Source organism: Mercenaria mercenaria, chromosome 6, assembly GCF_021730395.1.
Source record: "Mercenaria mercenaria strain notata chromosome 6, MADL_Memer_1, whole genome shotgun sequence".
In the NCBI taxonomy this organism is placed as follows: Eukaryota; Metazoa; Mollusca; class Bivalvia; order Venerida; family Veneridae; genus Mercenaria; species Mercenaria mercenaria.
Window position 1 is genome coordinate 66,996,679 of NC_069366.1, and position 72,089 is coordinate 67,068,767.

Consider the following 72,089-nt stretch of genomic DNA (forward strand, 5'->3'; position numbering starts at 1 on the left):
CCTCACTCGCGGCGTTGAATTTTTCATATGAGAAGCCATCCAGCTGGCTTAAAGAAGGTCTGTGGTTCTACCCAGGTCACTTACATTTTTACGGAATATTGCAATCACTGAAAACATTTTATTTAAATTGCATTATGCGAAATAAATATTCCGACATAAACTTTAGTAATTTGACCACGTTAACTTACAAAAACAATTTCGAAATGAGGAATACATTTTAACTAGAAGTGTTAAAAACGTGATTTCACTTTTATTGCTTCTTTAATGTCAGAGAATCTTTCTATTTGTCGCTGAATAAAATCATTGTTTGGAGTTCAGATACGAAGGAATTATATCACGAGGTCGCAGTCCGAGTGATATGATAATACGCATCTGAACGACAAACGATGATTTTATTCAAAAGCAAATCACTGTTTGAGATATACTGCTTCGATTCTAACACGTAATCAAGGAATTTAAAGTACAATTTTGACGACATCCATTAAATATTTGACTGTTATCTGTTGGTTTCTTTTCCAGCGCGCCGTTATGCCGTTTGACGCTATGACGTAATAATTATGACGTCAGAAAAATGAATTGTTGTTTAATAACACATTTTTCAGCCTTCTTTGTTTAATAGGAAAATTGAAGTGTTAGAATTAAGAAATAATATATCCCAAACAGTGATTTGTCGTTAAAAATCATTGTTTGGAGTCTAGATGCGAAGGAATTATATCACGAGGGCGCAGCCGGAGTGATATAATAATACGCATCTAAACGACAAACAATGATTTTATTCACGCACAAATCACTGTTTGAGATATATTATTTCGATTCTAAGACGTTATCAAGGAGTATTACCCAGCAAACACACAACGTTAAGACAACGTTGTGTTTTAGTTGTATGTTAGTTGTGTTATTTTACAACGTTGTGACAACGTTGTAACAACGTTGTGACAACGTTGTAACAACGTTGAGAACTATTCAAAGTAGTGATTTGAAATGTATAGGAGAAAGCCCTATGCAAGCAATGTGTGAATGTACTGAAAAGACCCTATAAAAAGACACACTGAGTTTTTATCTGAATCTTGTAAAATCTACAACGTTAGTACAACGTTGTGCAAACGTTGGGCTACAACGTTGTGTACGTAACAGTGCTGTAACTTTGTCACAACGTTGTTAAGTAACGTTGTCACAACGTTTTACTCAAGTTTGAATCACAACGTTGTTAAGGTAACGTTATATTAACGTTTTTACAATGTTGCCAATTTTCAGTGAAAGAGTAGTTATGAAAGTATATTCAAAACTGACAGTTGCCTATAAAAGCCTGCCTACTAGTGGAGCTACCGAGGTCGCCTGCTCAGCAGCTGTCAACTGCCTCATACACGAACTGCTTTGCTACTCCCTCATATACTAATTTTTTTCGCTCGATTGTGAAGAATAAAGCTTTGAGTCCGTATCCGGGAAAACCTTCGTTGGAATGGCGTTTAATGAGGACGTTAACTGTCATGACCCATTATTAGGGTTCAAACCCACGTCTCCGTGGTAAGCAGCCGGCACCTTGTCTCCAACACCACCACTCCCCTTCTGCCGCAAAACATTGCCAATTATATAGGTAATTTGTACAGCATATGCTGTATGCAGGTCTAGAATTTTCTCCTTTTTTTTATAGATATTCTGTAAATATATGTACAATCCATATAAATCTGAAGTCCAGAAGATTTTTCAGTATAAATTTATATAGACTGGTTGCATGAGATCTGTTAAAATTACAATTTAAATCATAACTGCAAGTTTAAATGAAATTTTTCACTCATTACATTAGCATGTAGATCTAGATTAAAAACATAGAAATTATTTTATACAGATGAATCACTTTATTTTTTTCACATTTTCCAAAAATTCAAAGTTGTCAATATTGACAGAAAATCACACAAAGAAACCTTCATATGCATTCTAAGTTTAACCCTGCAGTTTTGACTAAACTGTAATTCAGATATCGATACATGAATCAAATACACCAAATCTTTAATTAAATTTATTGACCGAAAGATGTTTAAATTTTCGGATAGAATTGAGCTTCTTCTAAAGAGCAGTTCAGCTCAAAGGAGAAATATACTGTACAAGTTCCCGAATATTACTGCGGAGTGTCAATTTTTAGAAGAATATGCCCCCGGCCCCCACCCCAACCCCGCCCTATCATACCTGGGACCTACGCTTAAGCAAATTATGTATTTACGAGGGTACATCAGAAATACTGATGACCTGAACTTAAAACTTCTGAAAAATAAGCTTGTTTCTTGAAATAAATTAGGTTATTCTAGTGTCAATATTTTGTTGTTGTTGTTGTTGTTGTTGTAGTATTTCATTATGTAAAGCTGACTTCGTAGCGATAGGTTCGAATCTATATTTTGCATTTATAATTTCGTTTATTTCAATTTAAGTTGTCGAATATACTGTAATATCATTGAACTTAAATATTTTTTCGTAAATTTACTTTGAGTATCTCCTTCTTAAAAAGAAACGTTAATTCGGATATACTGAGACCTGAATATCTGCATGCGCGCCGATGTTTACAAAAGGAATGTACAGTATTTTTGGTGTCTTTCGGTGATACTTTTACACATTAGAACAACTGAATCAAAACACCCCCCTTAAAAATTACATATGTAAATACATATTAATTAAGTTAATTTGGTAAATATTAAATGTTCATTATACTGTTTTACATGCATAGTTTTTAATTAGAATGTTGTAAACCATTAGTTTTAGAATGTTATAGCATTGTTGTGAAATTATATCTGATGTTTATATAGTGAAAAAGTGATGTTTCTGTTATTCAATAATAAAATTAAATGAAATTATAATGTTGTTATGTTATAAATGATATTGTTACAACTGCATGAGGACAAAGGGATAATGGATCATAAAACAAGATGTTTGTAAACAATTATTTTTTTAAGTATCTAAAGTTTAATTGCACAATAATTAAATAATGTGGAAAAAGTTATAACTATTATATTCAACCACTAATTTTCTTAGTATCCTAGTGTATGTATACTGTCTGTCTCTGTGAATAGTGTGTTGGATTGTTATTTGTTTAAATATCGGTGCTTTTATAAGATAACGTATTTATGGAGTACGTATCCTTGCATTAAGTGTAGAAACGAAGTCAGACCGCGTCAACATGCCATTGCCTGCGACTCGTATGGCAGCTGGCAACACAGAACCTGTGACACAGGTAAGTTATTATTATTATTATTGATTTCTTGAATTACTAGACTTCAGTAAACAATATCTTTTGCGGAATACTTATCATATTCCGAATTGTCTAACTACTTTTTTGGCAAATATGTAATTTTCTGGCTGAACTATACATCATATAAAATTATACATTATTTAGATATATACATTATTTAAGGAACAAAAAGGCCCATTACATAGAGTTATACAGTTTGTATGTTTACATTCCATTAGCTGACCAAAATCTGATTAACTACTTTTTACCATTTAATAATATTTTTATTTTATTTTATAAAATATTGTAAAATCTGGTCAGAAAGAAATAAACAATATACAGATCATAATCACATTATGAAAGCAAACCAATTCAAATATACAAGTAATCAATGCATTGTCAAGTTAATCCAATCAGAGGAGATAATGTGTTATCAGTAGGTGTTAATTCAATCAAGAGATTCTGTATATTGAATGGAATGAGAAATAAATAAAAAATATTTATTTTAAAGTACCAGAATTAAAAAGAAATAATGGGTCGTTCCATGAGGAAACCTGTATTAGTGACCAAAAAAATCAAAATTAAGATAACAAAATATTCATTAAAAACATTCTTTTATCTTTAAAATCTTAAAATTTGAAGTAATTATCTTAAAGTATAGGTCCATGCTTTGGCCAGAGTATTCGCAACTTTGGACAGGTGATTATGTTCATGCTATTAGTATTTCACTGCCTTGATAAAAAAATTTATGAATTTTATAAGACTATTCTCTTCCGGCAACAGCATGATAAGATTTTTTTTTCGGAAAATTATTTATAGTTTGTGTAAAAAGTTATTATTATTTATAGTTTGTGTAAAAATGTATTAACATTCTTTTCAGTAATATCATTCTCTTACTATATTTTTTCAGTTACTTATGCATAATTTGTCATTTCTATCTCCTATAAATGTTTCTTATGTCTTTTACAGCTACTGTGCAGGGGGTATGTCTGCAAGTTCCTTGCTAAAAAAGATGAGCACCATTTACAAACCCAGGCTCACTACAATAGTTCAGTTCACTAGGAGGAATAATTGTGATAAAAACATTAACTAGCATAGGAGTGGATTTGACTTCTTGATATTGTGTAGCTGGAACACTTTGAATTATTATATTGTGAATTTGACTTCTTGGTGTAGAACAGTGAATGAATAGTGCGATATGTGATTTTTACTTAATAACTTTGCAGTTGTGACTGCATGTTCTGATGTTTTATTAATGTTTTATAAATAAAGTTATAACTCTGATCAGGATTTTTGTTCATTCTACACAAATTTAGATTGTATAGAAGAAAAGATTTTCCCTTCATAAATGTTCACACCTTATTACTGGTGATTAATGGGTTTATAACACCTACTAATATTAAGCCCTCAGCACAATTAATGCACAACCATGTATAGTTGATAGGTGTTGATTGCATTAATTTAGGTGCTAATAAATCATAAAATTTTGTGTATTATCAAAACATAATCCATAAGTTTCAAACCATATGAATTAATTAAAAAGAATTAATAGATCTAATACAAAAAAAAAATTAGGGGGACGTTTTGACCAAATTCTAAACTGAATGGGGGACGTTTTGAAAAAAATGGGGGGTGTTTTGACCAGGGGGCGTTTTGACTAGGGGACGTTTTGACTTGATACCTAAATTACTCTGATCTATCTTGATAATTCTTAAATTCATTTTGGCGCAAATTTAAGTTATCCCAAGATTTGGGCCAAGTCAAGATTTTGTTGCAGATCAAATAACCTACATATGTGTTCGTTAACAGCAACATGAAATTTATTCAGTAAAAACCCTAAAGTATAGTTTCTGTAAAGAAAAAAAAAGAATGAAAATTGCTGCCCTACCCCACCGACTTCTGTTAAAACAAAGAAACTTTCCATATAATATTCAGCACTGGTAAAGGTAAGTTTTATTTACCGTCGCTTGGTGAAACAATTAACATAAGCTCTCTAGAGCTTTTCTGCGACCCTATATTAAGAACAGTTAAAACCAATTATACCTCACCCCCTGCAATTTGCTGGTACCCATTTACAGCTGGGTCGACAGAGGCAATCGTGATAAAAGTGCCTTGCCCAAGGACACACCGCAGTGGGAGTAGCCAGGATTCAAACCAGGGGCCTTCACTTCCGTAGGAAAGCGTCTTAGCCCTTTCGACCAATGCGTCCGCAACTATTTAATTTCTGTTTCGAAGTCTTTCAGTGCTTTCACCGGATCTACTTTTCAGATTATATTTACAGCACAACAGCACAATGTTATTTTATCTACAGACAATAATATAAATATTGATTTGATTTGTTAAGTGCTGTGTGGCGGTCATAAAAAAGTTGCCCCAACTTCATTTCAGTGTTGATAAAATTTTCAGGTCCTTCGGGATCATTGATTTCAACTCATTTACTGATTTAGATTTGAAGATTGAATACTGCTTAAGCTGGTGATAGGGGGCGTGGGCAGTGTTGCATTATCCATAACTGCTCATGAACAGACTCAATCAAACTGAGTCTGCAATTTTCCACTGTTTGTTAAAATTGTTTTTTTCTCGGTGCTTCCAAGGATCTACTTTTCAGATTATATTTATATTTTTAACTATTAAGTATTAAATCAGAGCTTCAGATAAGCTGTGTACTTATGAAAATAAATTTTCAGAAAACCTGATTGAATTAATAAAATTAACACAAGATGTGTCTAGCCGTCCGGGTTTTCCGAATGCCTAGTCTGAGATTTAGCCGATCTGAGATCCCTTTACCAGACGGCTAGCAAATCCTCAGGATTTTCTAACCATCCGGTAATAGATTTCCTAATGAATAATAAGATACCAGTTATTTACTGAAAAAATATAAATGTCGATACTCGTCTGCAAACAAAACTTTGTGTGAATACATACTACAGATTTTCTTTTAATCGTGCATGTAGATACGAAGACTTGCATGTCAGTACTAAGGTCATATTATAGACTCGTTCTAGTGTGAAATCTAAGTCAGGTTTCTTTGTAAATCTTCAGGCCTTTTTACATGGAGAGGTGGCGAATACCTTAAATGGTATGATCCTCATGCCAAGTGGGACAGGAAGGTCATACAAATGCATGTAAATACCGAAACTTGCATGTCAATTCTAGGTGCATCAAACATAGTAAACTAATTCAAGTCTGAAAGCTATCTCATGTTCCTTTGTCAATCCTCAGACCTGTTTACAGGGAGAGGTGGCAGATACCTTTAAATGGTTCGATCCTCATGCCAAGTAGGACAGAGAGGTGGTACATATGCATGTAGATACCAAGACTTGCATAATGTAAATACCTAAGTACGTCATACATAGTAAACCAATCAAATCTGAAGATATCTCATGTTTCTTTGTCAATCCTCAAGCCTGTTTACATGGAGAGGTGGTGAATACCTTAATTGGTCCAACCTCATGCCAAGTAGGACAGGAGGGGTGGTACAAATGCATGTAGATACCAATATTTGCATGTCACTACTTAGTATGTCATTGTAAACTAAATTCAAGTCTGAAAGCTACAGTAAAACCAATTCAAAATCTGGAAGATATCTCGTGTTTCTTTGTCAATCCTCAGGCCTGTTTACATGGAGAGTGGCGAATACCTTAATTGGTCCGATCCTCATGCCAAGTAGGACAGGAGAGGTGGTACAAATGCATGTAGATACCAACATTTGCATGTTACTACTTAGTATATCATAGTAAACTAATTCAAGTCTGAAACTATAGTAAAACCAATTCAGATCTGGAAGATATCTCATTTTCTTTGTCAATCCTCAGGCCTGTTTACATGGAGAGGTGGCGAATACCTTAATTGGTCCGATCCTCATGCCAAGTAGGACAGAGAGGGGGTACAAATGCATGTAGATACCAAGATTTGCATGTCGCTACTTAGTATGTCATAGAAAAACTAATTCAAGTCTGAAAGCTATTACATGTTTCTTTTGTCAATCCTCGGGCCTGTTTACATGGAGAGGTGGCGAATACAATGTACCGTAAATGGTATGATCCTTGTGCAAAGTAAGACTGAGAAAAGGTGGTACAAATGCATGTAGATTCCAAGACTTGCATGATGTAAATACTTAAGTACTTCATACAATATAGTAAAACTAATTAAATTATTTAGGTTTTACGGCACACCAACACAGTATAGGTTAAAAATACCAATTTAATTCAAATCTGAAAGCTATCTCATGTTTCTTTGTCAATCCTCAGGCCTGTTTACATGGAGAGGTGGCAAATACCTTAAATGGTTCGATCCTCATGCCAAGTAGGACAGGAGAGGTGGTACAAATGCATGTAGATACCAAGATTTGCAGGATGTAAATGCCTAAGTTTGTCATATGTCGTAAAAACCAACTCAAATCTGAAAGATATCTCGTGTTTCTTTGTCAATCCTCAGGCCGGTTTACATGAGAGGTGGCAAATACCTTAAATGGTTCGATCCTCATGCCAAGTAGGACAGGAGAGGTGGTACAAATGCATGTAGATACCAAGACTTGCAGGATGTAATACCTAAGTTTGTCATACGTCGTAAAAATCAATTCAAATCTGAAAGATATCTCGTTTTCTTGTCAATCCTCAGGCCTGTTTACATGGAGAGGTGGCGATACCTTAAATGTTACGATCCTCATGCCAAGTAGGATAGATTAGGAGATGTGGTACAATGCAGGTAGATACCAAGACTTGCATGATGTAAATATTTAAGTATGTCATACATAGTAAAACCAATTCAAATCTGAAAGCTATCTCATGTTTTTTTGTCAATCTTCAGGCCGTTGACACGGAGAGGTGGCGAATACCTTAATTGGTATGATCCCATGTCAAGTGAGACATGAGAGATGATATAAATGCATGTAGAAAACCAAGCTTTGCATGATGTAAATTCTTAAGTACGTCATACCTAAGATCTAGTATCATGGCTATATATGGGAGTCACATCAGTCTGTCCATCTAACAGTTAGGTCACCTAAACTGCTCTCTAAATTTTCAAATAATTTTACATGCACATCACCATCATGAGCGCAAGGAAAACGTGCATTTACATGTAACTTTGACCTTCACCTTGACTTGAGATACTTTTTAAAGTCAGTGTCTTCAAAAATAAGCAATTTAGGTGCTGTACGATATGAAGGTATCATCACCTTCAGTGATAGCTCTAGTTATTTAAATTTTGAAGATTTAATGACTGAAATTGAATCATTTGATACCATTAATGCATAAAAGTTTATTCAATGAGTACTGTCTTGTTCTTATATGCGATCTACTTTTTGTCAATACGATTGCTGTAGAACTGATTGGACCTACATATTTAAAACCCAGTTTAACTGTTTGTTTCCTTTTTACAGTCCCAATATTATTGCAATCAGTAGCAAAGATGTTGACACCACATGTCGTCTGATGATGAGTTTTTACAGGATCGAATAAGGTTTGGTAAATTGTATTCCCTGAAAGGAACAAAAGGAGAAAAGAAACTGAAGACCTGCATGCCTATCCGCAGGCCAATGCTGGCTGCAGATCAATATTGAGTAAGTTCTGTATACTGTTACAGTGTGGAGTAAATTTGTTTTTAACATGTCCAGAGAAAGAGGATGGGTAGCTTGGTAATTAAAAAAAAACATGTTTGAATATTGATAACATAAATCATCATCATTGACAGGTGTTTTTTTAGGACAATTCAGAAAAGAAAAAACTCAGCTGGGCCTCATGTTCTCAAACCATTTTTCAGTCTCATTTGTTGTTTTATCTAAAACATCATAATCAATCGGGAATCCATTTAAATAGCTGTTTTAAATCGCATTTGTTGTTTCATTAATAGAATATAAGATTTAAATTAACATACATGTGAGCATGGCGCCTAATGTGGATGCCTTTTTTTGTGATAACGGCAATTTGATTACAACTTTTACACCACTGTAATGATTTTTTTTTCAGATGCTCTTATGAAAACTCATAAGACAGTAACAAAAAAAGGAAGCTGAGGATGCTGTTTTTAAAACATGTTCCATTCAAAAATGGTGGATTGAAATTTAAGGTAGGCTTACATTCTATTGCTTTTCTATTGTCCAGTGTTGATGCTTTTTGGTTAAGTCAGAAAATTTACAGCATTAAAACAGCACTTGCTTTGAAGGGCAAACTGACTTAGGTTACAGTTAAATGTATCTAAAGATCAGTGTAACTTGAGCTCTTGATAATCTTCAGCTTTACTTCTTTATTTTTGGTGTTGCACTAAAAAGCCAGCATAATTTGATTCAGGTTTTACTGCAGGATTCAGGATGGTTGAAACTGATATAAAATTAAAGAACCAAATCTTCATCCTTAAAGTTTGCTTAAAACATAAATTTAAGTTTCAGAAACAATCTAAACAAATAATGTGTCTTTGCTCCAGAATCATTCTATCATTGACATTGTTTTTACACAAGTACTTAATATTAATGAATTATATTAAAACAAAACTTTCAATATTATTACAGAAAGGTGTGACGGGTGCGGCTACTGCAGGCAGGGAGGATTTTGACTGTCAGCCAGAGGATTTGGAGATATACTGTAATGTCTTCAATGTTGGACTTGCGTGGATTTAAGTTTTCACAAGGGTTTTAGTGTGTGTGAAAGTATGTCATTTTCAAAATTGAGCTATGACAGTTTGCTCAAACTACATAACTCAAAGAACTTTGAAGCGGTCTTGTTGACGTCATGAGCTTTTGTTTAATACCAGTATTGGTGATAATAGGCCCATGATTATATACTGTAGAAAGTGAACAAGTTCACTGCTCGATACAGATAATCATATGGGCCCGATCTCTGAATGATATTTATGAACCAAAAGAAGGCAAAAATAAAAACATACTGTAGTGATTTAAATTATGATATTGTTTTAAAATAGATCTGGGCCTGTATTCATAAAAGGTCTTAGTAAAAAAAATTATCTATAACTTAATATTCTTCAATTAACTCAAAAACTTTTCACGCTGTTTAAATATTTCACAGCATGACTACAAACTTGTATATTATACCAAAGAAAAATAGATTGGCAACTTGAAAGGCGTATAGAGCAAATCTCGCCAACATCACATGGCAACTGAATGAGATCTCGTTTTAGTAAGCATATTTGATCACATTTGCTTTGAAATAAGAAAACTTGATCGTTTGTGTATAATGCTAATGGTACTTTTTTAATAATATTATCAGTATTTTCTACACAGGAAAGCAATGAATTTTTGATTGGAAGTCTGAGAAATCAACAGTTGTTGTAAAATGGGCTCGATTCGGTTTATTACACGCCAGTGTAACATTAAATACTGACCACGTTTAAAAATTTTACCCCATAGATCCTTTTCAACGTTGAGAATTGACCCCGTCAACATTTCAACATCAAATTTTGATCAAAGGGTCATTTTTTCAACGTTGAGAATTGACCCCGTCAACATTTCAACATTAAATTTTGATCAAAAGATCCTTTTTCACATTGAGAAATGGGCCCCCCCAACATTCAACATTAAATTTTGATCAATGGGTCAATATCTAAAGTTACACCGGCTGTACTGCCAGTTTAATACTCAGTAAGCATCTGTTGATTTGATCACGACTGATCAAATCGGCAAACACTTCGAAATAATATAACGTGAAATAATATAACGCGCTAACACAGCTGATGCAAGGCTCTCTAGTTGCCATATTACTGTCAAATCGCCGAATAGTGGAGCGCGCTGTCTTACAGACAGCTACTTTTGTTGAGACCCCTTAGAGAATTTCAAATTTGTTGTCGCAAATCTTCACTCTGATGTGTTGCACCACAAGTCGCATCCATATAACCATGGTCAAGGTCACACTTTGGTCAAAGGTCAAAACAGAGTTGATTCTAACGCATTCTATGTTTATTCTTTTATTATTTTTTATCAGAAAATCAAATTATTGATCGTCTGCGTTACTTAAATTTTGTTTTTCTCAAAAACTGTCAAAGGTAACCATTTGAAACTTGGAAAACTTGTTCACTTTTACACATTTTATTCATTGCAATGCAGGTAACCCTTTGATTTGTTTTTACAGAGGTAATACCTCTTACTGCCTGTCAGTCTCCAATTTCTCAATACAATGTAAAAAGGTATTTTTCTTCTTTACAGTGGTGACCTCATTCTGGCTGACTAGGTGACTTTTTAATGATTTTTTGTTGAGCTATTGCACTTTTTCGACCTTAAATTTTCAGTGTTTTTTTTTTTTTTCAATCCAATTACCCAGTATCTTATCATAGGTATTGACATGATACTAGACATAATTTATTGTGATGACCCAATTTGTTAGACAAGAGGAGGTAACTCTGTCAAGGATCATTTTCTAAGAATTATTGCTCTTTTTATACGCCCGTTTGAAAAATTGGACGTATTATGGGAACGCCCCTGGCGGGCCGGCAGGTGACGTCCGGAGCATATCTTCTTCATGCATGGAGGGATTTTGATGAAACTTGGCACAGTTGCTCACCATCATGAGACGGAGTGTCATGCGCAATAACCAGGTCACTAGGGCTGTTCAGAGTATGTGCATCCGTGCGTGTGTCCGGATTTGATTGTCCAGACTGTAACTTTGACATGCATGGAGTAATCTCATTTATATTTGGCATGAATGTTAACCTCAGTGAGACGGAGTCATGTGCAAACCACAGGTTCCTATCTCGAAGGTCAAGGTCACACTTAGAGGTCAAAGGTTAAATTCAATAATGACTTTATCCGGAGCATTTCTTCTTCATGCATGGTTGAATTTTGATGAAGCTTGGCACAATTGTTCACCATCATGAGACGGAGTGTCATGCGCAAGAACCAGGTCCCTAGGTCTAAGGTCAAGGTCACAATTAGAGGTCAAAGGATACAAGAATGAAAACTTTGTTCGAGCATTTCTTCTTCATGCATGGAGGGATTTTGATATTACTTGGCACAAATGTTAACCATCACGAGACAGTGTCATGCGCAAGAACCAGGTCCCTAGGTCTAAGGTCAAGGTCATACTTAGAGGCTAAAGTTCAGATACAAGAATAACATTGTCCGAAGCATTTCTTCTTCATGCATAGAGGGATTTTGATGTAACTTGGCACAATTGTACACCATCATGAGAAGGAGTGTTATGCGCAGGTCCCTTATTTAGAATTACCTTCCTTTGTTGTTACTATAAATAGTTTAGGCCTAAAAAAAAATTCTTTGTTTCCGGTAATATGCTAAAAAAAATTAGGGTAGGTAGGTCGGAAAATATTTTTTTTTTAATATTAAGGGAGACTTTTCGTAAATTATTTTTGTGTCAAAAAATGGATACAAATAATGAGGTTATGCCTTTAGAGCATCAGTAAGTTGTTTTCTAACATCACTGGCCATGTTTTAAAGGTCCATTACTAAGGGAAAGTGAGTTGGCATTTTTTTTCATAGCCAGTGCATAGACTTCTGCAAGACACTAAATAATGAAGATTGGCAGGTCAAAATTTACAGAAGGTCTTTGGAACTCAAAGAAATGCATGTGTATTATGTTGAAATTTCAATGAATCGACAGAATGACCCCCCAGGTCTTTTTAACTTTCTTCATACTTCGTAGAAAAATAATTGTACATATACTGCGATTTATTTCGAATTTTTACATACCAACTTTCATTTTCCAATAAAATGAAATAGTTTCTGTGCTTTTTAAAAGAAATTAAAATGTTCACTTTCCTTAATATTGGACCTTTAAACATAAAAAGTGCAGTTTTTCAACTTTTTGTTAAAAAGTTGAAAAAAATATTCTCAAAGGCCATAAAAAGATTTAGGGTCGGGCCAAAAATTTAGGGTAGGTAGGGATACCGGAAACAAACAGTTTTTTTTACGCCTTATATTGCAAATTTTTCATTACTAGTCATAGGGAAAAATGGAGATCACTTTTCTGTAGTGCAACATGCATGATACATCCAATTCTGAGATGTATTTTGATCTGTCTCTACCTGGTAAGATTTTTTAGTGGACTTGCAATTTTTTTTTGGGGGGGGGGGGGGGGGGGGGGGGATTTTTTTTTTTAAAGATTAACTTCCCTTAGTTGTTACTATAAATAACTTACATTGTAACTTTTTTGTAACTGATCATATGGAAAAACCAAGACCACCTTTTTTGTGGTACAGCATAGATGTTTTTTTAAATCAGTAACTTGAGAACCACTTTACCTAGAATGTTAAAACATAATAGGATGATTGCACATGCAGAGTTTATGACCCCTATTTATTTTGGGGGTCACTGGACCTGAACATGAGAAACAGTTTCCATTTCATAACTTAAGAACCACTAAGTCCAGAATCTTGAAACTTAGTCGGATGATTGGACATGCCAAGTAGATGATCCCTTTTGCAGCCAACCATCATTGTCTCTTTGACTTTTACTCCTGACCCTATTGACTTCTTGCCTAACGACTAGTATGGGGAGACATGCATTTTCCTTCAAAATCATCTTCTAGTTCACCTTTGCCGATCTTGCAGCTAATGAAGTCTGTATTTACCTTGTTCCTGTGGGCATGTCATTGTATTAGATTTTTGTTATCGTTAACTACATAAGCTTTTTGTATTTAATTAAATTGAATTACGTTATCGTTAAACTACATAATCTTTTTATAATTTTGGACTTGAATTATCATATATTGTTAAACTACATAAGTTTTTTGTATTTGATGGATTAAATAATTGTTACGTATGCTTTAAACTATATTGTATATCAAGGGGTGCGGTATTCCCATATACTGCTTAAGGGATTACTTTCGTTGTTTCTGAACTTTAACAAATATTTTAGTAAATTTTATAATTAGATCTTGAATTAAAATATGTAATTGAAATTTTGTTTTGCTTATTTATTTAAACATGAGCTGTCAAAAGTAGGTTGTATTTTGGTGGTTTCACAACGTTAACCAACAACGTTGTCACAACGTTGATACGACTCCACATTTTTACGGTTGTCACAACGTTGTATCTGACCGCAACACAACGTTATGCCACAACGATGTCGCAACGTTGACACGACTCCACATTTTACGTTGTCACAACGTTGTTTCTAACGTTGTCACAACGTACAGCACAACGTTGTAACAACGTTGTCACAACGTTACTGTGCTTCCTGGGTATGTACGTTCTTGCCGATATCCATAAAATATTTGCCTGATTTCTGTTGATTTCTTTTCCAGCGCGCTGCTATGCCGTCTAACGTCATGACATAATAATTGTGACGTCAGAAAAATGAATTGTTCAATAATAACATACAGTTTTCAGCCTTCTTTGTTTAATAGAAAAACAAATCGGGTCGTGTTTGAATGTGTGTTTTATGTTTTGTATCTCAGTACAAATCAAATTTTCTTTAGAAAATTGAATACGTTACAGTAACTGTGTTTTGTGACTTTTTAAAAATGGTGTGTGGTCGTAATATAAGTAAAAGTATGTTTTTAATCTGTTCTACTGGACTTTTTCAAGACATTGATAATATATTTTAATAAACGTGTTCCTAATTTCAAAAATGTTCTTCAAATAAGCATTCTGATACAGTACAGTAACTGTCAAAAAATTAAGTGTTGTTATGTTAGAAGTTTTTATGGCATCGCGGGTTCATTCGTTTCGCGGTTTCTATGGTGTCGTTTGTTCATATGGTATCTCACGTTACATGGTATAGGGGGCTCATGATATCGCGGGTCATCTGGTATGGCAGGTGCCTATGTTATTGCAGATTCAATGGTATTTCGGGTCCTATAGTATCGCGAGTTCCTATGGTAGCGCAAGTTCCATAGTATCGTATCATATGGTATCAAGTGTCCTATCGTATCGCATTGTTCGACGGTATCGCGAATTCCTGTGGTATCTTGGGGTTAAGGTCTAATTATAGTAAAGGAACCAGCGTGGGAGCCATCTTGTCTAGTCGCGTAATGGTGGGCAAGTTTTTAAACACTAATTTTTCACTTGGCATGGCCACAGAGGTCTTAATTAAGGCTGTTTTCTTTCTGTTCAAATTTCATCGTGAATGTATTTTTGACATTTTGGTAGAAAAAAATGGGAGAGGAGTATTGTATTTGGTGAAGTAAAACTCAATTTTAATATGAGTAGTACTTCCAGGTCACAGCAGTGTGACTTTGATGTGATTTTACAGAAAGCAAATGTGACAAGAGAAATCTCTCTTAGAAGATAAATGACCCCTACTTTTCTCTTCATTTTATATCAGTTTTATCATAACTCTTTAAAATGAGGTAAGGATTTGTTCTCTGAAATGGGTCTACCTATGTTTGGTAGCTCTTTAAAAAATGTCAGTATTATTCAGTTTTATATAGAATATTTAGGGAATACTATTTAGTGTAGTGTGGCCTATAAGAAATGTGGGCAAAAATTGACATTTGTCTAGATATTGATATAATTTGGTCAGATTTTGGTAAAAACTGAGCATTTCATTGAAATTTTGCTACAAAAATTGATAAAAACCAAAAACAAAAATCACATTTTCACTGTTCTGTGTGTATTTCTTTTTTGTAGCTCTTTAAAAAATGTCAGTATTATACAGAATATATAGGGAATACTATTTAGTGTAGTGTGACCAATAATGGCATCGCCGTGTTTTATAATATCGCAGTGTTCCGTGGTATCGCGGGTTCTATGTTTTGGTTGATTTCAATGTTATATTCGTAAAAAAATCCTACAATGCTGGAGAAGAAATGATGGGCATTTAGCGAATTCACATGCCACCAATTGTGTGCATTTTTCTTTAAGACAAACTTGACTCTGTTATGTATTACGGTGTTATTTAAGTCAGTACGGAAATAGATAAAAAAAGAAGTCACGTTTAAATACTTTTCTATTTGATATCGTTAATACGTTTAACAAGAAGACTGTGATATTAGAAATTACAGGGCGGGAGAAACATCGCACAATGTAAACATTTTAGACAGTGGCTATGGAGAACAGAAATTTAGAAAACAACTCCAGTTATGACACATTAAAATGCTGTAATAAGCCATCAGCTATATAACGTTACTCATAAATGTCGATTATAAGTATTATATACGTTTTTAATTTCAAAGAACATATCTAAGACTGTACATATAAAGTCCAATAACAAGTTCAGGCAAAGAAAGCAATACCAAAAATATATATCCTGTTTGCGTGAATCAAGTGCCTGTTTCAAAACAATTATTCAACTTCCACTCATATTCACTATGAATGACAGCAGTTCCAATTACTTAAGAATAAATGGATTCTGACTTTATTTGTGCCAGTCAAAGAATCCGATATCCTGCAGATCCTTTCTAAACTGCATCAGTTCTCCATCAGTAGGGTCTCTCATTGGTAACCTCGGCGGACCAAGATCAACATCTATTAGTTTCATGATTGCTTTTAGCGCCGCCACGTTGTGGCCTAGGAGATCACCTGTACAAAAATTTATGTTCTGTTACATTACTAGTACTTTATTCACAATGATAATATATCAACTGCTGAATTGAAATTATAGAAAACAACAACATTAAGTGTTTAACTAGAATTCTTTGTGCTTGAAAAAAGGAAAAAAAATACCTGATGGTTTTAGCTTTACTTTTTTACCAATAAACTACAACATCTAATATCCTTAAACCACAATTAGGAATAATGTTAAGATATTTCAAAGTATAGCTTATAGTCCTAGTATCAGCATTTGACATCATTATTGGGTACACAAATACTATATAACCAAAATATCATCTTCAAATTATAATTTCTCTCATCTGTATTTGATCCTAACAACATTTTCCCTTATTTCTATTAGTTTCGGAAAACTTGGTTTCAAATACAACTACAATGCGGGTTCTTGGTCTCATTGTAAGACAAATTTACAGTATGTTTGAATCATTAAATAGTTTTATCGGTATTGGTGCTATTCTTCAGGACATTTTAGGTTGGAAACATAGCCCAGATGCGTTTCGCATCTATTTGTTGAGTGTTCAATTGATACAGAATAAAGAAGACCCTTTATTTAGGGTGTTAAGTCATCTTGTGCGGAGGCTATCTTAATTGTGCTAGAAATGCAGATGTCTGTTCCTGAATAATGCCAAAAAGGGTTATTACAGCTTTAATCAAATCAATAAAAAACAAGGACAAAAGTCAAACAGGAACAAGTACATTCAAAGGAAGTAGTCGTCTAAGATGCACAGAACACAACTATACACAAAGCAGATTCTGTTTGCTTGAATCTTGATATTAAAAGAAAGATGGAATTTGTGTTTAAGTCACTCAAACACGCTAATATGTGTGACCTCCCAAAACTAATGTCACAGTAACTGTAGTTACGATTGTAGTGTGAGGAATTTGGAAAACTCCTGATGAAACTTTCCCAGATTTGACATGTGAAAGCAATCATAATTGCATGATAGCACACTTTAGGTAAGAATTACTGGAATGCGCGATAATGAAAGTTTGTAGCTTTGGTTTTTGGTGTAATATATCTCAACGGTTCTGTAAAATGACTCGCAATCTGTAAAGGAAACAAACAAACAATACATTCTGCTGTAAAATTGCTTTGGTAAAACTTACCATATTTATACATGGCTTTGCACGTTTGTTGAGTCCGATATTGATGCAGTCGTGCCTCAGTGATATTACCCTTCTCCGTATTGTCCAGCACTTTCCTTATAACAGTCGCCATGAAGTTGTATGTACTGCCAACACCACCATCAGCACCCATTATCATGCCAGCCATTATTTTCTAGGGGCAAAATGTTCCCAGTTAATACCCGCCCTGAAACGACTTCGTTTAAATATGGTCAGTCGATGTCCTTATTTGGTCATTATTTATTCTTTCATGTACTTTGTTGATCTTTACTCTACCCGTGGCAAATTAAGATTTATTTAAATGTTTAATTGAAAGTGTTTACTTTGTAATCTTTTGTCAAGTGAATTCATAGTTTTAGTGTTCGCCTGCAATATGTGCGCTAATTTCGTATGTGGTTTCTCAACTGAATTGTTATATTCCTTTAACATTTAACCCGAGACTCGTTCTTTGTGACAATAAAATATTTGCATAATATATATGATGTGGTTGCATGATCCAAATTCGAATATATATCATTCTCTTAATAATGATTTGCCATTAATAGCTTATTCCCTTAATGATTGTTTGCAGTTTGTATGTAATTCTCTTATTGCTTCTTTGCCTTTCGTATCTTATACTCAATGCATATTTGCAATAAGTATCTGGTTCTTTTGATGCTTGTTTACAATTAGAATCATATTCTCTTAAGTCTTTCTTGCCGTTAGTACCTTTTTAATTAATCTTACTCATTAGTACCTGTATAAATAACATTTTAACATTTATGGAGTTATAAGATCTTATAGTTTTGGATGTACAGAACAAAACCAAGAAAAATAGTAGCAAACTCGGTTTTTACGCTTGTTCATTACAGGTAGTGATATGTGCTACTAATTCCATACTTTTTATGTTGAACTCTATCAATCAACAACACTTAATAGCCTCCATGATCAAAAACGAATTTAAACAGAGTTCAATATAAGACATAATTAACTCATAATAATTTATTTTAAGTCGATTGTGAAACAAGTTCTTGTTTCTACAACTGATTAAAATAAAATAAGCCAAGCGCGGAGAATTTTACCAAACTTTGGAATGATACTTCAAGCTAGTACTATCCTTGAAAATATCATTAAAGAATATCTAGATGTCAACCCATGTTTCCGTTAGGAAAGGAATATCCTAGCCTGATTCGGAAATAAAAAGTCTTGCCAAAACACCCAGCACCATTGTTGAACCTTCTTGATACTTTTCACAAAAGAATCTGGTACTTTTGAAAGAAAGCAAATGCTGTGTACGTGTGATCAAGTAAACTATGTAACGAGCAATACACTCTGTATAACACATATGCAACATTCTGATGTTTTAAAGAATTGATAAAATGATACATTAGCCCATGATATTTTTAAAGCTTTTATACAAAACTATCCTAAAAATATTGTTGTTACCATCGCGCTGTAAGAGTCGCATAAACAGTTGCAAAGGCGATTTTTAAGCTGATAAAAGTTAAAATCAGTGTCCTTTACCTTTTCATGAATTTTCTCAAGTTAGCGTTTAGCTGGATTTTTGTCTAACTTTGCAATTTTGTTTTCATAAAATTGCTAGTACATTGTACATTGTTATATCATACGATATTGTTTTATTTGAGGAAATATCCCCTGGAAGTACAGAACTCAGCCAAGCAACATGATAGCAGATTCGTTTTGATTGAATCTGTTAATAGGAGGTAGTGAAATATGCAAGACCCATTCAAGTCCCTTAGCACAGAGTAAAGCGAAATTCTGTTACAGTAAAATATATGACAAAATTCCTCTTAATATGAACATGTAACAATAACATATATTACTTAACCTTTGCCCTGCTAAATTCCTAGAATGGACTGGTCTATCATTCAATTTGGGCAGAACAACTGATTATTCAAAGGGGTGTTCACTGAAAATTTACTGACTGAATAGCGAACGGATAGCAGGCTGACCCTGGTCTGCACTGGTCGCAAAAACAAAATCACCTGCCACCAGCAGTCTAAATGCTCCAAATAACCTAGACTAACCTTGAATTTCTTGAAAATAAATCTTCAGAACTATCGTGTGTAATCATTGACAAATCTACGAGAATAATGGCGATGCTTAGAATTGATTGGATTATGTGGATCACGTGATGGCTAGCTAGCTATTGATTGGTTGATGATAGACACAACGAGTAAACAAGTCGAAAGATGTCCTGCGGCCAGAGGTTATACAGACCAGAAATTGTTGATAGTAACTTATTGGTGAATAACGTACTCGTTTTGTTTTTTATTATACCATTACGCTTTAATGTAAGAAATATTACTCCATTCTACATGATTTACAAGTAGATATATGAACTATGTATTTCTTAATTCTGAAAGTTATTGTTCTGAGCAAAAATAACTATATTTCCCTTTCCTGTATAACATAACTTTTAGCTCAACTGGTCGCATTCCTTGACTATTGAAATACTTTACTAAAGCTTCATGCCTTCACCTGGACTTGCTTGACAACACAGGACCTTAATCCAGGAAGTTGAAGAGCAATTAACATAAAAACCTTTATGCACAACAAGGTATCAATATTGATCATTGCTGAAAGTTTGAATAAATTATATGAAATAATGAATGAGGAATTCAGGTCACAAACATTTCTTTATATATCATATAGAGTGCTAGCTATATTGCAAAAACGGCGTTCCATAAATGCGATAAGCCAATCGCATATCGGTAAAAAGTCACGTGAAATCAACCAGTCCCCATGTGCTATACTACTTGTTGCATTCCAATTCAGGCCGCAGGTAATAAAGCAGCATGTCACAATGCTTTTATGTAACCATAAAATATATTTGTTGTATAAATTGCTTGGCTTTATGACCAGGAGAATACTTCTCATATCAGATTCAGAGTCTCGTGGCATTTAAATGTTGGTTAATATATTGCGTAGTTTGATTTTTTGTCTTCACGAAATTTGAATTAAACTTATGGTATGGAGTATTTATTGCATGAGGTCAATTGTCAACTGTACATATTAAAGACACTTGTTTTACGTTGTTAAGAATGATAAATCATAGAATGATTTCTTCAGCACTGCAACAAAGTGTAAATCCATAAAAAAATAATAGGCCCCCTGGCAGTAGTATAAAATATAACAAGTGAAATCAAAGGCCTGAAGGGCCTGAGAGTCGGCTAATGATTGATGTACTGGTAGTATAGTCTACCAGTTTAAGTTTGTTTTTAGTTTTTTCCCCCAACTAAACAGAGATTTTGTTACAATAAATGAAATGAACATTCAGTCGATGCCTAGTAAAACTTTGATTGACATTATACAAGTATTTAAACCCAATATATTTCTCTAAAATTGAAGAGTGGTTCGCAGAAATAAAAATGTTGAAAGTACAAACTACAATTTGACAGCTGACACTAAGATACTGCCCATGACTATATATATTTTTCCAGTAAACATTTGCCTCCGGCATTGCCAAAAGAGGCAATTATCGGCTGGCATATATTCGCACATGATAAAATTTGAATATGGCAATTTATATATTAAAATTTTACAGCGCGGATTGCCACATACAATTTGTAACGGATGGACGAAAGAACTGTTCAGATATTTTACAGATAATGGGCCTGGCGATAACAGTGTCATATACTAGGTATTGTTCAATCATATTATAAGTGGTGTCAATTTAAAGTATACTTACTTTTGCGTTTAAAAATTTAGAGATACATGTATGTAAATGTTGCTGAGTGTCAATATATAGTGTAACCGCTATTAATAAATGCAATTCCTTTTTAGTTAAAACCATCATTTATTCTATTTCAGACCTGTTAACCCCTTCAAAATCATGTCTGTAATCCCGAAGTCCATGCACTTTCAATTATCCATTTTGATTCATGTAGATAGACAGGCCCAGACTGGGCTGAAAAATGTTTGAGCCATTTTTACGTGGTCGGTAGCAGGGTGGGTGTGGGGAGGGGTGTTTCTTCCCGCTTTAAATTGCAGTCAGATTTTGAAATGGGCATTGTGGCAGGTGGTAAAAGGGCAGATGTATCAAACTGTAAAGTGGCAATATGGGGGAAGGGTGTTGGAAGATACCCCCTCCTGCAAGAAGGGTTTGGGGTATCACCACAAGAAATTTTTGAATATGTAGACCCTTGATACAGCCTTTGGTGCGATTTCTTACTGAAAAATTTATGTTTCAATTTCTGAATATTACCTAGATTCTTTTAAGTATAGCAATATCCAAAGTATGAATGGCTGTAACTTAATCTTTTTACTTTCAGATCATGTCTCAGGACTAGAATATGAGTCAGATATAGATTCTATATAGGTGTTATAAAAATAAATTCTAGAATCATTTCTGTTACAATAATATCTATCATGTCTGTTACTTGAATGTTAAAATTTCATAACACAGCTCGATATTTACCCAAAATATTATATCCGGATACGATTACACTTTTCTAAATCTCCAGTTTCAACAATATGTTTTACAAATTGTGATGATACGAAGACATTTAGCAGCAATTGGCAGTATCTCACATTGAAGTTTACGGTTAAATTACCTCTCATTTAAATCTTTTCATAAAAAAGTTGTTTCGTTTCGTCAAAGCAGCCAAACATAGACGATCTACTTTCGATTTCAAAAACTACAAGAAAATACAATTTAATGTTTCGCCGATTTGTTTATTTCTCGAAAAATAAGAAATAAAATCATTTTTAATATCAGTAGTAATTAAACAAACCAGTGAGAGCTTCTTCTCCCGATAACTTATCCGCTTACTGACTGCACAATTCAACACATGCAAAGTCGTAGAAGCGTTGTTATAAACAGGTCACGCGTATTCGCCGACAAGTGTCCAGAATGTAGTTAGGATTCATCCGCGAAGTCTCGCGGAAGAATTAACGTACAGCACATATCTTATTCGGGTCATTTAAAATGAAGCTGTCATAATTTAATTTCATCGATATGGTAAACTCTTTGATAAGAGACATTCCAATACTTTCAGAGGTATCCGACTCAATAAAATACTAGCAGTCTGTCTGGAACTATATTTTGTCTTTCGCTGGATGTTACGCAAGCTTGGTAAGCCTGCGCAATTCATAAAATGCACAGCGCAATAAATTTGTTATTTGCGCAATGATTTTTAAGATTATTTTTTGAAACGGACAGTGTAACAAATGGATAATTTGGCTAATAAGTTAATATGCAGTTTTTATTTGAATTTGTAAACATCATATCTGCTATTTTGTGACAAAAGGGCATAAAATTCGTCACCATAATCATATGCGCAAATGTATTACCAAATCCCGCAGAATCGTTATGCGTGTTTATGCTTAATGAGTTACCGCGAAGAAAATACGTGGCTTTATTCGAGTATTGCACAATTACAAGTCATACATTTGACAGATTACATCGTATATTGGTCATAGCAAATAGGATTGACATAACTGAACTTCATTCGATCAATGAACTCTTTGAAATTAGAGACAATCCAATGGAACTACATCATTTCGCTGTGTTGTGAGGCCATTTAATAAGAATGAGAAATCGGGCGATAGCAAGGACCCGTCAAACGCTTGAAAGCGTTTAGCCGACTCAAAAACTGTTTACTTACCTCGTCGCATCCATATAAAAAATTAAACTTTTTATCGTCTCGATTTGGCGCTGCAACATGAACACATCCTATCAAGTCTACAAGATCTTTTGATGAAAATTTCACACCAACCAGGGAAGGAATTTCTTTTGCAGCCACTTTTAAAAAATCTTCAACACAATCTGAAAACGAAAACCACGCGGTCTTTGAAATAAATGAAAACGTATTTCTGGAATAAATTATCTGGAATATTGACAGTATATATCATTGCTTTCTAGGTAAAATGCTATTAAACATCTGTCTTTCATAAACATACAGTAATACATGGAAAGAGAATTATACAATGCACCGATGGAATATGAAACGTATATGTATCATGACATCATTTAACTTGTTATATATGAAATGCTCTATGACTTTCAAGGGACACGATAAATCAAAATTCTGTTTTTACATTTTACGAATGGTTATTGTTACATGGCTACCATGGTTCTCTCGTGCTCCTTTCAAGTACGTATCGAATCTCTGATGAGTGTGAATGGATTTCGACCTAATAATCGTCTGGACACCTTACTTTTCAGGAGGCATTAAAAACAAAATGACAACTCGAAAAATTGATTATGAAATATGTTTGTAATATACACTGCTTCCTTCACTTAACGAAGACTTTCCTGTTATCATCATCATTATTAATTTTTATTATTATTGTGTTTGTTGTTGTTGTTGTTACTATTTAGATAGATCTACATACGGTCTACGCCTGTTGCTCCAGGATAATGATAGAAATAGAATGGCATCTGTGGTGCAGCATTCGCAACCTCTTTACAGTATTTGATCAGATACTCTGAAACAAGCACAGTATTTTGAGCATATGTAATGTACAGTGTGGATTATATAGTCTGGTGGTTTTAGTGACAAAAGTGCTCTAGAAATCATTTTATGAGGGCCGGTGTAATGAAGTATTTCGACCCCCATAGAATAACGACCCGCCGGTCATTATTCTATAGAAAATGTGACTCCTTTCCTGTAAAATATTGACTCCCCTTATAAAAAACTGACTCCCTTTGAAAACTCTATAGAATAACGACCCCCTCGGTCATTATTCTATAGAAAAACTGACCCCTCCAAGTAAAATAATCACTCCCTAAAGATGACTCCCTTCGAGTCTCATAGAATAACGACCCCGGTTATTATTCTATAGAAAAAGTGACTTCTTCCATGTAAAATACTTACTGCCGAAATTACCACATTCGAACTCTCATACAATATCGATTCCCGGACATTATTCTATTTAAAAAAGTTACTCTTTCCGTGTAAAACACCGGCTCCTAAAAAGACTTTCGACGATAATATCTATTAAAAAGTGATCCCCACCAAACCTAACGGACAATTTTACTAGATCTACAACTCTAATACCCTCCTTTGCCAATAGTTAACATTTTGATTGTACTACTACTACTGGTGCCGCTACTTCTATTGCTATTACTACATGTACTTCTTCTTCTTCTACTACTACTACTACTACTACTACTTCTACTGCTACTACTACAACTGCTACTACTGATACTACCATACCTGCTTCCACTAATACGTCTTATACATCTACCTCTTCTTCTCCTGCTGCTGTTGTTGCTGTCACTTATTCCTCTGCTGTTGCTGCTGCTGCTGCTGCTACTGCAACTGCCACAACCACTGCCACTACTTTCTATTGTTGCCGCTACCGTACTTTACTGCCACTGCTAAGTATTGCAACTTCTATTAATACTAAGTTCTATGCTAGCAGTTTCTTGTGCAGTTTTCTTCTGAAGAATTACTTCATACCGAAGTTTCGAGGGATTACTGACACTGGTGTATTTTGTGAAGGTATTGTGAATTATTATTTTCCTGAAAAAAATGTATACACCAAGATACAGCGTCTAGAAATAGAATCCCTTTTCCCGTTGCGGAATGCACTGATTTCTGTGTCAAGTGATGGTATCTGGGGCTAATGGTCAAACGGAAGGACGGACGGACGGACGGACAAGGGCAAATCTATATGCCACCCTCCCCCGAGTGGGAACATAAAATGCAGCAATTAGGCCTTAGATACATGAGTTATCACTAAATTTGACCAAATGACCGGGGGTCGTTTTTTATGGGAGTCAATATTCTTCGTGAGGTTCGGTTTACTTCACGTGGGGGAGTCATAGTACTATGATCTTGAGGTCATAATACTATGACCGGGGGGTCACTTTTTCTATAGAATAATGACCGGGGGGTCATTATTCTATGGGGGTCGAAATACTTCATTACACCGGCATGTTAATGCCTGAAGACAACATATTTGTTGAAGCTTGAACCTTACTGGTTACTTTGATAGCTGTCTCCAAAACATATAACGATCTTTTATGTAAATTAAATGGGTCAAAAGGTCATGCTATGAAATTCTGACTTTGCAACTTTTTTGTGTAGCTTTTTTTTCAATGATTATGTACTGGCAATTTTTCTGGAAAATTGTACCCTAAATGTATTATGAAACTATTTTTAGTCACTTAGAATTGATGCAAAGCTAAAACAGAACATGAGAAACAGAAACAATGTCTGAAATTAGGGTCAAAGGTCGTGCACTTTATCTATTTACGTTGAGACAATGTCATCTATAGATACTATTAATATGTTATCCAAAAGTGATAAATGGAATTCATTCAAACTTCATACAAAGATTAAGGACATTAAGGAAAAGTGCTTTGTACAAGTACAATAAATCTATCTAGCTTACTTTTTGAATTATCTCCCTTTATTAAACTTACATATAACATTTCTTTTCCAAAGAATAACTCTAAATTTAACCTATCATTTTTGTTGAAATTTCACACAACGATAAAGACCACTTAAAGAAACTGAAGTGTATTAAATGATGAGTCTATCTCGCTCATTTTTTTAATTATCTCCCTTTATAGAATGTAGTTGTCTGAACCATATTGTTAAACACTAAATGACATTACTTTCTATTCAGTGGTCTAAATAGTACTTACGTTACTGGCATCAGTTGATCGTTACAAAGCTTTTGTTAAAAGGTTTGTGGTACCCTACTTGCGTAAGGCATTGTTCAATTATATAGAAAACATATCAGCAGATGGTCACAATCAATACTATAGACATAAAGTTTAATATTTACCGTATTATGTACTTGTTAAATCAGACCTCAGCTCGTTGGCACTTATGTTATCATCAATATATATCATGTACAGCACAACATATGATCTTTGATAGTTGTATATTCCCTTTGTCTGCATATTTAAATGTTTGTATATAATTTAACACAGATATGTTAAGCATTGTTATAGAATATGGGGTTCCTTTTTGGCTCATCTGATTTTTTGTTCGATTATACGAAGTATATGGAGAGCTATCCTACTCGACCAGGCGTCGGCGTCTTTCCGCGTCCCAACTTTGGTTAAAGTTTTTGTTTTTTACACTTTCTCTTTTTTCTATTTATCTTTGTAATTACTTAATGGATTTGACTCAAACTCAAAATAGTTATTCCTCATCATCACCCACATCATCTAACCTAAGGGTCATAACTCTGGTACCAATATTTCGTGATTTGTCCCCCTTTTCACTTAGATTTTCAGGTTAAAGTTTTGATGCACTTTCACTCTATATGTGTTATTACTGAATGAATTTGATTTTTAACTTAAAATAGTTGTTCAACATCATCACCCTCATCATATGAAGCAAGGGGCATAACTCTGACACAATTTTGTCATGAATTATTCCCCCTTTTTACTTAGAATTTCAGGTTAAAGTTTTAAAGCACTTTCACTCTATCTCTGTTATTGCTGAATGTATGTGATTCAAACTTAAAATAATTGTTCAACATCATCACCCACATCATATGACACAAGGTGCATAACTCTAGTACATTGTTTTCATGAATTAAGTCCCTTTTACTTAGAATTTAAGGTTACTTTTGATGCATTTTCACTATATCTCAGTTATAATTATGCGTATATAATTCAAACTTGTTGTTCCACATAATCACCCACATCATATGACTTTTGCACCAATCTTTAATGAATTATGCCCCCTTTTTGCTTAGAATATACTTATATAGTGTTTGATAAACTTTATCTTTACCTCTCTTATAACTTAATATTTGACTCAGGCTTGTGCAATATCTTCATCCACCATTGGAATCACTCTTGTGACAGCTCCAGTTTCCTCAGATATTCCAAGTTTTACTATCAAGCATCGAAATAGTCGAGCGCGCTGTCTTCTGTGACAGTTTTTGTTTGAAAATTATTGTCATCACTTGATCGTCATCGGCGTTGGCGTCTGCGTCGGCGTTGCCTGGTTAAGTTTTATGTTTAGGTCAGCTTTTCTCCTAAACTATCAAAGCTTTTACTTTAAAACTTGCAGCACTTGTTCACCATTAATAGTTGACTCTACACAGCAAGAAACGTAACTCCATTCTGCTTTTATGCAAAAATTATGGCCCCTTTTGGACTTAAAATATCAAATTTCTTATTTAAGTTTTATGGTCAGGTTAATTATCTCCATCAAAGCTATTGCTTTTAAACTTGTAGCACTTGTTAACCATTAAAAGCTGACTCTGTATAACAAGAAACATAACTCTATCCTGCTTTTTGCAAGAATTATGGCCTCTTTTGGACATAGAAAATATCAGATTTCTTGTTCACGTTTTGTGTTTAGGTCAGCTTTTCTCCTAAACTATCAAAGCTTTTGCTCTAAAACTTGCAACACCTATTAACGATCAAAGACTGGCTTTGTAAAGCAAGAAACATAACTCAATCCTTCTTTTTGCAAGAATTATGACCCCTTTTGGACTTAGAAAATATCAGATTTCTTGCTTAAAGTTTGCGTTTAGGTCAACTTTTCTCATTAACGGTCAAAGTCATTGCTTTAAAACTTAGAGCAGTTATTCGCCGTTTAAAGCTGCAAGTACAGTAACTCTACATTGTTTTTTGCAAGAATTACGACCCCTTTTGAACTTAAAATATCATGGGTATGACAATACTTTTATTATGCAGAGACAAAAAAAATCAGATGAGCATCAGCACCCGTAAAGCAGTCCTCTTGTTTTATTTCAGCATGCTTTCATGGTAATATATGTACCGATACTTATATTTACTTTTGAAACAATGTACTGCATAACACATGTATAATTCGATTTTATTTATATTTGTAAGTTCTTATTACAAGTCGCTTTTACATAATTTTAATGAATAAAATGCCTTCTCCCTCAATTTACCACACTTTGAGCAATGACTGTCTATCACTGAGTACTAGCATATCATGCTTTGTTTAGCGTACCATTTATTTCACCAAAATCTACGTTACATTAACACTTAAGATTGGCAAACTTTTCAAAGTTACACAATGAATATTAGGTTACAGTGCTTAGTTAACGAGCATCTTAAAATGACTTTTGAATAATTCTTTATGTAAATTACTTTAAAGTACATTCTTTCGCCAGATGCAGCTTATTTGCACATACGTTACTTAATTAGAGTATGTCCTTTGTGCATTTAAAGTCTCTATTGATAAAGAGTGAGTGGCGCAGAAGTTAGCAGACTGGGCTACAGCGGTCCGGGTTCGATTCAAGGTTGCGGCTGATATCCCGACCAGTGTTCAGTACTGGTACTTTTTACAGCACTATCGGTCTAGAATGTATGCTGGGAAGGTAAATATCACACCTGCCGTGGTCTCCGCTGAAAATAAATTGTTCCAACCATTACAGGTGGGGACTTTCGTCCACTACCCACTTTAAACAAGAAATTACCTTTTTAAAAAGTTTTATATCAAACCAAGTAAATGTGTTATATACCGATAACCTAGATGAGTTTTCACATAGGAAAGCAGTTAAATATTTCCGAATGTTTATATGAACTCATTGCTCTATGCTGCTATTCTGCTAATTTCACATAAACGAATTATTTAATAATACTGAATATTGTTCTGTAATCATGAGTTTACAAGTATCGGTACATGTACATGTTTTAGCGACTCCCATATACAGCCGACATCATCCTTACATGATACATATATTGGTTTGCAATTTTTGTTGATATATTCCAACGACACCACTTAAATATTCACCATTATAAACAATATGACATGTGCAAAGGTCAAGGTCACATACACCCAAGTTAAGTTTCCTTTTTGTTTGAAGATGTAATTACTTCCCTCTTATATCATATAGTATAATAAATATGTTTTTCTTCAGTAAATCAGTTTTAGAACTACTAGTTATTCAAAAATGAAATTACGATTGGTTCTGATAGATATATAAAAAAATTCACATAAACGAATTATTTAACAATACTGAATATTGTTCTGTTATCACAAGTTTACAAGTACATGTACATGTTTTAGCGACTCCCACATACAGCCGACATCATCCTTACATAATACATATATTGGCTTGCAATTTTTGTTGGTATATTCCAACGACGCCACTTAAATATTCACCATTATAAATAATATGACATGTGCAAAGGTCAAGGTCACATGCACCCAAATTAAGTTTCTTTTCTTTTGTAGATGAAATTACTTCCCTTTTATATCATATAGTATAAGAAGTGTGTTTTTCTTCAGTTTTAGAACTTCGAATATGAAATTACGATTGGTTCTGATAGATATATAAAATTGTTATACAAAATATTACATTTCCAGAATATGAACACAGACGCAAGTCACAACTTTATTGAAAGAATATTTTTGGCATCTTTTCAGTAGGCAATATGATCATGTTTATTTATACTTCATAGCACTTATTGCGACCTTTGGATCTTTAACATATATTTGTGACATTTAAACTGAGAAGCATCTGTATTATCAAACTGACTGCATTAGTTAGATAAAAGAAAATTATCTTAACAAGAAATCAGAAATATTTGGTTAAGTAGTCTCAACCCGAATTAAAACAAGTCAGAGCTGTCCGTAAGACAGCGCACTCAACATTTTCTTATTGCTTGACTCTAAATTAGAGCGTTGCCAGTAAAAACTTTTTAAAACAACCTTAACCAAAAAATCTAAGTTAACAAGAGGCATAACTCTGTAAAAATTCAAATCAGAGTTAGAGAGTTTGTTTTTTCTGGTGTAGACTTTGATAGTAAAAAACTGTATAATGTTTCAACTCAATAGCTTTGATAGTAACAGAGATATTTGACTTTATCAAAAACTTTAACCAAAATTCTTCGTCAAAAAGGGGCATAACTCCATCAAAATTCAAATCAGAGTTATGGGAATTGTTTCTCCTGGTGTAGACTTTGAAATAATCATTTTACCCATTTTAAGTTTCAAGTCAATAGCTTTGATAGTAACAAATATGTTTGACTTAATCAAAAATTTTAACCAACGGCGATGCCGACTCTGATGCTGGGGCGAGAGCAATAGCTTTACTTTTTCTTCGAAAAGTCGAGCTAATAAAGCAACGAAATGAAACATTTAAAACTTTACAACATGTCCTGCCGGAAGGTGAACTTCAACAGTATTTCATGATAAAATGTATGCAAATATTACATAAAGGTTTATTCGGACTTTTTTAATCTGTAAAATAAAAGCTTTCCTAAAATTGTATATAACTAATATATACTGAACAAAATAGCTAAGTGCCCTTCATATTTATTTGCCAATATCTTCAAAAAATAACATTAAAAACTTTTTGAAATGTAATGTGCACTCAGAACAATATGTAATTGATAAAATGCCGAACTTACAACAAAACCAAAACACGTCTTCAGAAATAATATTCATTCATTTTACGATTTAAACCAATTTTTTCACCTAAACACACCATAACAGTGTTAACATGTTTGACATAGTGATTTCATGGAAACAAATATTCTGACCAATTTTCATTAAGATTGGACCAAAAATGTAGTCTCTTGAAGTGTAAACAAGTATTTTCTTCAATTTAACATAATGACCTAGTTTTTAAACCAAGATAACCTACATTCAAACTTGGCCTAGATTTGATCGAGACAATCATTCTGACTAAATTTCATGAACCTCAATTGAAAAAAACAGCCTCTATCGCATACAAAACCTTTTTCTTTGATTTGTCCTAGCGACCTAGTTTTTGATCCCAGATGACCCGTATTCAAAATTGACCTTAATTTCATCAAGGCTATCATTCTGACCAAATTTCATGAAGATCAATTGAAAAATACAGTCTCTATCGCATACACAAGGGTTTTTTTTATTTGACCTAGTGACCTAGTTTTTAACCACAGATGACCCATATTCTAACTTGACCTAGATTTCATTAAGGCAATCATTCTAACTAAATTGTATGTATATCCAGTGTAAAATGCAGCCCCTATTGCGTACACAAGGTTTTTCTTTAATTTGACCGGGTGACCTAGTTTTTGACCCTAGATGACCCATATTCAAATTCAACCTAGATTTCATCCAGACAAATATTCTGATTAAATTTCACGAAGATCCGGTTTAAAATGCAGCCCCTATTGCATACACAAGGTTTTTCTTTGATTTGACCTTGTGTCCTAGTTTTTGACCCAGATGACCCATATTCGTCACTGGCCTAGATTTCATCAAGGCAATCATTGTGACCAAATTTCATGAAGATCAATTGAAAAATACAGCATCTATTGCATACACAAGGTTTTCCTTTGATTTGACCTAGTGACCTAGATTTTGACCCAGATGACCCATTTTCGAACTCGGCCTAGATTTCATCAAGGTAATCATTCTGACAAAATTTCATGAAAATCAACTGAAAAATACAGCCTCTATCGCACACACAAGGTTTTTCTTTGATTTGACCTAGTGACCTAGTTTTTGACCCCAGATAATCCATTTTCAAACTCGGCCTACATTTTATCAAGGTAATCATTCTGACAAAATTTCATGAAGATCAATTGAAAACTACAGCCTCTATCGCATACACAAGGTTTTTCTTTGATTTAACCTAGTGATCTAGTTTTTGACTCCAGATTACCCATTTTCGAACATAGCCTAGATTTTATTTAGGTAATTATTCTGACCAAATTTCATGAAGATCAGTTGAAAACTACAGCCTCTATCGCATACACAAGGTTTTTCTTTGATTTGACCTAGCGACCTAGTTTTTGACCCTAGATGACCCATTTTCAAACTCGGCCTAGATTTCATCAAAGTTATCATTCTGACAAAAATTCATGAAGATCAACTGAAAAATACAGCCTCTATCGCATACACAAGGTTTTTCTTTGATTTGACCTAGTGACCTAGTTTTTGACCCCAGATGACCCATTTTCAAACTCGGCCTAGATTTCATCAAGGTAAACATTCTGACAAAACTTCATGATCAGTTGAAAAATACAGCCTCTATCGCATACACAAGCTAAATGTTGACGGACGACAGACAGACGACGGACGCCGGACATCGAGCGATCAGAAAAACTCACATGAGCATTGCTCAGGTGAGCTAAAAACAGCATTCACCATTCGTGTCATATTTAACCATTGGCTAGAAAAAATGTTAATATAAACAGTTCTTATTCTTACAAATGGTATTCACTTGTTCACTAAAACACAGCTTTTATGTGCTTTTGTGACTTTTTTACAAATGGGGTGAGTTAGTAAATTGAATAAAATTTATATGTTGGCGTCACTTAATATTTTTGAAATTTTATTATGTTATTAACAACAGTTTGTTCTAAAAGTATGCTAAATTTCTAATTTGTATTTACAGAGTTTACAAAGATATTGGAAAATTAGCAAATGCGGTTAGCTATTTTGTTCTGTATATACCCTGTGACCTTTAACCTTTATATATGAGCATACAATATGTTTTCTGGTGCGAGTCATAATTTATTAATTGGATACAAGTGTATGGTTTATTTAATCCTAATATTATAAATCAAATCCTGTATAATGAGAAATTATTCAGGAATCATTGCATCAGTGCCAGAAATTATGTGAAAATATCAGTTTTAATGCATGACCTTTTGACCTCTATAATTTGCAGATAGTGTTCGTATATTTTTTGGAGACAGCACCCAGATGAACCAGGGATGTTTAAACTTAAATAAAGTCTTTATCTCCAAGCATTAACATTCCTGCCCTCATTAACTTTTTTCAGGGGCTAAAACCACCAGACTAATTCAACTCAATTCATTTCAATTCACTCCACCGGACAAAGAGGAAAAGAGAAAAGAATAAGGCTGTATATTTGCAATTATCAATATTACGGAAACTGTCTCAGTCCAATCTTTATGTCCTGTCATTGCAGCCCTGATTAATTACTTTCACCAATAGTCATATATAAATTGACCTGATACTCTCCATTAATCCATTTTAGTTTACACGGTACAAGACCTAGCTGATACATTCAATTCCTGATAAGACTAATTCAATGCGCTATATCAGTACACGGAAGTTATTTAACTTACCAACAGAATTTGGTTTAAAGAACAATGGAGGAACCGAAGCAATGGCATCTGCCCCGACAGATACTGCATGTTGAACCTGTAAAAGGAAGGGAAATAATTAGGTTCAACATATTTTTAATACTTAAATTGATCATAATTTTAAGTGGCAGAAACTGTTATAAATTAACACAAACTTTTCTACCTCAAATGTCGAGATGTAAGAGCAAACGTTGTCTAAGTGCATATACATAACTGTTTCACTTAGGGCAGTTGGTATTGTATTATTACTGTGCCTTTCCAGCAGGTCTCCATTGAATTTAATTGTAAACATCGCAAGCTCATTTTTTTCTCTATCATTTCGTAAAATGTTGTTTCGTGAATGGCTATGTTGAAATTATGATAACACAAACGTTATCCCTGTACAAATTTTAGTATTCATTTGACTAAATGTACATAGAACAGTCTAGAAATATTTATCTGTTCCCCAAAATAAAATTGAACAGAAAATGAAAGAGCAAGAACTTTTCGCAACAGATATAGAATCATTCAGAGAAAACATCAGACCTTTCTAGAATAACTGATTAAATATAGTGGTTTATAGAATTGTAAAGAATATTCCGTAATAAATTTATTTATAATATAAGGATAGGCTTTTTGGTCTGGTTATCTTTAATGTAGCTTAAAGTTTAGGTAAAGCTAAAGTTTCTAAACATCATGTTGAATGATTTGGAAATTATGTAAGTTATACATGGATTTAATACCAGGATCAGTAAAAGTTTTATTCAGTGATCGGATATCCTGCACGTTAGGACTCTAGTAATGCATTTTGTAAATTCATTTTTTTTTGTTGCTAACTTTTCTTCTCTTGATGTGTTGCTTTGGCAAGGTACATGTATTAACAGATACATGCAGATAAACTCAGAAAACGGCCCCGAGTTAGGCGAGATCAGTTTTAGCTCACATTCTAAACAATGACGTCACATTGCTGATTTGGCAGTATTGGTGTAGCGCTTACATATTACGTAAAATATTAACCTGCCTTAAAAAAGCGTAGCTCAGAAAATAAGTTAGTGTCAAAAGATGTTGTACAGATTGCAAAACAGGAAAAGAAAACATTGGGATGCATGACATCACGTGATAATTTATTACAACGGGGTCTAGCATTTACTTATCATTTGTCAAATCTGAAGAAACATTCCCATATTTATGCATCTACAATTTATAACAGTTTCGTCCACGATTGCTGATATGTAAATACATGAGATTACTTTTTTCGGGGGTATTCATTGAACACCCATCACATGTATTGTAGACAATTATTTACATTTATTTCAGTCATCGTAGCCAAATTGAAAACTGTAACCAATGGTGTTTTAGACATAATTTGTTGACTGTAATTTAGCAATGCATACATTTTCTTTTTTTCAATGTACCGCCAACGACCTCACATACCACCTGGGTATACCAAGTTTTTTTTGTAGAAACACCTTATATCACATCATGTGGTAAATATACAATCACTGACGTGATAAATTTTCTATATTAGTCTGGGTATATTATCTGAGCATCTGAAAGTCATCTTTTACTGAAAAGCATAAGTTTGTTCATTCAGTATTTTTAAGTTCATGGTAAAACGATACTGAACCATCTGCCATAAAGAAACTGTGCTGATATGGAATGAAAAGAAAATCTATATTACGAAACAAGAAATATTTTTTAAAAAAAGATGGTCGGCGAATTGTAATAAGACCAGAAGTTTATGAGGTTTTCATATCATTTGTGTTATTCTTTAATCTATCTAAAATTTTGCAGATAGAAAAACTAAACACGACACAATTTAAACGGGTCTCTTTTAACTTTTCACAAAGGTTTCGTAGTGCAATTTTGTTTCGTTTTTTTCTACGACGAATAATTACAGCAGTGGTCTGGAAGACACTTCTTTAACCAGAAGAATTTAACCGATCGGCTAATCACACCCTTATTCATGTGATACACAGGCCGTATTCAGCTCTCTCTGTAAATTGATATCTGTTGGTATTTGAACAGGTTTTTATTATAGTTATTAAACTTACTTATCATTTTTAGATATATCATTATTCTTGTTAAATATACTGAGAGAACCGTAGCTTTAAAACTGTAAACAGCGTCATTAAGAATAAACACAGCGTTGCATTATCAGCAGAGTGAAAAAAATAGACAATCTCGTCCAATCAGGCAGAGTGTTGCATAAATCTTTCATTTTGATAAATTATCTATAATGCTTAGTCAAGTAATCTGACTTGCAAACTTGAGGCACGTTGCATGGGTTAGTCCAGGTCACGATTTCGTTCTTAGACGGTGTTCGCCAAAAAAAAAAGGAATATTTTATAAATCGAAATACTGTTACTTTTTGTGCTATTATTAATGATTTATAAATGTTTCTAAGACCAGTGAACAGAGGAGAAATAGTTGCATTAAAAAGGTACAGCACTTCAAAATTCACAGCAGCAGGATTGAAATATATTGGGTTTACGAATTTGGTCCTTAATTCTTTGAACATCTTTTATCGTTTTTATACAGACGGCGCCAAAAGAAAGGTTTATCAGTAAGAAACAGTAACACATCTTTTCTTATCCGTTCCAGTAAAACGGAACACTCTCAGACTTAACATATAAATAATTTTATGACCCCTTATATGAAGTGCCGGTCCACAGTTTGTGCTATAGACCGGTCTAAAGTTCAAATCTAAATTGTGTGGGCTAAAGGACTTGAAGAGAAAAAGTGTGATAATTCATTTCAGCTGTCATGTAATAAATCATTTACTGAATAGCTTGTCGGTCAATAGTACAAACTATTGGTCCTCGGTCTTTCGTACCTCGGGCAGTAGTTTTGTCTATTGACAGGCAAGTCATTCAATAAATCTATACTATACTTTGTACATACTGAATCCTTTAAACTTACAAATAATATATATATCAAATAAAAACAATCATTGAGGCACCAGGTCTAAAACAATGGTTGCAATTATTTCATTCTTGAACGTCTGGAAAGGTCAGACATTTACAGGCAAGTATTATATTAGAGATTTGTTTCCTTGTAATATTATTTTCAAATAGTGCAGTCGCTTTGTTAATAATGTATATTTAAATTGCTTACATTCATAAAATTCTACTACTGAAAGTATCAAAATGACCATTACAAAGTAAATTGCCATTTTGCCTAGTTTCTATCATGGATAAAATGAGAAAAACAAATACTGTTCACGTCTATTGGAAGAAATTAAAAGACTATTAATGAATAGAGGACATTTGTGTATTACGGGAATAGATTTCACAAAATGAACACAAAATGCAATATTTTCACGGGTTTGGAGGCCTTCAGGAAGAATGTAAAATAGGGTGTTCACGAGTGAAAAGATTTTGAACTTCTTTAGAAAACAAATAATTTTCTTATTACTTCACATTCAAAATTAATTTTACCAATAAATTGTTCTTAACCAGTGACAAATACTTCTTTTACTTTAACTGTGAATATATATTTTATTTTTATGATTTATATACTGAAAACTAATATGTACGCGCTACTGCTGGAGACAATGAAAAGACTACTATTCCGAAAATGCATTGCCAAATGGTAAATGCTGACATTCTTGTACTTTAAATTTTATTAAATCGGCTTTATCATTACTAGATAAGAAACATTCCAAAATATTTTAGAGAGAATCTAGTACAGAAAAAATCTACTAAAATATTCTGTCATTGATTAACATTCCCAAACGTTAGGTTATAATAAAGAAAAGTGAACAGAATCTAAAATAATACATTACCATCGCTAAAGTGTCATGAAGATTCAGAGCACCGACCTGTACAACGATTGACTTTATTCTTCCACTGTAAATGTATAATGAAGTTAGATGATTACAACATACATATTAGGTATTACAATCACATTTTTGCAACATAATACTGTGATTGTGGTTATTACAGCAACCATACAAAAGTCATTTGTGTAATCACATTGTTTAAGAAATAATATATAAAATCATTGTCTGGAGTTCAGATGCGAAGGAATTATATCACGAGGGCGCAGGTCGAGTGATATAATAATACGCATCTGAACGACAAACAATGATTTTATTCAAGAGCAAATCAATAAATGAGATATATTATTTTGATTTTAACACGTTACCAAGGATGTTAATGTACATTCTTGACGACATTTATTAAATATATGCCTGTTTTCCGTTATTTTTTTTCCAGCGCGCCGCTATGTCATTTAACGTTATGACGTAATAATTGTGACGTCAGAAAAATGAATTGTTGTATAATAAAACGCAATTTTCATCCTTCTTTGTTTAATAGGAAAATGAATCGGGTCGTGTTAGAATTACAAACAATACCGTGATCATGATTATACCATCAATCACATTAAGAACTACAGTCACATTTTACAACTATCTCTGTAATTGTAATGATTAAAGCAACCCTATTTAAGGTTATAATCACATTTTCACAAAAAATCTATGATTGTGTTAATAACAGCAATCACAATAAGAGCTAAAACTCATTTTACCACAATCATTGTGAATGTAATAACAACAACAATCGCTTTAAGGGCTAAAACACACATTTTACTACAATCATTATGAATGTGATAGTAACAACAATCACTTTAAGGGCTAAAAACTCATTTTACTACAATAATTGTGAATGTGATAATAACAACAATCACTTTAAGAGCTAAAAACTCATTTTATTACAATAATTGTGAACGTGATAATAACAACAATCACTTTAAGGGCTTAAAACTCATTTTGCTACAATAATTGTGAACGTGATTATTACAGCAATCATTTTAAGGGCTATAATCGCTCTGATTGTTTTGGCTGTTACCATGTAGTCATATTCCAGTGAAACCGAATGAAGTAGTTGAACAAGAGGAACAGACCGATGAATCCAAAAGAATTAATATCCTAATGGATGGCAAAATCAGTCTTGGTAATTTACTGAAAGTTAGATGAAAAAGGCTACTTGATGAATTGATCAATAAGATTGCATTTAATTATGTACATATTTTCATATTATTAGTTTTAAGGTGCAATTTGAAACATCCCGTCTTGACTATTCATAAAGACAATGATTCGACAACATTGTGTTAAATCAGTACAAGACTATAATATGAGCCGTGCCATGAGAAAACCAACATAGCGGGTGTGCGACCAGCATGGATCCAGACCAGCCTGCGCATCCGCGCAGTCTGGTCAGGATCCATGCTGTTCGCTAACAGTTTCTCCAATTCCAATAGGCTTTAAAAGCGAACAGCATGGAGCCTGACCAGACTGCGCGGATGCGCAGGCTGGTCTGGATCCATGCTGGTCGCACACCCACTATGTTGGTTTTCTAATGGCGCGGCTCATATATACATACTACTGCAATTGTAGTCTTACATTTGTTTCACGTCCACCAGACAAGGTCATTTAAAAATGGGTCAAAATAACTGAACATCATTATATAAACATGCTCGATAATGGGAGGTTATAACGGATTACTGTTTGTTAAGGATACAACAAAATATATTTACTCTAGGTTTAAAGTAATCGAGATTTTAATGTATTGAAAAGTTATTGAAGTGTTTGTTACACGATTAGTTCGTGCAAATTTCAGTTGGTATATAGCAGAGTTGAATAGTCAGTTAAGTCATTCGAGGTTGTCTGCATTGCTTAACACAACACACACTACTTACATGTATACGAACTGGATTATAATGGCTGGTGAACAAACGACCACTTGGGAATTCGGTGGCAAATTTAGTTGCAATGGAGCCGAAAGAACTTTGATTCCGGTGAAAGGGTTTAACTAGCTTCAGTGAACATTCTCAAGATATTGAATGACCGCAAATGCTCGTCAACGTTTACATTTCAGCTAGATGTTTGTGAAAAAATGCATTTTTTAGAGTTTGATCTACCCAAAGTTGTAACAAAGACTGTCACAGTGGTAAACTTGCCGAAGTTGCTGATGAAATAAGTAGACAAGAACTCAGTACATCAGTATGATAAAGTAAAGGATGAAAAAAACATGAGAAATAATTTACGACGAGTCTAGTGTCGGACACCGTCTATACAGAGAGTGAGGAGACATAGGCTGACCGACAACAAATTTATCCATATGGTCCAGAGAGAGGCTTAAGGTTCTTGTAAAGTCTTTTGAAACAACCCCTCGGGTGAAATTTTTGTTTTAGTTTTTTTACGCCACATATCATAAAGAATACACAAAAATGTTCAAAATAAGTAGAAGAAAATTTCAAGACAGGTTGTTCAATTTTGAACAACACATTTTGTCTTATATCACATGTGCTTTGACTGTTCATGTTCTATTTTGTAGAAGATATCAAGCTTCTTTTTCAAAAGTATTTTGTCATTACTGTCATAATCATTGTGTGTCTAACGTATTTGTCCAGGTACTCCGGGAGTTGAAATTGTTACAAACCATGTACATTTCAAAAAGATGCAAAAATTGCAAAATGAAAGTGAAAGTAGAGCTGTCAAACTGACACAAAACTGCAGTATTTCAACAAATATAAAAATATAAAAGTAAACTATTTTTCATTTCCCGGAGTACCTAGATGTCTGCAAGACACACAACAAAAACAAACTTAGAGATAAAATATGTTTGAAAAAAAAAGTTTGATATTTTGTACAAAATAGAATGTGGACAGCTGAAGTACATGTTTTGTAAGACAAAATACATATTACCAAACAAGGTGACCTCTATAGAAAGTATTTTCTACTTCTTCTGAACAACTCCGTATATATAAGTTATGAATATTATGAATCTGTCTGGTATAATTTCCAAAATGAAAATTTACCTAAGGGGTGGTCTCAAACGCTTTACATGAACCTTAAAAAAGAGGAGTATTTTTTAACGATTTATGTAATTTAAGTTTAAGATGCGATTAGATTAAGCAGCATGACGTCAATGGAGAGCGGCGTATGCTTAGGGTTGAGATTTATAGTTGTATTATGCAAAACCGATGGGAAAGAGTGAGATTCTATGGTTCTATAGTTATTTTGTTGAATTTTATCGCAATTGACTATCCATATTTACATGATTATGATTAAGCAAGTATATAGTTGTATGACGCAAAGCCGAGGGCAAGGGCAAACGCCAATGGCCGAGATTTAAATTTTTATTACGTCAAACCGATGGGAAAGGGCAAGATTTATGGTTCTATAGTTATTTGGTCCATTTTTTCGCAGTTACACTACCCATATTTATAAGATAATGATTTAGCAAATATATACTTGTATGACGCCAAGTCGAGGGCAAGGGAAACCTCCAATGGGCGGGATTTATTGTTGTATTACATCAATCCGATGGACAAGGACGAGATTTATGGTTCTATAGTTATTTGTCAATTTTTATCACAATTCCACTATCAATATTAATAAGATTATGATTTAGCAAATATATAGTTGTATGACGCAAAGTCAAGGGCAAAGGAATCCTCCAATGGGCGAGATTTATTGTTGTATTACGTCAAACCGATGAACAATTGCGAGATTTATGGTTTTATAGTTATTTGTCAATTTTTATCGCAATTCCGCTACCCATATTTATAGATTGTGATTTAGCAAATATGTAGTTGTATGACGCAAAATCGAGATTTTTAGTTCTATAGTTATTTCGTCAATTTGTATCGCAATTGCACTATCCGTATTTATAATATTATGATTAAGCAAATATGTAGTAGTATGACGCAAAGTCGAGGACAAGGGCCAGCGCCGATGGGCGGGATTTATGGTTGTATTACGCCAAGCCGATGGGTAAGGGTGAGATTCATGGTTCATTAGTTTGTTTGTCAGTTCTTATCGCAACTGCACTATCCATATTTATATACATTATGATTTAGCAAACATTTAGTTGTATTACGCCAAGCCGAGGGCAAGGACGACCGCCAATAGGCGAGATTTTGGGACAGGATGGACGTACCGGGGACAAATTAAATGTTATACAATAGCTGGTATCAATATAATGTCAATTTCCATTCAACAAAACGGACATTGTATGTATATGCTATAGACTGGCAATAATTTCAAATTACAATAACATATTACATACACGGTACTAGACCTGCCACATAAATTTATACATTACAATGCAATACAGTAACGGCGTTCAATAATTAACAACGAAATGTTTGACATGTTTATGACAAAGGGTACTTTACAATTATCATGTTACACAAATTTCAGTACAAATCTTACAGCTTATACAAACGAAACATTTTAGATTCCTCTTTCGAAACAATTTACAAAAGTCTGAAAAATTTAATAAATTAGCCCGACATACCGAAACTAGCCAAAATCTTATGCCGAAAAGTAAACGTTATAAATTTCTGTAAAATGAACAAAAATTTACTAAATAAAAATCGTAATTCAAAAGTTATACAAAAATCTAACAAATAAATTTCTTACCTCGATCGAGCAAACTTTCTACCAAGAAAAATCAATTTGACATAAATCCGTCTAATGTCGAAAATTGTGTGCACTAGGCATATCTAGTCCAGTCTATTTGTAGGGTTATATCCCGCCAAATATTGGATTTCACGGAACTCACGGCATATGCGTGAACTCAGACTATTAGCATTTCCACGGGAATCACGATATAGCAGGGAAATCTAACTACTTTGGGGCGGAATTGAATTGGACAATTTAAGGCCCGTTATAATGGTTTTGGGGATAAAAACATAAATTACTGAAGTTTATACAATATCAACTTTCTTATTACTGAACCGAATTAAATAAAATTTACATGGAAATTTAAGTTCTGAAATACAGAAAAACATGAGAGGTATTTCATGCATAAAATCTGACATTTACCTCAATAACTCAAAAATTTACAAAAAGATGATTTAATACCTGTATTATACTACAGATACATTGAGGCCCGTATGTCAGTTTGTGACAGATTTATTGTTGTATTATGCCAAGCCGATGGGCAAGGGCGAGATTCGTGGTTCTATAGTTATTTTGTGATTTTTTATCGCAGTTCAACTATCCATATTTATAAGATTATGATTGAGCAAGTATATAGTTGTATTACGCCAAGCCGAGGGCAAGGGCGAGCGCCGATGGGCGAGATTTACGGTTGTATTACGCCAAGCCGATGGGCAAGGGTGGGATTCATGGTTCAATAGTTTTTTGTCAATTCTTAACGCAACTGCACTATTCATATTTATATACATTATGATTTAGCAAATATTTAGTTGTATAACGCCAAGCCGAGGGCAAGGACGAACGCCAATGGGCGAGATTTCGCCAACACGATGGGCAAGAGCAAGCGCCAAGGCCCGAGATTTATTGTTGTATTATGGCAAGCCGATGGGCAATGGTGATATTTATGGGTTCTATAGTTATTTTGTCAATGTTTATCGCAATTACACTATCTGTATTTATAAGATAATGATAAAGCAAAATACATTTATTTCTAAATCATATTATTTTCAACGTATCAGGCAAAGTCAGTCTGTTTGATAGTGGGGTTATCTCCCTTGTTCAGACATTTTCACACACGTATTATTTAGATGTTCAGTTTTGTATCAATATTTCCAACATTATATCATTTATCTGGGTATCTTTTGAATATTGAATATACTTGATTTGCACAATGGCTTCTTATAATCACGCTATATTCTATAAGGCCTCGCATATACTGTCTATTATGATAATTGAACACAAACTAACACTTGTATCATTTCATAAAGGTGCATAAGGGTATTTGTTCTACACTTTATGCAGTCAGTAAATTGGCTATTTGATAAATCTTTGTTCAGTGTTCAAATGCAGTCAGGCATGCAAAGAGCAAAAGTCATTCAAAATGTTATGTCTGTATACAATTTCTGACATTGACTTTTCTTAACATCATTTGCATGTGTATCAATAATGCATTTCAACAACTTAAGTTTTCTTTTAACATTTCAGTTATTCTAACATCAGGAAATATATGTGTTTTGTGCTTTTATGACATTCTGATATATTTTATGAATATAATGACGGCTATGAAGTCGATATTTATTGTATAGAATGTCAATTGTTCAGTGATAGTGGAGAGGTCGATTAAGGTTTAGAAACGATTAAAAGTTATCAGAAGTGTAACAATAGTTGCATCTTACATTAAAATTATATATAATCCCGTTCCTTCTTTGTTGTTCGATACATGACAATGCAGACAACAAATCCTAAAATGCATTTATGTATTTGTTCTCCTTTCATCCCTCGATTTACTTTGATTATGGGATAAATAATTTATTTACGTTTGAGCGTAGCGAATTTGGAAATAACGTTGCTCATGCGCGGCTTGCAACTTCAAGGACATGCCCGTCTCAGAGCGAATGATACAGTATGAAGTATAGAATGCAACGAAGCAAAATAACAGCAAACTCGAATTGACCGAGTCCGTTCAGACTTTAACAACATAAAATGATCATTTACGAAGCAAAGATATATTATGATTTAAAAAAAAAATACCAAACATCATATCTTATGTTTGCATCTATTTCTGATTGTCCTCAGATTTTTGTAGGACACTGTGCATCGTCGTATATTATTAACGCAATCCAGCCGTTTACCTTTTCTTGCCAACCTCTATCCACTTTTCAACAATTTTCTCTCTCTCTTCAAGTGTTAATGAGAATCCTTCACCGGTAGTTCCATTCACTGAAAAAAAAACCACAGAATACAGAAATCCTTACCGTTACAACGATATTAGTCATGGTGCAGAACGTTGTAAATCATAACCGTTACAACAATATAAGATATGGTACGGAATGTTGAAAATCATAACCGTTACAACAATATAAGATATGGTACAGAATGTTGTAAATCATAACCGTTATAACAATATAAGATATGGTGTAGAATGTTGAAAATCTTAACCGTTACACATATTACAACAATATAAGATATGGTGTAGAATGTTGAAAATCATATCAATTACAATTGATATAAGTCTGAAAATCATAACCGTTACACCAATATAAGATATGGCCCAGAATGTTGAAAATCATATCAATTACCATGATATGTCTGAAAATCATAGTCGTTACAACAATATAAGATATGGTGTAGAATGTTGAAAAACATAACCGTTACAACAATATAAGATCAATATAAGATATGGTGTAGAATGTTGAAAAATATAACCGTTACAACAATATAAGATATGGTGTAGAATGTTGAAATCTTAACCGTTACACATATTACAACAATATAAGATATTGCCCAGAATGTTGAAAATCATATCAATTACCATGATATAAGTCTGAAAATCATAATCGTTACAACAATATAAGATATGGTACAGAATGTTGTAAATCATAACCGTTACAACAATATAAGATATGGCCCAGAATGTTGAAAATCATATCAATTACCATGATATGTCTGAAAATCATAGTCGTTACAACAATATAAGATATGGTGTAGAATGTTGAAAAACATAACCGTTACAACAATATAAGATATGGCCCAGAATGTTGAAAATCATATCAATTACCATGATATGTCTGAAAATCATAGTCGTTACAATAATATAAGATATGGTACAGAATGTTGAAAATCATAACCGTTACAACAATATAAGATATGGCCCAGAATGTTGAAAATCATATCAATTACCATGATTTGTCTGAAAATCATAACCGTTACAACAATATAAGATATGGTACAGAATGTTGTAAATCATAACCGTTACAACAATATAAGATATGGCCCAGAATGTTGAAAATCATATCAATTACCATGATATGTCTGAAAATCATAGTCGTTACAACAATATAAGATATGATGTAGAATGTTGAAAATCATATCAATTACCATGATATGTCTGAAAATCATAATCGTTACAACAATATAAGATATGGTACAGAATGTTGTAAATCATAACCGTTACAACAATATAAGATATGGCCCAGAATGTTGAAAATCATATCAATTACCATGATATGTCTGAAAATCATAGTCGTTACAACAATATAAGATATGGTGTAGAATGTTGAAAAACATAACCGTTACAACAATATAAGATATGGCCCAGAATGTTGAAAATCATATCAATTACCATGATATGTCTGAAAATCATAGTCGTTACAATAATATAAGATATGGTACAGAATGTTGAAAATCATAACCGTTACAACAATATAAGATATGGCCCAGAATGTTGAAAATCATATCAATTACCATGATTTGTCTGAAAATCATAACCGTTACAACAATATAAGATTTTGTACAGAATGTTGTAAATCATAACCGTTACAACAATATAAGATATGGCCCAGAATGTTGAAAATCATATCAATTACCATGATATGTCTGAAAATCATAGTCGTTACAACAATATAAGATATGATGTAGAATGTTGAAAATTATATCAATTACCATGATATGTCTGAAAATCATAATCGTTACAACAATATAAGATACGGCCCAGAATGTTGAAAATCATATCAATTACTATGATATGTCTGAAAATCATAATCGTTACAACAATATAGGATATGGTACAGAATGTTGTAAATCATAAGCGTTATAACAATATAAGATCAATATAAGATATGGTGTAGAATGTTGAAAAATATAACCGTTACAACAATATAAGATATGATGTAGAATGTTGAAAATCATATCAATTACCATGATATGTCTGAAAATCATAGTCGTTACAACAATATAAGATATGGTGTAGAATGTTGAAAAACATAACCGTTACGACAATATAAGATCAATATAAGATATGGTGTAGAATGTTGAAAAATATAACCGTTACAACAATATAAGATATGGTACAGAATGTTGAAAATCATCATATCAATTACCATGATATAAGTCTGAAAATCATAACCGTTACAACAATATAAGATATGGTACAGAATGTTGTAAATCATAACCGTTACCACCGTTTTTATTAAGTTAAACAGGTGAAACGAACACGAATTAAATTACTAATCTCGAAGTTTTCCTCCCCAAATTACTCACCATATATCTGCGTTATCCCGTTATTTGACAAATGCTGACAGTACATATCAATCTTGTCATAATCTACTTCTCTAAAATAACAAAAACATTTAATTAAAAAACTGTATTCAAGAATTCGAAATTTCTTTTGTTTGCAATGAATATTCATTAGCCGCAGATGTAATAAACGGGCCGAATACCATTTCGGATTTCTTCGTGTGTGTGTCTGTTTAATGTTGGAGAAGGAAAAACAAATCGGCAAGGAGCTGTAGACAATATATGTTCACAAGGACTGATTTGTATATAAAATGAAAGGGTATATTAAATCATATAAAGTTGCAAACATGAAGGCAACCGCAAAATAACGAGTTTAAATTTTGTAACGTATGTGACATATCTATGTATAAAATATGCACAGGCCCGTTTGTATATTTTAACTGACCGAAATTCATGACATTAAATGTTAATTTGTAATGGGAGTATGCCGATGAATGAGTTACCCTTCAGGAGTCATCGGTGTAAACACCGCAGGTACCAAACCTTCTAGCTTGAATGTTCTCACCTACAAAACAAAAAACAACTAGGACAGTTAATTATATCACATGCCAATATTTGAATTTCGTTGTTGTATTGCACATAATGTATATCATTGACAATTATGATGATGAATGCTAACAGTCATACATATATATATATATACATGTACTACTGATACAGTTGTGTTTCCGTAATGGTCCTGATACTGGTGTGTCGCACTGGCCTGAGGTCACAGACCGGTGGTCCGAATATTGTAGATTGAGGATCTGGTACAGGGCAGTCATAACACTTACTTATGAAAAAAATATTACAAAATCACTTTTGAACAAAACCGACATAGATACCTATTTTTCCAGAGCAGACGCAGTGTACCAGTGGTAACACTTCAATAGCAGAGAAATGAGTTCAAGCCCCGCTCCTCTAACCAAAATAACTTTTGCAGTCTCTTTTTTAAGCTTCATACCAAACGTCATATATAGTTCGACCTGTTATAAGTTATGCTGCCTCCGTTTGGGGGTTTAAGGAGTATTCATGTATTAATGCGGTTCAAAACAGGGCCATGAGATTCTTGTTAGGGGTGTGAAAGTATACACTAAAGGCTGCACTTATTGGAGAGATGGGATGGGAACCAGCTTATGTTAAACAAGTGTTATGTATAATTAAGTCTATGCAACATGTGTCAAACACTAATTAATGTAACTAGACTGAACAAACGTATAGCTTTGTGGGCTTGTTCACTAGCTTCTGGGTCATGTAAGAATATATATTTTGTAATCACTGTATTAATGAGGAAGTTGAATATTGACCTCAGTGTTGACATTTCTTCCCCTATTTCTCCATCATTGTATAATACTGTTAAGACAGCACTATTAGAAAAATGTAAGGCAACATGGTTGAGTCAAATACAAAGTGTTGTTGGTCCATCTCATAAAGGAAGAAATAAACTGAGAATGTATCGTTTGTATAAATCAGAACTCCAAGTTGAGCAGTACTGTAAATTTATTTTACCACTTAAACACAGGTCTGCATTAGCCAAGTTCAGGTGTGGTGTAGCACCATTGCGGATGGAAACAGGGAGATTTGAGAGTTTTGAAAATAGACTGTGTCCGTTTTGTAAAGAAGTTGAAACTGAAGTACATGCTCTATTTCATTGCCACATTTACAGTGATATAAGACAGGTCCTGTTTACTAAGGCAATATCAACAGAAGCAAATTTTATCAACTTTTCTGATGTAGAAAAAATAATCTTTATTATGTCCAACCAGGAAATGATAAGATGTACAGCCAAAACCTGTCATGATATTTTACAAAGAAGAATTTTATGTCTTTGTAAATAAGTAGTCAGTTCTTAATACATTGATGCTTTCACTTAATTTTATGTAACCCTGAATACATTTTGCTAATCAAACCAACATTAATCTGATTAATGTTGGACCAGATTTCTTACATACATTTTCTAACGGTTGCATAGTAATGCCTGTTTTGCGTTTTCAGTATTTTAAGCTAAATTTTATGGCAGTTTTTATCTACAAAAGAAATGGATTCAAGTTTTAATTATGTAAAATATATCAAATATGTATAGATTTAGATTACAATAGTAGATGTAAATATCACATAGGGGATTGAATTAGAGAGAATACGTTTATCCTTTAATATAATAGTAATAACCCTTTTGTGATAGCATACAATATGGGTTTTTTATAAGTGCAATATAATGTGGAGTTTGTTTTATATGATATAATCTCTGATATAAATTATATCATGCTATATAGTCTCAAGTAACTCAGTATTGAGTGGCAGCATTAAATATGTTTTAAGATATTATATGTAATACAAATATGTACTGTGACTTTATTTATGTATGCTGATGAGACTTGAATAAAATAAATAAATATAGAACCAGTCAAGTTTCTGAAATTGGGCGGCTCCTGCACTACCCTCCAACCATAATTCCTAACATTCTTCTGAGGGAGTTGCCCCTTTAGGTGACCGGTGACTGCTATAAATAAGCTTATATAAATACGGGTACATACATAATGCTTCCATTGTTTTGTCAAATAAGGTGCATGGAATGGAAGGGTCGTTATAAGACTGAACTGTAATCATGTCATACATTGTAACATGGGGAAAACTCTGGACTTTGACTCCTGCATGATAACGACCATTAACAAGAACAACGAAACCGAGCATACAGTTTCAATAAACTTTAGGCGATGCTTGTTTTAAAAATAACAGACCCGTAATCACACTCGGCTATTTCCGGATGATGACGTATACTGTCTGCGTAAGGGATTCGGACGAAAATGTACCTCGGAGCGCACATGGCTTTCGTAAAACTTGGAGAATGACGAAATTGCATTAGGGGAATATGTAATTTGTTGCCAGTTCTCTTCATGGGGTATTAGCCGTAAAAAAGGGGAATCTCTAGAGTTACAGTAACTCTAATGTGTTAGGCACGTCGCTCCATATGGAAGAATTAGACCCATCGATTTTTTGCATGAGTAAAAATATTCTATATAGCGCAAAGGAGCCCTTTACTTCACTTAAATTTATGGAAAAAGTATTATAGGTATTTTAGCTTCGCAAACGATGTGATGATATTCAATATATTGTCTTTCTTGTTAATATATTATTTTAAAATGAATTTAAAAGAAAATGGTCTTTTGCGTTTACTTTATTTGTGTCTATCTGCAATCAGATACATAGTAAAATACAGATAATTTGCTGAAATTACTTCTGTTTGACAAAGAATAAATAGTTTGTGATTTGCCCTTTAAGACAATAGCAAACGGCTTAGTAATCTTTATTCATTTAGCTATTGTTTCATATTAACTTCAGTTTTCTAGGTGAATAAGAAAATAGTCTTTAAGCGTTTTGTAGATGAGTATAGGTTTTTTTTATCGTTATCGGAAAGACTCGAACATTCTCGTATATTTCCACCAATGCTTACGGAATTTAAGCTCCTTAACTCCCTGGGGCCGAAATGCGACTATAGGCGTTATATTTTCTACCCCTGTAGCGTCAATATGCGACTATACGCGCGTTATCAGAACTCCCCAGGACGGCGATTGACGAGTATAGTCGCGGCACCGAGATCATGATGATTGCGATAAGTACTTGTTGATTTTTGATAATTTTGACAAAAGCAAAATTTCTTTGCATACTGGCTATTATTTCTTTGATGTAATAATTACTAGTTGTGCTAATAATTAGTTCCCTTGTTAAAATAAATGTCTGTAACTATGCGGTAATGTAAATGAAGTAAAAAGACGATCTCCGCTGTGTTTCGTTCATACTGTATTTCAAAAGAGTAAAATAATGTCGTCGGCCAGAGATCTTTCTTAAAATGACGAAAATATTTATTTATTATCATACTGATTCTGAAATATCAGTTCCGTCGGATGATGATTCCGACGATGCGATTCCATTATCAGATAAATGAATGGTCGGAAAATGTTAAGTTTTAGAAGGCTGAAATATTGGTACACTTACATTACATACGATACAAATGGATAGAAAATAACACAACAAAGCATGTTTCATAAAATACAAAAAAGTTATATGTAAAAAACGCATGTTTGTAACTTTAATAATTATTCAAAGATAGATGTAAATATTACAACTTAACTGTCTCAGCACGTGACACACAAAATTTGTGTACATGTTTAGAAATAGATTATACATCAAAATAAACCACTGATATTAACCCAAAAACGGGTGTAAATTTATGTAATGCTGATGTAAATATTCAGTGTTAATGATGCATTTCTATTTATGGGAATTTAATGTTCAAATATCTATTAAACGCAGTAGGTGTGTTAAAATTATGAATATTTCGAAGTGAAAATTTCAATATATATTTCAGTTTACACCCAAGTTAATCATGATTTCAGTTTACACCCAAGTTAATTCCTGCATGATTTCAACTGACTGTATGCGAGTGTGATTATGATAAGGTTAGATAATGTTCTTCGACGTCAGGTGGTAATTCTTAACCCGCCGCAGCAGGTATGTTACGATATCGGCCTCAGGGAGTTAACGGTATAGACCGATTTCTTCTCACTCGCTAATCTGCACACATGTACGGATTTAGAAATTGGTGGGCACTCCATAATCTGATTTTGTTTACAGTCAAAAGTTTGAGGATTGAAAATCAAAATTTTAAAAAGAAGAATTTTCGAGTTCACATCGAATTTGGATCTAGCTCGAAGATCAAAACTGAAATGTTCCGTGTTAAATTCGAGCCGGCATTGAACTTCGAGTCTATCGAAAATTGAAATCTAAAGAACTGATTTTGAGCTGGAATTAAATTTCGAGCAAATTAACAGTTTCAAAACGTTGAAATTTGAGGCGGCATATTTTGGGCAAGTTAGAAGATTGAAACTTAAATTTTCGAAAGAATGAAGTTGCATTTTGCTAACATTGAAATTTCGAACAGACTAGGAAATCGAAATTACGATTTCCCCAATTATAGACTATATCAAAAGTTTCCACAGCTAAATAAATTCAATAGAGTATAGTGTAAGTTTAGTCTACTTTCAACACTTTGAAAGAACCTATACTGAACTTCCTTTTGTCTTTTAATAAAGTCAAAATCCAAGACTAGCCAAGAGTCTATAACGCTTGAAAACATTCTGAGTGAAAGAGAATGACATGCTCTTTATCATAAGCTTGACAAAACCATACCAATTTCAATTCAATTTCAATTCGTTCATTTACAGATTGACATGAGTCCCACAATGCGTGGGCAGCATCAGCAATACATACATACATACATACAAACATACATACTTACATAAAAACATACTTACATACAAACATACATACATACATACATACATATATAATATATACAATATACTGCATAACTATACATGCAGAAAACAGTTTAAATACAGTAATAAATGGGAAAACGACTACCTTCAGTATCTGTGAAAAAGGGGAAGATAAAATTAAAAAGAGAAAAATATTTTACTGGTAAAGTGATATTAAAAGAAATTTACCTGAAAGAAGTTATTAAAGATTTTATAATGTAAACAAACCCCTACACCATTTTACCATCAATATTTCCCATTCATAAATGCACTCAATTCAGGTGATAATTGCTGACATAATTGTAAATGACAGGCCCCAACCAAAACATGTTTTTTTTTCTTTTTTCAAGTTGTGTAAACAGTTTAGGTTATAAATTAATGTTGATATCTGAAGTTACTCGCTTACTTTGTTAAAAACAATAAATAAAACACCTTATAGCTCGTTTACAGTATTTGACCTGTATCGAAAATCATCAAATAAAGTAAACTCCATATGCTTTTTCAGCATTTATTCGTTTTTCAATTAAAGCAATGATCGTGATAGTTCCATCCAGAGAATGTTGAATTGCTTAAAATACATTACATAGAGTCATTACCTATGAGCCACCTTCAAATGTTGTAATTACAACCACTACCTTAAAACATTGTAATTATATTCGATGACAATGAATTTTTGTGTTACATTATTTGAAGTAAAGTACTCCTGAACAGTAAGAGAAACTCTTCCAAATGACTAAAGCATAAGAAACACTTTCAAAGTGATTCATTTAAGTCATAAATATACGCAATCTAGCTACTTTATTACACAAAAGTGATACCAGTTTAACTCTTTTCTTTTTGTTATATTTTTCATTGTTGGATATATAAATTTTACATTTTTAATATATAAATTTTGTGTAAACCAATGTATCACCATTAAGAACAATAAATTAAAATAACTTTGACTAAAAGATCAGAACTTATATATTTTAATAACGTTTCTTAATTTCGTAAATTTTCTTTAAAGGAATTTATGCATTATTTTACATTATCTTCATGCATTACTAAACTTTCCATCATGGCCTCACTACAACTTATAAAATTATAACTGTCAGTGTAAGCCATGAGAAAAGTGTGCATATTGTATATTGAATACAATGAGATTTAAACAAATGTAGGTCATATTTTGTCTGCCCGATCAGTTGTTGGAAAAAGGACCTATCTGATTTTTCTTTCACTTTTGTCCAATGTTTTATATTAGCTTCAGTTTATTGGTCAATTCAGAGTTGTTCCCCTTAGATTTATTTGGGTAGGTACCATCTCTACACGATGGGTCTAATTTTCCTATATGTTTATTGAAATAAAATTCTGTTCAGCGACCATCGGCAAAACTCGTTGCGCTATAAATCTTTAAAAAATATGAATTTAATTTTCCATTTCATCATTAAAAACAAAAGAAGACAAAAAGAAAAATAATTTACTTACTGTAGCCATTGCTGTCTACTGTTAAATTAGTACTCCTATATCACGTTAAAGCACGTATATATACATGAAGTAGCTCATTAATGTTATCACGATAAAGTTTATGATACTGGTTGTATTGACCGATTTCTGAAACATTTTATCTATCATTATCTACCTCCGGAACGATCTCAAGGTAATACTGTACCGTGACATTTTTAGCTTTCTACTACTTCCGCACGATAATTTAAACGACAACATGTTTATATTATCGTTTGATTGTTATAATATATGGTTCTCATGCATCGTTGAGCTCAAAATGGTTGCCAATGATAGAAGGATAGAAGTTAAGTGCATACTGTAATGTTATACAAAAATATTTTCTGTATTGAAATGTTTTAATGAAGAAAAATCATAACTATCAAACGTTATCGTTTGAGTTATCGTGCGGGTTTTATACTTGTCGTTTTCGGTGATTATGATTAAAATACCGATCTATTTATTTGGGACCGCTTTACTCACTTTGATTCTACGCAAAACAATGTCTTGGTCGTTGTGATGTTATGTAAACCAAATACAGAAGATGTAAATGGCTGTCGGTCGGTCAGTTGGTCCGTCCGTCCGTCCGTTCGTTGGCAGTTCAGATGGTAGACCATTTGGTTTCTGATCAATAACAAGAAAAGTTGTCCAACTTCATAGAACGATAGGAATGTTTCTAGTCAGAAAATGAAAACTCCTGTTCTTTGGGACAGTTGGTCATAACATCATTGGCCGCCACGATAGCCTAGTGGTAGAGCGTCCGCTTCGAGTGCGGAAGGTCGTGGGTTCGATCCCCGGCCGCGTGATACCAAAGACATGGAAAATGGTACCAATAGCTCCCTTGCTTGGCGCCCGGCGGAAGCTGGCCTCTTCTCTCATGCCCTCGTGGTAATGGATTCCATCAGGAAAGAGGTGTCGAGAGTGATTAATATAAGTTGTAGAACTTCTTTCACAATCGACAAAACTAACATCATCGGGACTGAAAACGATTTACGCTTAATTACTGAAGAATGCTTTAGCCTACAGTCAGCAAACCACTCTCTCTTTATATATAATTTACATGTGCGAATAACCATCATGGTACACCATATCACATAGCAGTACAGACGAACGTGTCTACTCCACATCAAATCCACCAAGTTGAACTCAGTAAAGAGGTGCTGCTTTTTATACACGCCTGATCTGCAATGCACATTAGAACTGGTTCAACAGAAATCTGGGTTATCACGCCTCACAAATCAACATTTCATTTTACAGGTTTTGGGCAGAGAAGCTAAATATTCTAGATCTCTCTCTGAAAGTGAGCTATATCACGAATTTATAAAGATACTGTGCATTAACGGAAATAATTAAATTCATACCGTTAGCTTTCGCATACATATTCATATATACATGTATTTATCTGTATTTATTGTTTGCACAGACTTTAGTTTGACTTACTTTTTCATTGCCTTTAACTCATTCATTTTGGTGTAACAAGTTGCAAGTCCGCGTGTAAAGCTGCATGTGTATGGATATTAACAAGAAAAGTATAACCCAAGTGTTATATGTTGACGATTACGTTGGTATATTTACTTAGAGGGTATTGTTGTTGTTTTCTTCACCTCCTGCATAGGAGAACAGCTTATGAATACGCAGCAATAAAAATTGACTAAACTGTTCACTACTATAAACACCTTTACCACTATATACAGTCATATACTGATCAACTGGTATTTTGGAAGGACAAACAGTCAATGTTGTGCAATCAGTCACCCCTTAAAAAGGACCATTGTTCTGATATTGCTAAAGATCAGCCTGCAAGGATACTTTAAAATGCAAGTCACCTAGGTGCAGGCAAGTTTTTCCTTATTGTTAGGTGACAGCTGAAACCACATAAAGCTAAGAATGGTCAAATTTTGATTATTCCGTAGTTTTCATGGAATAAAACGTCAAATAGAGAAGGACTCCTATAACTAATCATTTAAAATTAAAAACTATCTTCACTGAACTTTCATGGCAATCTTTTTGGCGCTTATACGCATGCGCACAAACTACATCACAGCATCAGGGGCAAAATTAATATGACAAAAGAGAGGTACCTAACAAATTTAAATGCCCTTTAATAACTTTCATGAAGAAAAACTGAGACTTTGTCGTGTATAATAATTTCATCTAGAAATATTATCTACATAGAGTTAAACCATTAGCTTTTGGCAAATAGAGAATAATCTTGATCGGCAGGTAGAAAAAGCTCTTGTCTCGTTATCGTAATGTACATAGATTCCCTTTCAATTTTAATACTTGATTTAATCACATCTTTCAGTGATTCTTTTGCAAGAAGGAATATATTATCAATAGGATCATTCTTTGTACTACTCGTACTTTCATGTTTTAACAAAGACATATTGGACTGCGTTCATGCAACAGTTCACAGTGGTTTTTGATTGCGCATGCCAGTTGTGTAATGTGGAAGAAAAATTTCACTCACGGTAACTAAGTGTGGTAGACTGAAAAATGTGTTAAGGATACGTTACCAGTTATTTGACTAATTTATGTGCTGTCTTACCTGTAATGTTTGTTACGTGCTTAAGATGCTTGTTAAGATGCTATTAAGTTGCATAATTCATGTTTTCACGTCCTTTGTATTCCGTGAATCTTTGTAGCCGTTAAATCGCATGTCTTCATACAACGGCGATATTTGGTGTATGTGAACGTTTCTAGGGTTGCAGTATTCATACATACTGTGTATTAATCTCAACATATCTAATGAGGGGATCTCCGTGACCGAGTGGTTAAGGTCGCTTACTTTGAATCATTTGTCCCTCAAGGCTGTAGGTTCGAATTCTCGCTAGTAGTGTAGAATTAATTCATGTGAGGAAGACATCCAGCTGGCTTACGGAAGTCGGTGGTTCTGACCAGGTCCGTGTAGAAATAATGTAGTCCGGTCATTCTGGCTCAAATACACCCTTGACCTCAAACAAATTGCAACAGAAAATGTTTTAAGCGATTTTAAATCCTGAAACCATCCTGCTTAACATATCAAAAGTCTAGAAAAATCTAGATTGCGGAAGAGTATAAAAATCGATGTCAAATTGATGGTTATTTAAGATTTTATTTTTCTAATTTGATAACTCAAAATTACACATATATCTCATTTTACAATCAATTGTACGGATAATATGCTTTATTATGTATCTATATATTATACTTTAATGGCTTGAACTAATAGGAAAGCAATTTTAATTTGAAAACAAATTTTTATATGTAACTTTTGTACATAAAATCAAAAGTGGGTGGGGTAATTTCATATGGCAACATGACATAAGAAAATTAAGTAACTGACAACATTCGACGAAATACATAATATACTGTCCAAAACACATAAAATGGTGTAATTTACCTACATCTTATAATTTTATTCTTAAATAAATGTAAATTAATCATTTTATGTACGTGGCGGCATTTAAATATTAATTTGGGTGGGGTAATTTCATACATGATAAGGACACCTTTCTATCACTGTACACTGTTCTACAATTGTTGTACATAAGTTAATATTACTTGTACACATCCTTAATACAAATACATGAAACGTTTGTAAATTGTTTACTGATACATAGGTTACATTACACAATGACCTTTAACATACCAGTTGACCTTTTAAAGGTCAAATAGAAACATATAAGAATGGGTGGAGTGATTTTATATGGCAAAATAGCACAAAAATTAACTGACAACACTCGATGGAATACTTAATAATGTCCAAAACACGTGCAATAATCTAATTTTATTTCTATCTCAATATAAAGTATTCAGTCTATGCATGTGCTTGCATTTGAATCAAAAGTGGGTGGGGTAATTTCATACATAATAAGGATTTTTTCTAAAGAAAAAAATGCACTTTTTAACAAAAACTGTTTTGAAATAGTTAACAATGGGTGTACACATCCTTAAAGAAACTACATTAAAAGAGTTTGTAAAATATTAACTGATGAGTATGTTAGATTACACAATGACCTTGATGTATATAAGTCAACATTTTAAAGGTCAAATTGAAACATATGAGTGGGTGGGGTAATTCCATAAGGCAAATTGGTAGAAAAAGTAACTGTACTAACTGATAACACTTGATGGAATACATAATACTGTCCAAAACACTGGTGCAATTTACCTACTAGTTGTTATTTAAAACCTACTATAAAGTAATCATTATATGAGACTGTTTGCATTTAAATCAAAATGAGGTGGGGTAATTTCATAGCATAATAAGGAACATTTTTCTAAAGTAAAAATTGCAATGTTTAACAAAAGTTTACAATAGTTGTACAATGCTTCAAGAAAATACATAGAAATATTTTTTGAAATGTAAACTGATACCTTGGTAACATTACACAATGACCTTGAACCATATACGTTGATCTTTTAAAGGTCCAATGGAAACATATGTGAAACACTCGACACAAACATAATAATTCATAAAGTTTCTGAACGAAAATCAGTAAATAATAGATAAATTTAAACAGTTCATATTTTATGTTTACTAGTCCCTTGTCCCGTACTTATATTTTTATGAATACACTATAGACACCACCTTCTATCAGTAACTAAATTTTATATGTTTTGTTACATTTTAATTGACTCATAATGGTCACGGTTTTATTCCAGGTCAGCGTCTGTGTCGTTGAACTTGGCTACATTGGTGCAGCTAATGCCGCGACACTCGGAGCATCCGGAAGAACATTCTAGTCCATTTTTCCTACATGTACATCTTTTTGTGTCGCACTGTTGTTTACATTTACATTTAACCATTTTCAAGAGCTTTTCCGGTGCGGGGGATCGGTCTGTTTTAATTGGCATCATCTTGTTTCCTTTCAGTTCAAATCCCCACTCCACTGGCGACAGATTTGAGTCGCTGTCTGCATATATCCATTCCTGGACTTGGAAATACGCTCTTAAAGTGTGATACTTGGCGGCATCTGCTGTTGGTGGCAATGTGCTAACTTGAACGTAGCTTGTGCTAGACATTACTTTTTGGGAAAATTTCCTGATGCGCAATAAATTCAGGTTCTCAATGGACAACCCGCCATATAATGACACTAGTATCCGCTCACCAATGTCGATAATTGCATCTTTGTCTGTTTCTTTGAGAAAAGCATCTGCCAGAATACGTATTTCTTCGTTTGAGCGAAATGCCTTCAGTGTTGCCCCTTTGCTGATCCCGATCATATGAGATTTCGTATCACAACCCGATATTGCATGAAGAACTGGTAATGTCCCACTTATCTGTTCGCCAAGTATTTGTTTGGTCTTTTGGATGTCCCATATCCGGACAACCTTTGAGGCGTTTTGTCTGGCTGCAGGCTTAAAAACGACCGATTTGTGACGTGAACGTATGTGGTACACCACAATCACCAATATATCTGTATCCTCGCCTATGATGACAACAACATTTGTTTCGGCTAAATCTAGAGCAGTTTTCACTATCAATACATCAGCATCCCCTTTCGCATGAACTACATCATATCCATTCTCCTCAAGTTCTTGGGCAAGCAAAAATATGAAATTTTGCTTGTTTTCTACATTTGACAAGAATATTTCCTTCTTAGATGCTAATGGTGTTGATTTTGTTATATACACCTTCGGTCCTGTGACACCGCGGGTTCGTCTCAAGTGTGCAGTATCTTTCGTAGTTGGGCCGGAAGTATATCCATCAAATACAATAACTGCATTTGGATATCGGTTGGATATGTATCGAATATAAGATTCACAAATTTCGGAAAACAACATTCCAGCCTTCCAAGGTACTTGATGTAACAAGGAGCCTTCATCCAGTACGAACCTGACACTTTCATCATTAAGGTTTCCATTATGACTGCAATCTCCAACTTCCCATATTGCCTCAGCAAGTAACCATTTCTGTGACTCTCTTATAAGTCCATCGGGAGCAAAAAATGAGGAAGGCAAACCACATAATTCATAGGTAAATACATCTGGAAGATCATCACTAAATCTCTGTGCTGCTATCGTCAACCGTTGGAACAGCAGTTGTGGATCAACCTTTAGTGGCTCGTCGTTAATCTTGATTTGTTGTGCTGCATCTAGAGTGACTGCTTTTTGATTTCTTCTGAAGCTTAAGTCGAAAACGTTTTGTCCAACCATTACTGATACAACTTCTGTACCTATTTGTACTGCTTTGTGTGCATTCACGCTGGAATGCGATGTAACACCTGTTTCAATATTGAAGAGAAGGGTATCTTCTCTAAAAGGATTTCGTTCCTCCAAGTGTGACATTAAAGTCTGCGTATCTTTTCGATCTCTAATAATTCGCGACTTCCCACTATCTTTATGCTGCTCACTTGTATGGAATTCCTTCCCACAAAACGCCTGCATTGCGTTGTTTATAGCAATGCAGGCAGGCCTTGAGAGCAGCCACTGGGTGCGTTGCTGCTCACTCATGCCTTTACCTCGTGTCATCCCTCCTGCACTTTTTACCGACCTCATGAGGGCCTGCTCGATCTAAGTGAAAACGCTGATTTACAGTTCTTTATTTTTATTTGAGACGTTTTCCTTACAAATTTAGAAGTACATCGTTTGTTGTTAACGTTATAAACATCAGTGATATCTCATATACGAAAAACAATCAGTCACAACAGCAAGCATAATTTTCACAAGATGCCGCCATCTTACCTGCATAGTTTTGAAAACTGCGTATATTACACAACAGAATGAGCTGAAAGGTCCTTAGTCTAACCCTGAAATAAAAAAACAACAAATAATAATAATTATTATTTCAATAAAAAGTTACTTTAAGTGCATTTTATTATTGTAATGTTTCAAAAATGCATCAGAGGCATTTTGACTCAATACGGTTCCGGCGTTCCATAGTTTTAAAAAACACAAAAATGGGGTGATATAAATCCCACTATAAATCGTATTTTTTTATGTTTAGATAAGCAAATTGATCACCGGAAGACTTAAAAACACAAATTTGATCGTTTACCGATGATATTTTAAATGATGCTGGCGGAAATTCCTATTTGACCTTCAGCACACAAAAAACCTGATAGAACTTATTTATCAGCAAATTTGTACATAAATAACGAGGAACGATAAATATTTTGGTAATTTTACATTAGTACATTGAGTTTTCGGGTATTTTAAAAGACCACTTACCATTGTTGAGCTAGTTTTTCTGCCTAAAGGTAGTTTGTTTACATTTGATGTTGTTGTTGTCGTCGTTTTTGCAGACGCTCGTCTGTGTTTTGGAGACGCTTTATCACATATGGCAAGCCGTTCCCGTCTTTCCAAAAATTTCGAAAATATCGTAATACAAACCCGTTTTTTTACTGTTTCGCAACTTAGATTTTTCTAGACTTTTTATATGTTTTATATTATTCCTTACTTTATCTTCTGCAATAATAATATTTTCTGTTGCAATTTGTTTGAGGTGTATTCAGAGAACTCCTACACTAATGCTCGGGGAGGCGCCTGTGGTTTTTCTCAACCATCATAAGCTGGAAAATAGCCAAATCACTTATAATTATGTCTATATGACATTAAACGTGACAAAAATATAAATCTGATGCATACGTTGTTTATGCCATGATTGTTGTTGCAATTTTCTGCTTCATTTGCAGACAATGGAGTAAGGTAAGTAGTTTCCGATGTGTCTTACTTCGCCATGGTACAATTGACTAAGTTGATTTGATTTGAGGTTTAAAATAAAAACTTTCATACCTGCTAGAATTGCAGAACCACAGAAAAACCAACTGTTTAGACCCTATTAGTCGCCTCTTACGATCGTGCAAGATTAAGACAGTGGGTTGAATTCCTTTCATACACAAGTTGATCCAAACCCACATTAAAACTTGCTATTTTATTTGATTGATGTCATTTTCTTTTCAACTTGATGAACTATTTGAAGATATTAATAAATATTCGCATAACCGCAAGGGCTTTTATGTTTACAATGTATTACTCTTTAGCCGGTTCAAAAGCTCAATGGGCTTATGTTGTACTTTTTCGTTTTTTTGCCGACATAAAACACATTTTGTTTTAAAATATCTCATGCGAATATAAAAGTTTCGGTGCTAGCTAAATTCCACCTGTACGGCATGTAACTTCGTACTCTAATCAACACGTAATAGAAATCAGACGTTTGTCATTAACGTAGTGAAACCAGTACATCTGGAACCCGGTGTACGTTGAGCATGATCCTGTTACAAATCCTTCGAGTGTACGTTATTTTGTGCGTACACGTGTGACAGTGCAATGCATCATAATGAATCATTTAATAATTTTATATGGGACACTGTTAAGCAATCCAGAACACTGTTGAAAACGAAATTAAATGTTTCCTTATGTGTTTCTGTCACGTTGTCAGTTTCGCTTTGTCGTGTAGGCGCGCGCACCAAAACAACACAAAAACTTTTAAAATTCGTTATGACACGCTGGCGTATGCGCCATGGTGACACAAAGAAACGTGTTACATAAACTGCAGGCAAGTTTACGCAACATAACGAAATGTCCTACATCAGCCACCATAGATAAACCAGCGACAGTCGACATCCTAAGGTTATTACGTACATAAGGATTAAAACATCACGAGGAGTTTCAGATGTTATAGATCTAATCGACGAACTGAAAAGTATGTTTTAACGGGCTGAAAACAAAAGTATAATGCCAGGTATTAAACAAGTGACTGGGTATTGTAGTGGCAATAAAGAAGTACCCTACCGGCGAAAAAAACAATTTTACTTGACCTTCAATAGTAATCTTGACATTTGACCGACAACCATGGGTCATGTGCGCGACATAAAATCTAATCATGGGGAACATTTCTGTGTTGTACTAAAAACATCCTTCAATGCAATTAAAATAACGGTACAAAAATAATATTTACTTGACCTTGAACAGTGACCTTGACCGTTAACTGACAAGCATAGTTCATGCGTGGACACATTGTCTCATCATTTTTTGTGGCATAAGATTATCCATCAATGCATATAAAAGTAATGGAAAAGAAACAATTTTACTTGACCTTTAATAGTGACCTTGACCTTTGACCTTCAAGCATGAGTCATAAACATGCATTATTTTCAGATTGCGGTCTATTCACATACCAAGTTTTATGAACCTAGCTTGAATACTTCTGGAGTTATCACAGGATCCAGATTTGCGGACAGACAGACGGAAGGACGGACGGACGGAGAGCATTCCTATAGTCCCCACCGGTGTTCCACCGGTAGGGGACTAATGAAAAATTACACATCGGTTGAAATTTCGCGGCAATGATTTTCGCATGTATTGACCATGTTTTTGTTATTGAAATATTGAAGTCAAAGTCACCACAGTAAAATTATATTTTCTTGGAAATTTTTTTTAAAAGAATGTTGATCAAAATGCCTGCTTTGATAGACCATAAATTCTTAACAAGCAATCATATAAATAGTAGGATAATAGGATGGTGATTCCCTGTTATTGCTTCCCTAAAACCCTACTATCGCTGCCCTACAACCCTACTATCGCATCGCAATCCTGCAATTCTGTTATACTATCATTGACATGCTAAAATAGCGCTTTAATGATTTGGCGATGGTAAGAGATCAATAAAACAGGATTCTGTAATATTTTTTCTGTATCAAGATATTTTGGTAATGGTATTTTGTCCGCTATAAATTGTGTTCAACAATGTCATTTCGAACCAACCGTTAATTAGACATTAATCTCATCGGAATACATCAGGAGGGTGGAAAAGACTTTTGCAATAAGTGAATACGTGGAAAATTAATGAAACACATCTGCTATCATTAGATTTCTGTAATTGTTCAACATGTTTCAATGTTAAACAAATAAGGAAACTTCAATGATAAGTTGATTACTATTTAAATGTACCGAAATGATTCCAACCTTGGAGCTAAGTCTTTAATTTTTACTTTTGCTTCCAGCAAAAAGAGCATTTGATAACACATATGACATTTGTTTTGCTTACAACAAACTGGTGAATTAAGCATTTTGTATTTAAGAAGATATCAACATGCTTTTAGTTAATTACCATAAAACAGTCAAATATTACACTAGAAATAAGACAACAGTGTGCGCGATCTTTTGAAAGCAAATACATTGTACAAATACATTGTATATTCTTCATTTTTTTTCTATTAAACGTCAAGAAACTTCAAGTTGATTTCGTGAGTCCTAAGTCCGGTTCTTTCGGTCATTCAATGACAGTACAATTGCGTCATTTTGAAACGATCGTAGCGATGAGAATGTCACGACTAAACAGCCACTCAAAATCTTCTATGATTAAATAAACAGTCTCAGTAAGTGGTGAACTGTCTGCTCCAGTCCACATGAAATACAGTGTACCACAAGGATCTGTCCTAGGACCGAAAAAACTACATCATGTTGGTTCAATCTGCAGAAGCCATGGACTGAATCATCACTTTTATGCCGATGACTCACAACTATACTTGTCATTTAAGCCAAACAATATTTCCTACCAACATGAGGCCCTATCTCGAATTGAAATCTGTCTCAACGACATAGTCTCTTGGATGCATCAGAACATGCTGAAGCTCAATACTGAAAAAAACTGAGGTCATTTTGTATCACACAAACTACACAAAAATACCCGAAGATATCTACGTGAAAGTAGGACCCTCTCAGATTAAACTATCAATTTGTGTGAAGAATCTCGGTGCTAGAATGGATTCAAACATGGTCATGACACAGCATGTTAACTCTCTTTGTAGAGCTAGTTATGCACAACTTCGGCAAATAGGCCATATTAGGCAGTACATCACAGCTGATGCTACCAAGTCTCTTGTGAATTCTGGTTATATCGAAAGTAGACTACTGTAACTCGCTGCTGTATGGAATTTCCAAAGACACACTGCAAAAACTTCAATGTGTACAAAACACAGCGGCCCGCATCATAACCAAGACACCACGATGCGATCACATCACGCCGGTCTTGAAGAGGTTGCATTGGCTTCCGGTTCAGGACCGCATTGAGTTCAAAATCTTGACACTTACATACAAAGCCATGCACAATGAATCTCCCAAGTACATTGTCGATATGCTGGACATGTACAAGCCTCGTAGAGACTTAAGGTCGGCAAATGGCCCGGTGTATTTGGTTGTACCGAGGAGTCGAACAGTAAAGTATGGTGACAGAAGTTTCAAGCATGCAGCTCCAAAGCTTTGGAATGCCCTCCCAGCAAGCATCAGAGATTCAAGCTCACTGTCCGCATTTACAAAATCTTTGAGCACGCATCTCTTTCACACATGTTATATAAAATAACAAAATCTGAAATACTGTTGAAAATGGCGTTAAACCTTGTTTTGTGTTGAGAAAGGAATTGCTCTCGTAATGTAATTTAACGTTGAACATAATTTATGGATGATCTTGTTTTAATTACTATTCCTTTTAATCTTTAACCAATATATTTACATGTATGTGTATGTATGTATGTGTTCTTTATGTTTTTGTAAAGCACTTTTGAACGTACATATTTTGTATGAAAGGAGTGCTATATACAAGTGGTATAATAATAATAATAATAATCAGTTTAAAACTTAAATATCGGAATCTATTCACCGATGATACCGGTGATCCTGCCTAACTTGTTCGGACAAATTATCCGGTGAGTCATACATTCATTAATACGAATTTTGTTTGATACGTCACAGGTCCGGATGAGTTCGTATAAAGCGAGTTTTACTGTATATTCTTCATTTTTATTTTCTATTAAACTTCAAGCTGATTTCGTGAGTTCTAAGTCCGATTTTTTTCGGTCATTCAATGACAGTACAATTGCGTCATTTAGAAACGACCGTAGCGATGAGAATGTCACGACTAAACAGCCACTCAAAATCTTCTATGATTACATAAAATCACGTGCATTTAAGCTGTAACAAATACTTCATTAAGCCTATGCTTACTTAGTTACTAGTACATTGCAAATCATTATCGAATGATAACTTAAGTTGTTTCAAGTCTTGTAAACTTTCGTCTTGCCGTTCGCCGTTTCATTAGAGTTACTCCCTTTCTGATTTTTAACTAAAACAACAAAACATTCTGATTGTCACAAAATAAAGTAAAATGAACAATATTCAAAACAAAGTCAAATTACGTTCGTAAGGCGCATGCCAGGTAAGAGGGGCTTATGTAAATTATAAATATTTGTTTTAACTTGCACACAGGTGGTTGTAGTTTATTTATAGAAGTTTTTGAATGACTGTTTACTCGTGTCATTCGCATCGCCGCGATCGTTTCTGACTGACGCAATTGTCAGATTTTGCCAATGTTTAATAAAAAACTTATTTCTCAGAAATGGACAACGACATGTAAATAACCTACCCGGGAACTTAAAGGTATATTCCACGTGTGTTGTTGGAATGCAGATATTTGGCCATATATGTTTATGACGAAGCGTGGAACGAAGGGCGTCGTAAAATATATCACTGCCGAATTTAATAGCTTTATTTAATTAATATATAGTAAACAGGTGCTGAATTTGGACCGACTGTTGATGTTCTTTTATCATCTAAAGCATCTAAATAAATGATAAAGTGACGATAAAATGTGTAGAAAAAAACCCATAAAGGTCCTGTTTGATACTTGCTTCTTTTGAGGCGGACAGACATAATATGTCCCATTTTAAAATGATGCATATACAGGTGACGCTAAAATAATATAAAAAAAGTAAAGTAGTTTACCATCAGAACTGAACAAAGGATACTGCATTCTTATCAGAATAATAAATAATGAAAAGGAATTTATTGTCACAAAGCAATTCCTCTCAGATGACACTGACCTTCATTCTGCTTACCAAACAAAAGAATCTCTGACATTGGTACATCTACAATAGATTTAAAATGTTATATAAAATTATGATATAACATCTAATGTCTATTTTCAAATGTGAACTTACTAATGAACACAAATGAATACGAGGTCTAAGCACTGTAAATCTAGCTCGCCAGAAAACACATGTGTTGCACACAGGATCCAACCACTCGCATCCGCGCAGTCTGGTCAGGATCCATGCTGTTCGCGAACAGTTTCTCCAGTTCCAAAAGGCTTTAAAAGCGAACAGCATGGATCCTGACCAGACTGCGCGGATGCGCAGGCTGGTCTGGATCCATGCTGGTCGCAAACCCACTATGTTGGTTTTCTTATGGCATGGCTCAATTATTTGATACAAGCAGTACGCATATAGGTCGATAAAGATTCTTTTGTAACAAGACATTTTGGATTTTGCGTTTGCGGATACTACAGAATTGGTTTTGCCTTTGACTCCTGCTAAACTTGAGTTTGAAACTTCACTTGTATATACTGTTTTATTTAATGGATAAATCTTTTCAAAATCATGTCCTGCAAATGATAAACTTACATTAAGGGAACATCTTAAAGCTTTTGTAATGATGACAATCTAATGGCTAATAATTATGTTTATGTAATTTGTTAGCCTTCAATCAAATCTGACCTTGATCTGAAGGTCCAATCCTGTTCTTGACCCTATGGAAAATGCTGTTTGATATTTCTGTACTGTCAAATGAAATGATAATTACGCAAAGCCTTTTAACAAATCTGATATAACGGTACAAAAGGTATTAATCTGGTAATGTGTTAGGACACTGATAGGTATAGAGGCGGACAGACAGACAGACGAACTGAGATATTGCAAGACAGTGTTTCACAACTCATGAGCAAGTTCTTTGCTACTTATAACATCGTTTTCGAAAAGATAGCTGAACAGGACTATTCAAAAACCAAAAGTAAAATGTACTATCAAAAGGATTATCCATTTTTTTTCTATATTTTGACTAATTCAAGGGCCGTAATTCTCATATATGCAAATTTTCTTCATTTCTGAGCACCCAGACTGATTAATCATTTCCTCCGGCATACATTTATCATGACATGGTGAGACATTTATATTACATAAATAAGTATATGCTTGGTTTTGTATATCAACGTCTTTTATAAATCATTTCAAGGGACATAACTCTGACCCTTCTAATTTATCATACAAAGGGTGGGTAAAGTTGCATTCTGCACCTAGAATGTATCATTATAGAAGTAATGTATCAGAAAAACATCCAAGCTCTTCTACAAAGTGCACAATTCGAATTTATTTCCTGCCTTATAACCCCCACTATATGACCGTGCTTTTAAACGAAATTCAAAATTATATGCAGGTATGTTTTTCAACTTTATAGATAATAAATGGTTTTAACTTTTTTTCAGAATGCAATAGAAATGTGTTAATCGCAAAAACTTAAATCCTGCATTTATTAACTGTTTTAATTATATTGATATAACACATAGGGAATAATCTTTTACTGGAAAAATTCTTCGCAACGTACTCACGAGGCATTTCTCTAATTCCTCCAGTAATTCTACATTTGTAGAAGGCTTTATCTGCCGATATCTTGAGAGCGTTTCTTTTGCATGACTATTCATATATTGTCAAAATGATTCTTAAGAAGTCTTTGTATAATTCCTTGATACTATTTTGGGCTACCATTAACAAAAAAATGGCATTGCTTGGTTTGCCATTATCGTTCCAATGGAAACACGGGAAGCTCCGTGTCTTGATGACTGTTGTGTCATTATAAACTTTAAGATCATATGGAAATTCATTGTATCCACGTAGATATATTTAGATTGTTCATTGTGAATTAAAGGTTAAATCAAGTGTAATGTTCTTCTAAGAAATAATCATTAAAGACGTCTGGTGATCATGATTTGAAATTACTGAAAGACTGTACTTAGTCTATTGCAAACGCTGTATTTTTTGGTCATTTCCTGTGGCCCTGCAATTATGAAAATATTTTTTGAGAGAAATTGTTTCAAACGTCATGTTTGTGATATGATCGCGTTTTGAAGGACACTGGAAAATGTTAGGGGCTTGCGTGAACATAAACCGCATGTCCATCTGTGACCAATCTTGATTCTCAGACACTTTTTAGAGAACTTTATCATTTTATCAACAGGTTAGATATTATTATCAACATAATTATAGTTTTTGTTACGGTTGCTTTATCATAGCCTGCACGCTTAAAGCCAATCTCTGACAACTGCGTCTCGGAGTCGACTCTTTGACTCGGTGGTTAGAGCATTAGACTAGCACCTGAGCGACTCGGGTTCGAATCCCTCCGCAGACAGTTGAGATATTTCGTCATAAAATGCTATGCTTTTTGATCTGTTACGGTTAAAAGTACATTTAAAGGCATCTCTATTTTTAGCACTGGTGGCCACTAAAGGGGGGGCCAGGCGTCCACATTTGAACGAAATTTGGAAGAGAACCTAATAATGATGCTACTATATAAGTTTGATGAGCATCCTTTCTTGAGAAGAAGTCGTTTAAAGGTATTTCTATTCTTACTTCCAGTGAACCCTTTAAGGGCCCGATCGCCACACTTTGACGAAATATAGGACAGAACCTTATTATGATGCTATACACCAACTTTGATGAAGACCCAACAAGCAATTCATGACAAGCAGTCGAATCAATATATTTTTTTAACCAAGCGGCCCCTATAAGGAGCCAACTGTCCCCATTGGGTCAAATGTGGGATACGATCTTATAATGATGCTACAAGCCTAATTTAATGAAAATTCAACAATCTGTTCATGAGAAGTATTTCTGCTTTAAACTCTAGCGGCTCTACACTTGAACAGGTATTGGAGAGGACCTTATAATGATACTACAGATAAAAGTTGATGAAAACCAATAAAGCGGTTCATGTGAAGAAGTCATTTGAATTTTCTTAGCTCTCTCAGTCCATAAAAGGTGTCGAGGTAGACTATTTGAACAAATTTGATGGAGTTTATGCCTGGTTGCTACTGATCAAGTTTGGTGTAACTCTGACCAACAGTTTCAGATAAGAATATGTTTAAGTAACATATTGACGCAGGACGACGAATGATGGACAACTGACGATCCCGCTATACTTATAACTCACTCTGAACAAAGTTTAGCGGAGTTTAACAGGCTGGGGAACACTCCCGATCGAGCTATAATAGCTCGTTCGGGCTATAATAGCCCCTTCGGGCTATATTACAATAAATGAAAACCTGCTAAATGGCCCGCTTTTCATAGTTATCCGAAATATCGAATAAAACCGGAAACTATGCCACTTATACTTTCAGTATGGAACCTAAAACAGTAACTTTTTTCAACATTCAGCCCCGACGGGAATGAGAAATATTGGGTTAAAAAACACAGATTTTGAGAATTACCTACGAAAATGTCCCGTTTCTGCATAAAAATACGATTTCTGTAGGAGATCTTTCCGCACACTGCAACTCTTTAATTTTGGAGGAGATCCGCTTGACGGTTACCTACATTTTTGATCAATTTAAACGAAAATCTTTTGTTTTAATTAATTAGTGTACAGGGACTGGCCAAATGTTGATTGCAACGTATTTTAAGCTAAAAAGAAAGCTTGCTTTACTCTACAGGTTAACATGTAAATATATACTAAATATAGTAAAAAATAATTCGTTTGTTTTATATGATACCCCAGAATGCACGGGTTTGTTTATATGAATAACCTTGAAAAGCATTGAAGATGCCAGGCTCTTGTTCATGTAGAGAACATAGTAAATTTAGCGGTGGTGAATCAAGTTACCTCCATAAAATAAGTAATAAGAAAGTAAAAGCAGATATTTTGAATTTTATGAAAACGAAAGACCTAGTACCAAGAAATTGTACTGCTATATGCCAAAAATGTATTGACTTTGTGCAAGAAACTCTTATCCCTGAAGAAAGTTGTAAAAGAAAGAATGGCTTTCTAGGTGACATTATAACAGCTATTTCTTCGGGGGATTTAAGTAACAATGAGATTGGTGACATTGCTGAGGCAATAGGTTCACGTATATGCAAGGATATTGACATAGATGTTCTCAATACAACTTCTGATTATAAAACCCCGTCTAATTTGACCTCTTTTTCTATCTCAAAATGGCTACAACAGAGAAACAATGTGTTGATTCGTTTCTTGATGTCATCAGCAGGGTGTTTATCTGCAAAAAATATTAAAAGGAAGCATGTATTGCCAGTGCAGTTGATAGTGTGTATAAAGCCAGGAGGCTGACTTATGTTGCCCCCTTCCCTTTTTGTAATAATCTGATTGCGTATTACATAAGTGGTAGCAAACTTATTGGCCAAATGAACAGCCGACAGCACCCTTGCGGCAGCTACAATACTTTAAAAAAATGGTTGAATTCAGTAGCTTCACAACCGTTACAAACAAATACTTAAGGTGACATTATATCTTTTTTTGATAACAACCAGACAATTGCCAGAAACTGGCGTGTTACATTTGGGCATAAGACCACCGCCTCTGTTATTACCATGGTATTAAACATTTTTCCAAAATTAGCAACCTCCATACAGAATGATGCTAATAATAGTCCCAGACAATGGCTATATGTACCAAATGACAATGCCACTATAGAAAGATTTATGGAAGCGCTGAAAAGGGACGAACGTAATTTCGATAGTATACGCAACAGTTTTCTGGCAGAAAGACTAGAAAAGGTCATTACTGAAAGGCGAAATTATGATGAGGTGCAGGAAAAAATTGATGGTAAGCTTGTCACATCATTAAAAATAGTACTATTAAGTGAAAAGTGTAATTATAAAAAGTGCAATACATTGAAACTTAGATCATACACCACAACTATAATTTGGCGTTTGATTTTCTAGCTGATTCTGTATTTTGTGAGTTTGACTAAAATTATTTCTTTTGCATCAAACTTTACATGTAATTTTCTTTTAATTTTGATTTCGCACTGAGAATATTCTTCTTGAAAATGTAAGTAACAGACATTTAAAATCGGTCCTGGTGTGTGCTGTGGCCATTGAAAACAAATCCATATTATATAGAATAAAGAAGAACTACTATTTAGTGTGTTATAACCTTAATAGTTGGTTCACTCTTACTGTTGTATTTAGCATGCGTGAAGCAGGGAACCATATATCAATGTAATTAACCCCAATGTTTCATAATTGACGGAAAGCTATACTTATAGTAATGATACAATGAAAAAGTAGTCAAGAAATATGTGTGCTTTGTTGTTATTCATATTATTGAAAATTATGGTATACATTCTGATAAATGAGAGTGAATGACTTTAATATATACCTTTGATATGTTTAATGTTTCTATTTTCTCTAAATATGGTTAAAATAGTATTTTATGACAAAATATATATCTTAATTAACCATTATGTAGGTTTCATTGGACCACGAATAAAAAATGCATCAGAAGATCCATATGCATGGGTCCCAAGTCAACACCTGCATGAAAAACCTACAATTTCAGTCGGAGAACCAGTTATGTGTAACCCATGCTCATATGAATCAGTGAAAAAAGTACTTCAGGTAATAATTGCAGGAAAAAAAGTTCTTTTTGGTATTTATGTCGTCTTTTTAGTACTTTTTTAATGGTGCATACAATTCTTTTATAGACGTTTTAAATACGTGTTTTTGCATATGG

General features: G+C 33.9%; 1 protein-coding gene, 1 long non-coding RNA gene and 1 other non-coding gene across 3 annotated transcripts; 2 read left to right on the forward strand and 1 right to left on the reverse strand.

The window, feature by feature from the left end:
- The first annotated feature begins 8,728 nt into the window (after window positions 1-8,728).
- On the forward strand, window positions 8,729-9,765 carry LOC123557195 (uncharacterized). The gene is made up of 3 exons (XR_008371542.1): window positions 8,729-8,780; window positions 9,187-9,286; window positions 9,726-9,765. It is a non-coding gene; the product is annotated as an uncharacterized LOC123557195 (long non-coding RNA).
- Window positions 9,766-16,052: 6,287 nt separating this feature from the next.
- Window positions 16,053-53,722, reverse strand: LOC123550380 (N-acetylneuraminate lyase-like). Its single transcript, XM_053546223.1, has 10 exons — window positions 53,574-53,722; window positions 47,259-47,320; window positions 46,780-46,850; window positions 44,373-44,460; window positions 37,573-37,636; window positions 33,789-33,864; window positions 24,137-24,229; window positions 23,407-23,567; window positions 17,780-17,951; window positions 16,053-16,642 (listed from the first exon to the last, which is right to left on the reverse strand). The coding sequence occupies exons 1-10, from the start codon at window positions 53,580-53,582 to the stop codon at window positions 16,479-16,481; spliced, it is 960 nt and encodes a 319-aa protein (XP_053402198.1). The 5' UTR covers window positions 53,583-53,722; the 3' UTR covers window positions 16,053-16,478.
- Window positions 53,723-54,322: 600 nt separating this feature from the next.
- Trnas-cga (transfer RNA serine (anticodon CGA)) lies at window positions 54,323-54,396 on the forward strand. Its single transcript has one exon. It is a non-coding gene; the product is annotated as a tRNA-Ser (tRNA).
- The last annotated feature ends 17,693 nt before the right edge of the window (window positions 54,397-72,089 follow it).

Coding starts and splice junctions, on each gene's coding strand:
- LOC123550380 (XM_053546223.1), bottom strand. Junction 33,865..37,572: donor TTCATGACACTTTAGCGATG/GTAATGTATTAT, acceptor TTCCTTTTACAG/GTTCAACATGCAGTATCTGT. Junction 16,643..17,779: donor CAAAGCCATGTATAAATATG/GTAAGTTTTACC, acceptor ATTTTTGTACAG/GTGATCTCCTAGGCCACAAC.